Source organism: Leptodactylus fuscus, chromosome 1 (genome assembly GCF_031893055.1).
Source record: "Leptodactylus fuscus isolate aLepFus1 chromosome 1, aLepFus1.hap2, whole genome shotgun sequence".
In the NCBI taxonomy this organism is placed as follows: domain Eukaryota; kingdom Metazoa; phylum Chordata; class Amphibia; order Anura; family Leptodactylidae; genus Leptodactylus; species Leptodactylus fuscus.
This window is the reverse complement of record NC_134265.1, coordinates 97,342,508-97,414,596: the sequence shown is the minus strand read 5'-3', so window position 1 is coordinate 97,414,596 and position 72,089 is coordinate 97,342,508. Positions and strand designations below refer to the sequence as shown.

General features: G+C 42.4%; 1 protein-coding gene across 2 annotated transcripts; it reads left to right on the top strand.

Moving 5' to 3' along the window:
• Positions 1 to 11,872: 11,872 nt before the first annotated feature.
• On the top strand, positions 11,873 to 71,653 carry SCARB1 (scavenger receptor class B member 1). Of its 2 annotated transcripts, XM_075275013.1 has the most exons (13): positions 11,873 to 12,149; positions 41,433 to 41,593; positions 43,785 to 43,926; positions 44,193 to 44,396; positions 44,503 to 44,598; positions 44,921 to 45,036; positions 46,155 to 46,321; positions 50,237 to 50,355; positions 60,558 to 60,631; positions 61,262 to 61,313; positions 61,892 to 62,038; positions 65,170 to 65,292; positions 68,602 to 68,726. In XM_075275013.1, exons 1-12 carry the CDS (start codon positions 12,030 to 12,032, stop codon positions 65,290 to 65,292), a joined length of 1,521 nt encoding a protein of 506 aa, XP_075131114.1. In that variant the 5' UTR covers positions 11,873 to 12,029; the 3' UTR covers positions 68,602 to 68,726. The 2 variants fall into 2 exon arrangements, with proteins under 2 accessions (XP_075131114.1, XP_075131122.1); XM_075275021.1 differs by lacking the exon at positions 65,170 to 65,292 and having other exon boundaries at positions 68,602 to 71,653.
• The last annotated feature ends 436 nt before the right edge of the window (positions 71,654 to 72,089 follow it).

Genomic DNA, 72,089 nt, shown 5'->3' with positions numbered 1-72,089 from the left:
GTCTCAGCCCGTATTACAAAAATGATAAATGTCTCTTACTGTTAATGCAGGAGTAGTAGGTGCTTGTAGTCATCCGGATGCCCAGGACGTCATGTCCGGCACAGCCACAATAGAAGCAGCAAATTGAAGTAGTCTCAGCACGCCGGATGATTCGTTTTTTTAATACATTCCCAAATTTTATTGTGGAGACATGCTCCAAGTTAAAAAAAAAAAAATATATTGTTCTAGGAAAAGCAACAGGTGGATATGTCCTTGTGCAGACGGGACAGAAGGACGAGTAAGCCTACACGTTTCGGGGATATGACCCCTTAGTCATAAGTTATTTGTAGTTATAGTTGCACCCAAAGAGTGGAGCAATGCTGGAGTATGGTACCAGTGCATCAGCATCTTAGAGAAGTTCTCTTAGGTGACACATCGAGAGGTTAATGATACCCACCTCCATATCATAATCCACGACGTCTCCGATAGAGTCTCCCCCAAATACCCCACAGGGTTATCTGTTTGAGGATCCCATCAGGAGCTGGATCAGAGACAATCCCATATATTTCTGAGATGTGGCTGGCTGTGGTACTGTCAGATATACAAAGTTGCTTGGAATTTGTGGGTTTGGGAACTGGAGTGCTCTGGAAGATAGTGTGGACTAGGTGGGTAATCTGGACATAGGAGAACCCGCTGGTAGGTGGGAGATTAAATTTCAACTGGAGATCAGCAAACAAGGGGGAATGTGTTTTATAGTCTATAATATCTGCAAAGTGGAAAAGGTCTGCTCTGAGCCATGGGCCCAAGTCTGCTGCTGTAGGCCCCCATGGAAAGTGTGGGTGAAAGGGGAAGGCTGCCACTGAACATCATGAGGTAGACAAGGGAAAGCTGTCGGCCCAAGTCAAGCGTCTCTTGCCAGCGCCATAGGGCCCACTGGGCTAAAAATATTAATAACCTGTTTTAAGGATAGGTCATTGATATCAGATTAGTGGGGTCCAACATCTAGTACACCCACCCACTGTTCGCTTACACACAGAGAATGGAGCAGGAAGCAGACGGTTCTGTCTGTGTAGTGGTCAGACCAGGTAACTGCAGATCAGATGCCATTTATTTCAGTGGTATCTAAGATGCAGTACTTCAGTGCCACCACCACACAGAAAACATAGCTGTCTGCTTTCTGCTCCATTCTCCATGTACCAGCTGTTGAGAACAGACTCCCACAGATCTGATATTAGTGACCTATTTTTAGGATAAGTCAATATTTTTATCCTGTAAAACCCCTTTAAATTTACATTGTCCAAGTGCTTATTTACAGAACAAAAACATGAAAACCTGTTGTGAGAATAAGAATTTAGTAAAAGCTTCTTTATAAATTATATGGTATAAATATTTCCATGAAAATACAGCTCGTCGTGGAACAGCGCACGCTGTCAGCAGAAAACATGACAGTACAGTACAGAGGCTTTTTACGGTGGGTGAGGAATTCCAAGCAGATGGTGGAGCTGTTTTCATTACAGCCACTATGGGGCGCTGATTAGTGAAACATAATAGTAGTATGTGTGAGAAGCTGTGGTGTGTTAGGAGAGAGCACAGGCTGCTCCTGGGATGCTGCAGCTACTGACTGACTGAGAGAGCACACACAGGCGGCTCCTGACTGAGAGCACACACAGGCTTCCCCTGACTAACTGAGAGCACACACAGGGGCTGCTCCTGACTGACTGAGAGCACACACAGGGGCTGCTCCTGACTGACTGAGAGCACACATAGGCTGCTCCTGACTGACTGAGAGCACACACAGGCTTCCCCTGACTGAGAGCACACACAGGGGCTGCTCCTGACCGACTGAGAGCACACACAGGCTGCTCCTGACTGACTGAGAGCACACACAGGGGCTGCTCCTGACTGACTGAGAGCACACATAGGCTGCTCCTGACTGAGAGCACACACAGGCTTCCCCTGACTAACTGAGAGCACACATAGGCTGCTCCTGACTGACTGAGAGCACACACAGGGGCTGCTCCTGACTGACTGAGAGCACACATAGGCTGCTCCTGACTGAGAGCACACACAGGCTTCCCCTGACTAACTGAGAGCACACACAGGGGCTGCTCCTGACCGACTGAGAGCACACACAGGCTGCTCCTGACTGACTGAGAGCACACACAGGGGCTGCTCCTGAGTGACTGAGAGAGCACACACAGGCTGCCCCTGACTGACTGAGAGCACACACAGAGGCTGCCCCTGACTGACTGAGAGAGCACACACAGAGGCTGCCCCTGACTGACTGAGAGCACACATAGGCTGCTCCTGACTGACTGAGAGCACACACAGAGGCTGCCCCTGACTGACTGAGAGAGCACACACAGGCTGCCCCTGACTGACTGAGAGCACACACAGGGGCTGCTCCTGACTGACTGAGAGAGCACTCACAGGCTGCTCCTGACTGACTGAGAGCACACATAGGCTGCTCCTGTCTGACTGAAAGCACACACACAGGGGCTGCTCCTGACTGACTGAGAGCACACACAGGGGCTGCTCCTGACTGACTGAGAGAGCACACACAGGCTGCCCCTGACTGACTGAGAGCATGTCACGGGGTGACTAATGCTATACAGTCTCAGAACACTTCTCACTGACAAGTGTGTGATGTGATAATAGCAGTGGTAAAAGGAGATGTTTCTGTAATGAAAAATTCTATTGTAGTAATTCTTTTTGACCACAAGATGCCGCTGTGTTAGGTAAAGGAAAAACCAGGAAGTGACGAGTTCAGGAAGTGGACTGCTGTAGTGGGGGAGAAGAAGCTGGCTGTGAGCAGTGAGAGATCTGAGGGACAATCCATTGCCATCCGCTGCCCTGCAACGCTTGTTTCAGGCCAGGGCCAGCTCTGGAGAAGCCCGAACCTGTTGCTGGTTCCCATGTCAGGAGAGTTGGAGACGATTGCTGTGCAGACGCCGCGGAGCGGATGACAAGAAGGACCAGCCCTTGTGACACCGTGTTCCAGTTGCCTGGAGGCAAAGAAATTCCTGTTTCCTTCGGAAAGTCCATCTGACTGTTCGCCCCCTTGCTAACCCGGGTAAGCGGAGCTCCGATTCACCTTTCATAAGGGTGAATAGTGTATACACGCAGTAAATAGTTTTTTTTTTTTGGCGCCAAAAACCTAGCATAGACTGGTTCCGGCCATTTTGCTTTAAAGCGAGTTCTATCCAAACGGAGATACAGCACGTGTTGTCCTGCTATTCAAAAGAGACACTATATCCTGGATTATAGTACCAGAAGTATGTCATAAGAGGAGTTATTTGTTTCACTAAGACTTGTGCAGCTAAGCACCAACTTCTGATAAAACAAAACCGGTTGCTGAAGTCTTCCCTGCAGGGTTGGGGTAGTGTGTCGAAATGTGGATATTGGGGAGTGGGTAAGTTAAATAGTAAACTGTGATATTGTTAACCCCAGTGTGACACCGCAGGTGATCTTCCTCTGCATACTTACATTGTTTTGTTAGCTTGGTATTAATAGGTAAATTGCAGCTGCTATATATATGTAGCCGCTAGTTAAAGGCATAGTTCACTAGTTCTGACATATTAGGTCACGGTGCAGTGTCACTCAGGGGTCTCAGCCCTCGGCTGAGTGTCTTGTAATTATTGATTTCATCAGGCCTGTTAGCCTGGAGTTCACCCCAAAAGGGTATAGAGTAAAATTTATATTTCTTACTTCGTGTCTGGTGTGGTTGTGCCTGTCCGTGGAACCGCTGTATCCTAAAAGTTCCTGCAAGAGCCCCGGTAGCCAGTCGGCTGCCGTGTCTTTCCCTTCCTCCTCCCCCCTTACATGGTACCGATAACTAAAAGGATGTGATGGGTAGTACATGGTTAAGGGCTGTTTTAAAATGTCGGGTATGATTTTACGGGAGTTTTCCTACGATATAATACATCTATAATATTAGGAGAACAACATGTTAAACTCCAATTTTAGCCTCTATAGGTTGGGTTACTAATATAACTTGTTTCATATTATGTTTTTCCTTTTAATCAAAATAGGTAATACCGTAAAGAAATCATTTCATATCTAGTGGTTTCAGAGTAAACTATATACAATTATTTACTGGAAAATGTCTTCTGTGTTGTAGCATGAGTGTACCTTTGACATGCGAAATTCCGCAGCAAACTAAAGGAAGTGATTATAGATAAAAATTGCAGGATTGAGCCTAAGGTGGAGGTTCCGTAAAAGTTCCTGCAAGAGCCCCGGTAGCCAGTCGGCTGCCGTGTCTTTCCCTTCCTCCTCCCCCCTTACATTTTTGGCGTAGTCGGCAGGATACGGTGCCACCATGGACATGGACAACGCATCTGGGGACGCGCCCTTGGTGGACGCGGACCGTGTGCCTAATGGCGGGGTGGCTGTAGGTGCTGTCCTCCCGCCTGTTGCACCTACCCTTGCACCGACAGCCCCAGTCAGGTGTTTACCAGCAGGTGCCATCTTAAACCAACTGACTAAATTTGACGGACATAACATGTTGCTGACCGATTGGACTGAACGACTGAGGAGTGCGATTAAACTGTGTAATCTAGCCCCCGAACTCCAACCGGAGGTAGCGATAAATGCTCTGGAAGGGAATGCCCGACGGACAATCACATTACTGCCAGAGTCCCAGAGGAGTACGGTGACAGACATAGTAAACAGGTTGGAGAAGGTTTACGGGAACCGTGCCCCGTCAGTTGATTTACTTGCCCGGTTTGTTAATCGGAGACAGAGGGAGGGGGAGACCGTCCCTGAGTATGCTAATGAACTACAGGGGTTGTTAGCTGATGTCCGGAGGGCCGAATCCCACGCCCAGCGTGCCCCTGAGGAAGATGACGAGCTGTTGAGGGACTATTTTATTCGGGGATTATGTTTGAGTACGGTGAGGCGGGAACTACAGAACCGCGTGCTGGCGGACAAGACCCTGACCTTTGTCCAGATTCTGGAGGAGACCATCGCCAGGACTCAAATGGAGGAGCCAGAGGTGGGTCAGGTCGCCATGCAGAGAGCTGGAAGGGTGATGACCAATGCTGTAGGGGGTGAGACAGAGGCCCAGATGAGAGAAATGCAGCGTACTATAGATGCGCTAACCCAACAATTGAGCCAGGTGCAGAGTAGGGTACAGACTCCTGCTGCTGGGAACCCGTTACCAACTCCCTCAGACGGGCCCCCATGTCAATGCTCAGCAAGACCCCCCATGTGGCAAACAGAGGAACCACAGGGAAGGCCATCTCCATCACGGCCGTGGTATCGCTCTCCTCCTGACCCCCAACTGCGACAAAGGCCACCACCTCGGGAGTGGGACTATAGCAATGTTCAATGTTGGCAATGTCAAGAGTTCGGGCATATCTCAAGGAACTGCCCAGGACCGAGAAGGGCCAGGCCCAGCAACTCACCGCCGTTAAACGGGAGACCTCCGCGATAAGAGGGCGCACCGCGGGGGTATCAGGGGGCCCAAGTGCTCCAAAAAGCCCACATGATTTGATCGCAAAAAGCCCCGTGCTGGAAGTGAGTTTTGAGGGAAAGAAGGTCCCCTGCCTAGTGGATACGGGTTCTGAAGTGACAACAATGCCCTTAGACTATTTTGAACGGCATCATGGCCACCTTATGCGACCAAACACCGGAATGGTTATCCGACTGAGAGCGGCAGATAATGGAACTATCCCTGTACATGGGGTAGTCTGGATGCGGCTTCGGGCCTGTGGCCAAGAATTAGGAGTCAAGGGAGTTATCCTTGTCAAGTCTACCTACTTGCCGGAGGTCCCGGTGATTCTAGGCATGAATGTGTTGCGAGACCTGAACCACGTGCTTTTCACCAAGAAAGGACCGGAGTACTGGAAGCGGACTACGGCACATAGGCCAACACAGCAAGTTTTCCGGCAAATTGTCCAGACTTGCCGAATCCAGAAGGGACTCCCTGAAAACCACCGGCTGGGGGCGGTGTATACCCCGAATGGTGCGCCCGTAAAAATACCTCCCCGGCAGGAACGGACATTGATGTTGCCTGTGGGGACCAATCTGAATGTGGACGGATTGGATGTCGAGCTGGAACCGGTAGAGCGGTGTGAAGAGATAACTGGTGTGATGTTTGGGCGAGTGGTGGCCACAGTCCGAAACGGGCGAGTGCCGGTGCGGTGCGTGAATCTACAGGATCATGAAGTGACCCTACCAAGGAGAGTCAAGGTCGCCAGAGTCTTCCTACACCAGGGTGAGACAGCCCGGAGAAGACCCTTTACTCTTAGGGAAGAGAGAGGGGACGTTTGGACCTTGGCGGTACAGATGGATCAACCTGAAAAACCCACGCCCGAGTGGAATGGGAGGAAGATCCTGGAAATGATGGGAATAAACCGTCCCTCTTTGAGTCCAGACCAAGTACGGCTAGTGGAAGAGACCCTATGGGAGTTCCAAGCTGCATTTTCTAGGCATGACGAAGACTTTGGCTGTACGTCTGCTATCGAGCACCGAATACCGACCGGGAACACGGCCCCAATCCGTGAAAGGTATCGACAGATCCCACCAAACATGTACCAAGAAGTGAAGGAGATGTTACATCAAATGTTGGATAATGGCGTGGTACAACCAAGTCAGAGTCCGTGGGCTGCCCCGGTGGTGCTGGTCCGAAAAAAAGACGGCACCTTACGCTTCTGTGTCGACTACCGGAAGCTGAACGCAAAGACAGTGAGAGACTCTTATCCCTTGCCGCGGATCGAGGAATCCTTATCCGCATTGGGAAAGGCGAAATACTTCTCATCCCTAGACCTGGCGAGCGGATACTGGCAAGTGCCAATGGCAGCAGAAGACAGACAGAAAACAGCGTTCATCTTGCCGATGGGCTTGTATGAGTTCAGAAGGATGCCCTTTGGATTGTCCAATGCCCCCGGCACGTTCCAAAGACTCATGGAGTATTGTCTTGGTGACCTAAACTTTGAGTCAGTGCTCATCTATCTGGACGATATTGTGGTCTTCGGATCGTCCTTCGAACAACATCTTCAGAGGCTGAGACAAGTCCTGAAGCGCCTGATGGAGCATGGGCTCAAGGTCAAGCCCAAGAAGTGCCAGCTGTTCCAGACACAGATTGAGTACCTGGGGCATATTGTCTCTGCTGAGGGGGTGCAACCGGCAAGCAGCAAGGTGGAAGCGGTACAACGCTGGCCTGTCCCAAGAACCCTCAGGGAACTTCGCGCATTCTTGGGCCTAGCTGGATATTACCGGCGCTTCATAAGAAATTTTTCAAAGAAGGCAGGACCGCTGAACGAATTGCTGAGGGGGACCTCCCGGGGGCCAAAGAACCAGCCCATTCCATGGGGAGAGAAACAACAACAGGCGTTCGAGGAGTTGAAGGAAGCCCTGACGAGTGCACCAATACTCGCCTATGCGCAGTTTGACAAGCCCTTCATGTTATACACAGATGGGAGTCTCCATGGCCTAGGTGCGGTGCTCGCCCAAGAACAAGATGGCCGTGAGAGGGTCATAGCCTATGGAAGCCGGTCCCTGAGGGAGACAGAGAGGAACTTTGACAACTATAGTTCATTCAAGCTGGAACTACTGGCCCTAGTGTGGGCCATGACGGAGAAATTCTCAGAATACTTGACAGGAGCGGAAGTGACTGTTATGACCGACAACAATCCCTTGGCGCACCTAGACAATGCAAAGTTGGGTGCTTTGGAGCAGCGATGGATGGCCAGGTTGTCCAGGTACAAGTACAAGATCAAGTACCGATCCGGTAGAGAAAATGCAAATGCGGATGCCCTGTCTCGAGTGACGCCGGATGACTCCGGACGAGATAAGGATGGAGAGTTGGAAGACTCAGAGGTTCCCCACTTGGGTAGAATACCCTTGTTTGTGATACTGGCACGGACAAGTGGGGTGGTGACAGACCGACCAGTGTTGCTTGGGAAAACCCATGGAGATTGGGTATATGCTCAGAATGATGACGTGACCCTAAGAAAGATCAAGCAGTGGGTGATGGCAAAGGAGTGGCCTACCCCGATGGAGCGCAAACGCTTGCCACCTATGGGGGCAAGAGTAATGCAACAGTGGGATAGACTGAAGTGTGAGAATGGGTTACTGTACCGTAAAGTATATTTAGAGACTGAGTTGGAGGTGAGATGGCAACTAGTAATACCAAGTACCAGTGCCAGGGAAGTTGCCCGTGAGGCTCATGTGAGAGGGGCCCACTTTGGTCCTGATAAAACGTTCAAGTGGCTCCAGCGATTTGTCTATTGTCCTGGTCTTGAGCAGACAGTGCAGGACGTGTGCCAAGCCTGCAGGGCCTGTGAGCTCGCTAAACCCCCAGAACAAAGGGCCCCCACTCAGACGATTAGGACCACTGCGCCGTTGGAGGTGCTGATGATTGATTATGTCCTGATAGGACACTCCAACAGCGGACATCAGTACTGTTTGGTAATGACCGATCACTTTACCAAGTTTGCAGTAGCAGTAGCTACGAAAGATCAGACTGCCGAATCTGCCGCCAGGGCTGTGTGTAAGCACTTCATCCAAGTGTATGGGTGCCCCACTCGTATTCACTCAGATCAGGGGGCATGTTTTCAGGGGCGGCTCATGTCGGAGTTGTATCGGGTGTATGGTATCCACAGATCCCGGACGACTCCTTATCACCCAGAGGGGAATGGGGCCTGTGAGCGATTCAATCGCACCCTCCTTCAGATGTTGCGAACGTTGGAGAAAGATCAAAAAGCTCGGTGGCCAGAGAGCTTAGCTGAGTTGCTCTGGGCCTATAATAATCGGGTCCATAGTACCACCGGCTACACGCCATACCTGATGCTGTTTGGGCATCCCGGACGGGAGATTGAAGAATTGAACTTGACAAATCCTGAGAGGGAGGGCGCTCGCTCGCCCGATGACTGGGTAGAACTACACCGTCGAAAACTGCAGACCATACACCGATTGGTGATTGACAAAACCCGACTGTCCAGTCACCCAGACAAGACCCCGGTTCAACATGAACCCTTCCAACCTGGGGACAGGGTGTTAGTAAGGGCCAAGAGACCCTCGGGAAAGTTGGATGATCGGTGGGAGGCAATGCCATATCGAGTAAAACGAAGGGTCATCCCTGACGGACCAGTGTATGAGATAGAGCCTGAAAGGGGTGAAGGAGTTACCCGGACTCTTCACCGTAATATGCTCAGACCTTGTAATTCAGAGACTCCCACAACGGAGACTGAGGTGCATCGGTTGAATCCGACAGCCCCAACCTTCACACCTGCTGCACAGATTGATCCCGATGAGTGGTGGGATGTACCAGTTCCCATGTCTGAAACGGTTCCAGCCGTGGTGATCTTACCTCCACGGGAGGGGACGACACTAATGGCTGCTCCTGTACAGGAACCTGAGCCGACCTGTGGGAATGAAGTGACTGATGCCCCGACTTTACGCAGAACGCCAAGGTCTAATGCTGGGGTTCCCCCACAGCGATACGCCCAGGATGAGTTTGTCTGGGGAGGTCTGTCGAGGACGCCGACCTCTAGTGGGGTGGTGTGTCACGGGGTGACTAATGCTATACAGTCTCAGAACACTTCTCACTGACAAGTGTGTGATGTGATAATAGCAGTGGTAAAAGGAGATGTTTCTGTAATGAAAAATTCTATTGTAGTAATTCTTTTTGACCACAAGATGCCGCTGTGTTAGGTAAAGGAAAAACCAGGAAGTGACGAGTTCAGGAAGTGGACTGCTGTAGTGGGGGAGAAGAAGCTGGCTGTGAGCAGTGAGAGATCTGAGGGACAATCCATTGCCATCCGCTGCCCTGCAACGCTTGTTTCAGGCCAGGGCCAGCTCTGGAGAAGCCCGAACCTGTTGCTGGTTCCCATGTCAGGAGAGTTGGAGACGATTGCTGTGCAGACGCCGCGGAGCGGATGACAAGAAGGACCAGCCCTTGTGACACCGTGTTCCAGTTGCCTGGAGGCAAAGAAATTCCTGTTTCCTTCGGAAAGTCCATCTGACTGTTCGCCCCCTTGCTAACCCGGGTAAGCGGAGCTCCGATTCACCTTTCATAAGGGTGAATAGTGTATACACGCAGTAAATAGTTTTTTTTTTTTGGCGCCAAAAACCTAGCATAGACTGGTTCCGGCCATTTTGCTTTAAAGCGAGTTCTATCCAAACGGAGATACAGCACGTGTTGTCCTGCTATTCAAAAGAGACACTATATCCTGGATTATAGTACCAGAAGTATGTCATAAGAGGAGTTATTTGTTTCACTAAGACTTGTGCAGCTAAGCACCAACTTCTGATAAAACAAAACCGGTTGCTGAAGTCTTCCCTGCAGGGTTGGGGTAGTGTGTCGAAATGTGGATATTGGGGAGTGGGTAAGTTAAATAGTAAACTGTGATATTGTTAACCCCAGTGTGACACCGCAGGTGATCTTCCTCTGCATACTTACATTGTTTTGTTAGCTTGGTATTAATAGGTAAATTGCAGCTGCTATATATATGTAGCCGCTAGTTAAAGGCATAGTTCACTAGTTCTGACATATTAGGTCACGGTGCAGTGTCACTCAGGGGTCTCAGCCCTCGGCTGAGTGTCTTGTAATTATTGATTTCATCAGGCCTGTTAGCCTGGAGTTCACCCCAAAAGGGTATAGAGTAAAATTTATATTTCTTACTTCGTGTCTGGTGTGGTTGTGCCTGTCCGTGGAACCGCTGTATCCTAAAAGTTCCTGCAAGAGCCCCGGTAGCCAGTCGGCTGCCGTGTCTTTCCCTTCCTCCTCCCCCCTTACATGGTACCGATAACTAAAAGGATGTGATGGGTAGTACATGGTTAAGGGCTGTTTTAAAATGTCGGGTATGATTTTACGGGAGTTTTCCTACGATATAATACATCTATAATATTAGGAGAACAACATGTTAAACTCCAATTTTAGCCTCTATAGGTTGGGTTACTAATATAACTTGTTTCATATTATGTTTTTCCTTTTAATCAAAATAGGTAATACCGTAAAGAAATCATTTCATATCTAGTGGTTTCAGAGTAAACTATATACAATTATTTACTGGAAAATGTCTTCTGTGTTGTAGCATGAGTGTACCTTTGACATGCGAAATTCCGCAGCAAACTAAAGGAAGTGATTATAGATAAAAATTGCAGGATTGAGCCTAAGGTGGAGGTTCCGTAAAAGTTCCTGCAAGAGCCCCGGTAGCCAGTCGGCTGCCGTGTCTTTCCCTTCCTCCTCCCCCCTTACAAGCACACACAGAGGCTGCCCCTGACTGACTGAGAGCACACACAGAGGCTGCCCCTGACTGACTGAGAGCACACACAGAGGCTGCCCCTGACTGACTGAGAGAGCACACACAGAGGCTGCCCCTGACTGACTGAGAGCACACACAGGCTGCCCCTGACTGAGAGCACACATAGAGGCTGCCCCTGACTGACTGAGAGAGCACACACAGAGGCTGCCCCTGACTGACTGAGAGCACACACAGAGGCTGCCCCTGACTGACTGAGAGAGCACACACAGAGGCTGCCCCTGACTGACTGAGAGCACACACAGGCTGCCCCTGACTGAGAGCACACATAGAGGCTGCTCCTGTGTGTACGACGCATTAAAGTACACACTAGACAACTTCTAGCTATACACACAGGTACGCGCAGTCGTGAATATGTTTTATTACTATTGAGGTAAGTTCACGGTAAAGTTATAGTAATGCAAGCTGTGTGACTACTGCCACATCCTCCTGCCCGAGCGTCCACAGCCCGGCTCCCCAGTCAGCTATAGCTCCCAGTCCACACACACATACTATTAGGATACGGCCGTGTGCTCGGGAATCTTCCCATTTTGGCTGGGGGTTTGTTTACCAAGGCCGGGATAAGAGGCTCAGTCCCTCCTCCGGGTGGAGTCCTCCTAACATTATGACAGGCTGGAGAATGGGGTGAGTTTGGGTAAGCTGACACAGGGCGGGCTCTTACCTGCCCCTCGGAATAAAACAGGCTTGAGAGGATGTCTGCCGTGCTGGAGCGGAGCTTACTTGTCAGCTGGACAGCCGGCTCTTCTGCTCCACGTTGTGAAGACACTGCAGCCAGCAGGAGACATGGCTGGTGGTAACACAAAGAAGTCCATCATCTTCGGGGTGATCGGCCTGCTGCTGGCAGCCTTTGGGGCAATTCTGGTATTCTTGGTCCCTGTTATCATGAAGCAACAAGTGGAGAAGGTAAGTGGCCAGTAAGCGGTGGGGTCTGCCGGAGCACATGTATGTACGTAGCTCCATGTACTGTGTGGCGGGGCAGGGAGGCAGCGGGTCACGTGACGCAGTGAGCACGAGTACTGAGACGACCCCGGCATCCTCCATGTAGTCATCAGCTAGTGGCGGGCGACACGTCTCTACCCGGCCATGTACACAGCACAGCTGCGGGGTCACCGGCTCTTATGTGCCACAGCACATACATCTATAAAGCACAACTGAAAAAAAAAACCTTCATTTTTTTTTATTTTAATACAGAAGCAAGGCTGAGAGTAATGAATTGAATGCGAGCAGATAGTATATACTGGCTGTGTAAGGATGTAACCGCAGTGGAATGCTAAACACCCTAATATAATGCATTGAATATAATGCGAGCAAGCAGTATAGACTGACTATGTAGGGATAATTAAAGCAAGGAACATTAAGCAATATACTGTTATAACTATTTAGTGCTGACTTATTCTGGATTGCTATATACTAGTGAGACTGAGGAAGGGATATTGGACATACTTGGATTTTGGTGGCGTCCATGATGTGTCGCTAATATTCATATAAACCAATAAACAGATATTCCTGCGGAGTGGGGGCCCTCCTCTTTGATGGGAGTTTGGTCAGTTCCTATTGTAGCTCTGCCTGGCGCCTGTTGATTCGTCTCTTCTGGGCAACTGTTCCATTAAAATGCCTTAGGATGAATGAGTAAAATGTCGCACGTGTCACAATTCGCAGCCACTTTGTGCTGACACATTTTTCTTCTATTATTTTGAAGCTTCAAAAAGACAAGGAAATCTCCAAGTTATGAGACTTCTTAAAGAATCCCACAGGAGCCTCCTTATGTACAGTATATACTGTATACTCAGCTGGGGGATCGCAGGATTTTCTCTTCTGACTTTGAACCATGTGTACATTACTCAGCACTTGTAATCTGCTAATCCTGTCAGTGTCTGTAAAGGTTTACTCTCTGTATCAGACTCTTATCACTGACTCTTCTGTTCCCATTAATCTCTTCTTGGTTCAGCATCAGATAAATGTCATCAAGACTTTATAATTCCTTACTAATTATTGTGGATCCCCAGACAAAGTCCATCATACCGCTCGGAGATGGGATACGCCACGCCATCTGGAAAAGAAACATTATAAACGTCTGCGGTATCAGTGTAAAGACACGTGAGGTTAATCCAATGATTCCTTAGGGACATATAGATGATTTTATTACATTAATTTGTGGTTTACCTTTCTGTAAGGCTGAAGCCCCACATTTCGAAAACACAGCGTATTACATTACCTGCAAAGTGAATGGGATTCTGGCTAATCCCATCCACACATTGCAGAAAAAAAATCTGCAGTGAAAAAAACAGTTTTCAAAAATGGGGAATTTCTGTTGCATCTTTAATATATTATTAATTCTGTAGGCCTGATCTTTTTGTTCTCTGGGGAAGATGAGCTGCCATCTGTAGTGTATGGCTGGAATTTACCATCATCCCCTGGTAACGACACTTTATTCTGTTCGGCTCAGAGTATATAGGGGAGTCAGAAGGGATAACTGTTAGCTGTACGATCACTATTGAAGGTGTATTGGCATTGAAAAGGGATCCTGTCACTAGATCTAGCCCCACAGACAGGTTAAGGCCAATGAGCCCTGGAGCAATGATGGCCTTGTCATTACTTCACAGATACCGTAAGTGGTAACCTATTTATTGCTCCGTAGATCCTATTTGTATAATCACAAAAAGCAGCATCTCTGCAATGGTGGCAACAACTCATAAAGGGAATATTTTGTTTGATCCACTTAACCTTACCAGAACAGTACTTTCCCCTTGATGCTAAATTTGATGGCAGACTCCCTTAAATTTAAATGGGTTGTCTGATGAAGACCCCCCCCCCCCCTGCCATGTATCCATTTCTAGCATATGAATATCCTGATGGGGTCCCCTGCAGAGGTACGTCTTTTATAAGGCAGAACAGAGATTTTTCTACAAATTATGGCAGACACAAGCCATACATGTATTACAGGACAGCTGCTCCTCCATAGGTCTACCATGTGAAACTACATTTCTCCTTGGGTAGCTGAACTGGGGCAATCACTCTAGTACATGTGTTTTCCACAATAGTAAAAGGGCAGACACCACCTCATTTTGTGGTATGGTATATAATTCAAATCTGCTCCTAGCCCCATCCTCCGCTCACTGCACTGGTTGTGTATAAAAGAGAGAACAACTTTTTAAAGTCTACATGATGACCTTTAAAGCCATAAGCAATATAGCCCCAACAACTTGAGAACTGCAGCCCCATAATCTTTGCCAACCCCTCATATCAGCGGGCACAAATAAACTGTCCATTCCCAGGATCCACCTTAAATAATTTGGAGCCAGATCCTTCTGCCATGCAGCCCCCTCTCTGGAGTGCATTACCTTGATCGATCAGAGAGATCTCATCCTTGAACAACTAGTTATTTTCATAATATTTTTGATGTAGCGTTTGTTTTTCTGAATGGACCCTTAGGGCTTATTTACGTGTCTGCTTTTATCAGTCATTAGATGTCCATGTTAATCACTATTGGTTTTTAATGGGCACATGCAGACTTCCATTCTATTTTCCATGGATGCTCTCTAAAGTCTATGGGCTTGTAAAAAAAAATCACGGACCGCACACTGATGCCAACTATATGCTGTAGTTTTTCATGGACCCAGAAACATAGAAAAGTTCTGGAAATGGAGCAGGGGAGAGCTGATGAAAAAGAGACCTACCACAACCCAAAAAATAGGTAGGATTGTATACAGTCCATGATCAACCTTGACATCACATGTCCACTAAAAGTAGAAATACGAATTAGGCTAAAAGAGTATTTTTCATGTCCTCATGCATATGCGGTTTTATATACCGCTAGAAAGCTGACAGTGCACTGAATTCAGCGCACTGTCGGATATCTGTTATGTGCCCCTGAGCTGGAGATATCTGTGCCTTTAAAGGGGCTCTATCAGCAAAATTATGCTAATAGAGCCCTCCTGAAAAAGGATATTCAGGCACCGTAAGTGTTATATTAAATCCTGGTCCCGTTTTTAAATAAAAGCATTAAAACATATATGCAAAACTTACCGAACGTGCACCATGGGCAGGGATGCACGATGTGATGTCAGCTTCGGGCACGCCTGCCTCTTCTGTCTTCTTGTAGTAACGCCCTCTGGTTCCGTGTCGTCTTCCGACTTCTTCTCTTCAAATTCCCTCCGAAGCGCTACTGCGCAGGCTCACTTGCGAACTGCCATTAAGTTAAATGGCGAGTGAGCCTGCGCAGTAGCGCTTCGGAGGGAAGCGCTACTACGCAGGCACGGGATTTGAAGAGAAGTCGGAAAAAGACACGGAACCAGAGGGCGTTACTACAAGGAGACAGAAGAGGCAGGCGTGCCCGAAGCAAACGTCGCATCGTTTATCCCCGCCCATGGTGCACGTTTGGTAAGTTTTGCATATATGTTTTAATGCTTTTATTTAAAAACTGGACTAGGATTTAATATAACATTTACGGTGCCTGAATAGCCTTTTTAAAGGCTATTCACGCATATGTGGGGCTCTATTAGCATAATTAGCACCAATCTCAGGCCACTGTCAGAAGAGCTTTCCTAACAGTTTAGCTTCATTGCTGGGCTGTGAGGAAGGCCCCTTCCCCCGACAGTACTGTAACATAGCCTTGTACTCTGAGGGGGCATTCCTTACCTCCTAGCGATAACACTGAGCCCTTAGGAGCGCCACCCAGTACAAGTTTATGGACAAGTATGTCAGTGGGGGGCCTTCCTCACAGCCCAGTGATGATGCTAGGCTGTCAGTAGGGAGAGATCGGTGCCAAAATTAACGGGGCACATAACGGGACCTTCAGCACAGCTGACCTTGTGCTGAATTCAGCATACTGTCTGTTTTCGAGCAGTACATAAAACCTCATGCATGAGGACATGAAAGGTCCTCTTTAACTCTAGCAGCAAAACGTATAAGACTATGCCAAATCTGCCGGCGGCAACGCATCATATTTTTATTTTTTTCCCTCACAGTGCTTTTCACAAAGTCTTTCTGCTTCAATTATACCTATAGGATAGACTGCCGTAATTTCTGTATGTATAATTAACATGCTGCGATTTCCAAAACTGCAACTGTTTTGTAAACCGCTGCATGTATTTTCCACACCATGTGTGGCTGGGTTTCACTAGCATCCTATCCACTTTTCAGGGACTGTAAAAGTCACAAGTTTTTCCGCCTTGCCAAATGGCGGTGTTTACTCCATCTGCGGCCCCAGCCTATAGATGGGTTCAGTTCATATTTTTACACCATACAGTGTCTTTAGGTTTGCCTATTCATTTGCTTAGGGGTCAAGTGGAGCATCTCAGTTCAGGTCCCTAGTCTCTGTTTATAGTCTGCCTGTACTCTAGTGAGTCAGCCATCTGTGTAAGAGTAAGTTCACACTGGGTTTTTGGTCCGGAACCTGAAACTGAGGCCGCCTCAGGTTCCGGACCAAAATACGGGTTGATGCGACTGCGAATCTGCCTGAAAGAATGAGCATGTCTCTCGGGAACAAACTGCTCCCGGAGAGAGAGAAGGAAAAACCCCAAAAAACTGACCAGCTCCCATTGATTTCAATGAGCCATCTTTTTGGTCAGGATTTTGAGGCGGATACGGTCTCAGAATCCTGACCAAAAAACCCCTGTGACCTCAGCCTAAATTACATAACTATGATGTGCTGCACTAGTAGTAATCTTGGTCATATGCTTTCTAGTGAATAATCTGATTTTTAATTCAAAGTGAAGGCATGTCAATCTTTTAATGGGGAAAAGAGAGAGAAAGGATGGGGGGGTGGGGGTGGAGAAGTAGCCCACATAGGGCCTTTTACATGGGGCAGTAAGTGCCTGAACAATCAATGGATAATCTAACTGCCTTATGTAAAACTGTGCAGCCGTCCAATGACAAATGATAGCTTGCTCATACTGTATGGTTACATAAAATGACGTGTCCAGGAATCTCATCATGTACATGGCCTGCTTGTCATTTGTAATGAAATCTGTATGAGAATGGAGGAAAAGAAACCTTGGTGTTTATGGAAGAAGTTACCATTTATTGGAAACTGTCTGTGTCAGTAATGGCCCTTTCACATGAAAATGACTGGGCTGAGAAATCTGGGCTGTGTCAGCAGACTCTGAAGTGACACTGGCTCTACTGTCCCATGTACTCAGCATCTTGTGACTGCTACTACGCTAGTCCTTCTACACTATTGGCCAGCAAACATGTGGTGATTTTGCCAGTTAAGTTATTAGTGTAATATGAAGCAATGTGTGAATGGTCATTGTTGGTGAGGTGTTTGGTGGTGGCAGTGCCCGTTCTGCAGATATATAGATTAATGCTATGTAACCAAATGCTATGCATCTAATCATTACTAAGAATGTTAGTCATTCTTCATTATGTCACATCTAAACGTAGTCTCAAAAATGAAATGGATTTTGTTCTTCCCTCACTGTACCACTTATTTAGGACCAAGAGCCCTCTAAAGCTAGGTCTACAGGGTGACTTTGGTTATGACTCCCGTCACACAACCACAAGGCGTGATGTTGATCTGCAGCAAATTCTCCTATGTATGTGAATGGAGTGCCAATGCAACTTCTTGTTGCAAAGAGAACACTACTTCTTTGTGACTTGACATCTGTCTTCATGTGACTCCATTTGCTTGCAATTGTGACGTCACAGGACGATGTGGCAATCTTTAGTTGCATGGGCAAGGTCACCGTGTTTTCAGCTAAAATCAAAACTGGCTTGAAAAGGAGTGAAATATTAAGGTAGCACTGATAGAGATGGGCGAGCCAATTTTTTTCTGAGCTGTGTACAACCTAATTATTTGGTTTTTTAACATAACGAAAAACTGGCAATTTGTGTTGAATAAACTAAAATGACTGCTGTGGCATGAATTGCAGTATACTTTTATACTTTGGGGTCTCTTCAGATGCTTAGTGCGCTCATGACTAAGGCCTGAGCCATTCGAAAATTAAATACATCTTGGAAGGTTCACCCATCTCTGCCAATAATCTTCCTTTATTCTAAAGCCACTCCTAGCTTTCATTAAACCCCCCCCCCCCCCCCCAGCAAAATCTGCCAGAAAAAGCTGCAACATAGGACATTGGCTTTACACAAAGCTCACATTAGCGTTGACTCTCCATTATTCTGGTTTGCCGTTAGACCACTAAAATTTCAGTTACATGTAGAGATCAACAAAATGTAATGGGGTCCGCCAGGTGTCTGTGTTATAACTGAAACCATTGGAGAAAAATGCCATTTGTGCAGGACTCTTGTCCACTGATTTATGGCAGACATGGTAAATGTAATGTAATGCAAATATGAACTGGGCCGTAGTGTGTATTTTTGTGCAGAAAATCCACACAGTGTACATATACTCTGCAAAGGAATGAACAGTAGCTTTTACTTGCAGTTAAATGTTTAACTTTTATGAAAATTGAAAATAAACTATTGTTGTTCAGAAAGTGTTATTAAATGTGAAATAGAAACCATCTGAGAGGGAAACCAAACAAAATAGATCAAGTGCGCTCATTTTCCCAGGGCACTCTGTACTTGTTATAGCCTGTGCAGTGTGTGATGTTGTATTATGAAAATGTGCTTGTGCATCCGATGTCTGTCATATGATAGAGTAATTTATGCAAATTATGCACACCCTTAGCTGATCACCCCATGATGGTGAGATGCAGCGTCACTGGTTTACATAATATAAAAACAGGTTTCCTATGGTGTAATAACTTCCCACCTGGTGATGATACATTACTAAGTCTTGGGAATGTTTCGGGCTTGTACTTTGCTGTGTTAGTTCTACCCTGCAGAGTTATCCTAATCACACAAGTCTGGTAAGGGGAGCCCTCCTGGCATTGTTGTGGGCATGCAGAGCCTGCAGTGCTTAGTAGAGTAGTTTTTAGCATGAAACCTAAGCTATGAATTCAGACATAGTAAAACACCTGCTGGAAGGCCACATCATCAGTGAGATATTTTAGTCATTGGGGTGTGGTGGAGTCTCTGGTGTGAATATAGCTTTAAAGGAGCACAGTGAATATCGGCTGCATTCAATTCAATGCATATAAATAAGGGCTATTTCCCACAAGGTGTTCCTGTCCTATTTTTGTCTGTTTTCATGGATCCCTCCACAAATTTCTCTATACAGGATCAATAAAAAATGGGCTTCCCGCAAAATGTGAAAAATTTTACTTTTTTTTTTTTTTTTTTTTTTTTTTTCATGTTGATTCAGGCTAAGGGAGCCTGCACACAGAGTTTATGCTCGCTCATTCTGAACGTAAAACTTGTTCAGAGTAACGCTAGGTTCACACTAGCGTTTGGGTCTCCAGAGCGGGTCCGGCAGTGAGCGTTTTATGCTCTCCGCCGCAAAACCGTTTTTTAAAACCGGACAGAGTACTGCATGTCCGACTCTGTGTCCAATTTTAAAAAACCGGTTTCACAGCGGAGAGCATAAAACGCTCACTGCCGCTCATGGCCAGACATCTTTCAAACCCATTCAAATGAATGGGTTTGAAAGAGTCCTGCAGGTTTCAGTCTCCTGCCTCTGTTTTGTGCAGGAAACGGAAACCAGCAGAACGGAGAAAGGACGCAGATGTGAACGAGCCCTGAGCGGTGTAAAAAACAGATCCCATTGACTTGAATGGGTGCAGTCATACGCGTGTTCCCCATTGAAATCAATGGGAGGCTTTTTTACCTATTGCTTTCAATGTGATATGCGCGCATCACATTGAAAGCATCACATTGAAAGCAATAGGTAAAAAGCCTCCCATTGATTTCAATGGGGAGCGTGCGTATGCCGTCACCCATTCAAGTCAATGGGATCTGTTTTTTACACTGCTTACTCTGAACGAGTTTTACGTTTAGAATGAGCGAGTGTAAACTCCGTGTGCAGGCTCCCTAAGGTTGCACATAGCAGGCCACAGCAAAAAGTGTTTACTCCACATGGGGCCCCAGCTGCACTGTGTTTTCTACACTGGAATAAACGTGACTTAGGACTGTAGATCTGGAGTCTGATGTCAGCGACTTTTGGGTAGAGTGAGAAAAGTTACCAACTTTGGTCCAAAATGTAATATTTATATATTAATAAGTATTGTTTAATTGGATTTAAGGCATTCAATCACTATATTTATGAATCAGAGGCGCTTTGCTGATCCAGTCTGACCGTGAATGTCAGACATTATAAAAGGAGCTGAAGTTGGGCTGTGTGCAAATTGGGAGTCAGAGTTGGTGTTTGTCCTACCAAATCCACAGACCTGGTGAAAGGACTGTGCAAATGTACCCTTATTGACTTTCAGAAGTTATGTACATCTCGCCAATGATGAGGCTGTAGAAAACGATAACCAAACTGAGAAAAATTACAATCCCTTTGGAAAGGACTAGGGTTAATAATTTGGGCAGTGCTTTCGATCTCTGTTTGATGACAGAAAATGTTCGAACTTGTCCTATCTGTTTCAACTTTGCTAACAGCAAACTTTGCAGAAGTTCTCCTTTTCCGCCATCCTAATATGTGAATCTTGCACATGGAATGTACTTTACACAGCCTTTTCTGGAACTAGAAAGTGCTGTGGAGACTAAGGTCCACAACCTATGGCACAATCCTGTTGACCAGTCTGTGTGCCAAAGTTTAAACATCTGACCTAAACTCTTTTGACCTTGTTTATACAAAGTAGAGCTTCCAGAGGGACGGATGTATGTTTCTAGCCTATTCTTTAGAGCTATATTTGTCTTCAACCTATTCCTTCATTGTGCCCACAAGGCTGAGCAGCTTACACAGCTGAAATAAACAGTTACAGGCTTAGATTGATAGAAAATATAACACACGGGTCAATAAAGTAGAATATTGATGATTCTAACATTCAATTGCGCTCTTAATGCTGCCATACTGTAGTTCGAATGCTAATCTTTTATTTGAAAAAATTGTCCATCCCATTAGTTTGTGGTGAAAGCTAACCCCTTCTACAAACTTAACATTAAGGGTCCATTCACATGGAGGAATGGGTTAAAAAGCCTCCCATTGATTTCAATGTGTTCCATGCAGAAGTCGGAACCCATTGAAGTCAATGGGAGTCTTTTTTTATCAGCGCTGATTCTGCCGTGAGTTATCAGCACCATTTTCCTCTGTGTTAATGACCCCCCTAAGGTCCCAACTCGCAGTCTGTCCTCACTTTTTGTGTACACTTGGTGCAATGCAAATACACAGAAATATTTTACAAACATAATGCACAATAACCACTCAAGCACAAACATGGCATCTTATTCTGTTCTGCAACTTTTCTAATGGAGGGTAGCAGGCAGTGTCTTTTCGTACCTCTTTGCATCGTGCGGCCTGATGCTTTTCAGTCATGCTGGAGCAAGAGAATCTCTGTATAAATGGAGGCTTTCGGCAAGGGCAAAAGTCTCTTGTCCAGAGTCACGTTCTGACTAGAGATGAGCGAGTAGTGAAATATTCGATATTCATTTCGAGTAGAGCCTCAATATTCGACTACTCAATCGAATATCGAATCCCATTATAGTCTATGGGAAAGAAATGCTTGTTTCAGGGGAAACCGTTATTCGACTAAAGGAGTCACCAAGTCCACGAGTAGCAGGAGGAGCGCTGTACAACTAAAGCGCACAGACCCTATAGACTATGGGCAGGTTCATATTAGTGCTTGCCTCCCGTCCGGAAGGAGTCCGCAGGAGGAACCCCCCAAACGGAACTACACAGACCACATAGCATATAATGGGCTCCGTGTGCTTGCCATGCGCTGCCCGCATGAATCATTCATCATAAGCAACCCTCCCTAATTGTAGATGTGATTCTACTGAGGTCTTCATTCTATGACCTCCCTACCCACCACTCTGGACTGTGTGGAGTAAAAGCAGCAGGAGAATCGGGACTGTGGATAGTTGACTGCCATACAGTGTCCAGGGTGGTGACTGTGTGGGGGTAGGGGGAGTTCCTCTTTTATTTTGGGGATTTAAAGCTTGTATCATGGTGTGAGTAGAACCTGAATTGAATTTGATCTGTATGGTGTGTGTGTGTGTGTGTTAGTTATTGTTTATTTCTATAGCACCATTAATTCCATGGTGCTTTACATTTGGGGGTTAAAAAAAAATATATATATATATATATATATATATATATATATATATATATATATATATATATATGTGTGTATTTTATGTAACACTTTCAGTTTTGCACAGATGAGCAGCTGCTAGTAGGAGCCTACAAAATAGTTTCACGCGACAATACGTTAGAAATACTAGATTTTCTTTTAGGTCAGTGAAACCTGCAAGTGATGATACGTGAGGAATGTGATGCTGGAAGCTAAAATTCTCTTGCTGTTTAAGCAGGTACAGAATAGTCAGACTTCACCCCATCCCCCCCCCCCCCCCCTTCCCATACTCTGAACACTTCTGACCGGTACTTCCCTCTGGCATGAGAGCTGCATTTGTAGGATTTAAAACTTCCCATAATTTTGTCTTTTGTTATAGAAGAGAATCAACAATAATATTGTTTGGCATGAAATCTAACTAAGCTCTATTAAAATTGCATTTGACATGGTTTGGAGTAGAGATTCTGCAAGTACTCTCCTCAAGGAACTTCCTGCGTTCCTTCAGCACTCCTGTTCACTTCATTAGGAGTATTAGAAATGGCCAAAGCACAATGCCTCAGTCTTTGGGTTTTGAGTGGTGAAATGCTTTCTGTTCAGGTATTTATCCTGTATCTTATGGATGGCGGCTAAATACTTTTGGTAACATAACCCATTTAAAATTTTTGTTTTTTGGGGTACCATCTGCATTTGCAGAATTGCTAGTTTGGGATTTGGCAGCTGAAAGCTTCATCCTCCATTTGCTAATTTCCACGTTTAAAGAGGACCTTTCATGGGTTTGGGCACAGGCAGTTCTATGTACTGCTGGAAAGCCGACAGTTCGCTGAATTCAGAGCACTGTCGGCTTTCCCGATCTGTGCCCCGGGTAAAGAGCTATCAGTCCCGGTACCATAGCTCTTTACAGTCAGAAGGGCGTTCCTGACAGTCTGTCAAGAACGTCTTTCTCCACAGCAGCGCCTATAGCGCTGTACTGTGTGAGCGGGGAGGAACGCCCTCTCCCCTCCTGATAATCCTCTATGGACGAGCAGAGGGAGGGGGCGTTCCTCCCCGATCACACTGTACAGAGCGATAGGCGCTGCTGTGGAGAAGGCTGTTTCTGACTGTCAGGAATGCCCTTCTGACTAAAGAGCTACGGTACCGGGACCGAAAGCTCTTTCCCCAGAGCACAGATCGGGAAAGCCAATAGTGTGCAGAACTTTCCAGCAGTATATAGAACTGCCTGTGCCCCAGACCATGAAAGGTCCTCTTTAAATGGTTTGTCCAGGACTAGAAAAGCATGGCTGCCCCCCCCCCCCCCAATCCATCCATCCTTAAAAACTACACCTGTCCTTTGGTTATGGCTGGTATTACAGTTTACTGTATCTCTAAGTGAATGACGCTTAACTGCGCTTTTCTCTATGCATTTTTTGCTCTTTTTGGGTAGAAACACGGCGGACCCCTCCCCCCACAGGTTTCTGATGGTAACCACTTTAAGTGGATTAGGCTTCCGTTTGGGGGGAGGGGGGGGAGGGACCCCCTGAACAGAAACCAGAACGCAAAATTGAACCTAGTTCTTGCTTATATAGTGCCATCATATTCTGCAGTGCTTTTAAAGATCATCAGTCACTGTCTCATAGGGCTCACAATCTACAGTGGCAGCCAAAAATCCCTGCACCATTTCACAAAATGTAATGTTTGTAGCTAAAATGATTTCTTTGTCTTTTTCCATTTCTATCCTCTTCTCTCCTGGATGACGAGTATTTGGCAATTTTGTACATGTCACATGACCTTTTTCAGTCGATTTTGTAGTAGGAGGTATACATATCATCTGTAGGGACTCAATATATACGCGTCACATACATTTGACAAAATCCATTGGTGCGTGGTTTTTTTTTTTTTTTTTTGGCCGCCACTGTACATTCCCTATACGTCTTTGTTAGGAAGACTCTGGCTTCCTCCCACACTCCAGTCAACCTGTCAAGGGGTGGGTTTAACAGGATCCATAGCTTCTAGCTCAAATTGGCTTTTGTTGCAGTCAAATATTTTACATTTTCATTCCTCAGTCCACCGCTCCCACTGAGTTAATTTTCTGCGGCCCAGTTTCTATATTTTCATATATGGTGAGAGGATAGGTCATCAGCATCAGTCTGGGTCCATCGCCTGAACTGCTCAGCTGATGTGGCCGCCTGAAGCCATATACCAAGTATATGGGTGGAAGCTGCCCTGGTCCTATTCAAGTAAATTGAAGCGGGGTTGCAGTTCCAGGTACCACCACTAGAGTATGGAGTTCTGTACATTGTAAATAATGGAGTATTTAATGTTTGATCAATCCTGTAATTCGGCTCGCATATTTATTTATTTTTTACTGCTCTGTAAAACCACTCTCTTTAACCACAAAGAAATCAGTTTACCTTTCCTGTGTTAAAAGTAATGGTGTTGCTATTCCATGGGGATCCCTCATCAGTGCTCCATGAACCCCGGAGTTCCTGGGAATCCTGGCAGTCTAATCCAGTGTTTTCCAGTCTAGAAGTATTGTATTGAAGTAAAGGGGGAGATTAAGCCTTAACCAGCTCTACAACACTCCAACAGACTTCAAGTGACAGTTAATGTTTGCCTCTGATGTTTGGGCCATTTTATTCTGGAAGCTTTAAATATTCCGTAAGTAATGCCGCAAACAAAGCAGCTGCTTTGCTAAAACCTATAGTTAGAAATGTAATTACATTTCAGATGTTTCGTTGAGGAAGGGGGGGGGGGTTTCCAGCAGGGTTGGACAGGGGTTGTCTTAACAGGAATTTCCCTCTACAAAACTTCTCAATTTTATTCATTGATTTAATAAAGTATATCTTCTAAATTTTTCATGCTGCCAACAATAGTACAGTGTTGAATCTCAGCTCTGGTCTTTTCCACATGCAGTGCGTACTCCGATACTGGTTAAGGGTTCGACAAATCTCCAATCTGTGTGACAGCTGTACTACTCTCACTATATAATATTTTTTCAAATTCCACCTCCCCCCCCCCCTCCTCAGAATAAATGCATAACCTACACTTGCAGTTGACGGCGTTCTGTTGTCAGAGACAATTATAGTCCGTACGATTAGCGTTACGTTTAACAAAAAAAGATATTATGGAAAGCGGCAGACTGTTGAATAATTGGTATCGTGGTGTGTGTGTTTTTTTTAATAAATTACTGCATATTTCTGTAGCCTTATACAACACTTTGTATTGTGTAACTTTATGAATGAACCTAGCTTACAGGACTAGCAAATCTATTTTACGGTGGGCAGTGCTGTAGGCATGAATGTACATGTATTTATTTTATAACTTTTAGGATTTTTGTCATTGTGAGCTCTACCACGTGTTTAATTCTCTGTAAGGATTTGTACAAAGTTGTGAATGAAGCCTTTTGTTTAAAATGGCTGGTTCCCCCTAGTCTATTCCATGGGTTTTATAACATTAAATAGGCTTGGACTATATATTATAAAATCATAGACTACAGTGTATGTAATGTGCAATATTATGGGAGACTTGTATAAGGGTATTGCTAGGCTAAACATGTGCCCATTTGGCCCCAACCTCTGTGAGTGGTACATATAGATTGGCAGAATACAGCATCTCATTCAGTCTATGCTCCCATATTCTAAACTGTGTGGTTATTTAACAAATTACCAAGTTTATTCTGTATAGAGTAAATTGATGCAAAGCAATCCAATCACAGAGGCAGGCTGAGCCGTGTCTTCTTACTATCACTGCAGGGCCCCATCACAATCAGAGCTAAGAGAGCCCTAGACTAAAGCAAGAGCTAGTCAGTGGTTACTGAGCAGACCTCAAAAATGGTCCAGGGTGAGGAATAGGTAGCTGGCTAATAATCCGTTTTAGGTTGAAACCCTAGAGTATACCACTTGCGTTTTTGGATGCGTTTGGTCCAAATAAATCCACCAGGTGAACTTTGCAAGATAGAGTATTTAGTGGGAGACCCTCACAAGCTTTAAGTTCCACACACCTATTTGGATCCACTGCTCCTGTCCTGTCGCTTCCGCCTCCAGGAGGTCCCATGTGTCACACTGGCGTTGGCAACTTCATAGGCTGAGTTCAGATGGATTATTTTGGATCAGAATTTGATGCAGAGGCCGCCTCAGGTTCCTGCTCCAGCCTGAAGAATGAGCATGTCTATTTGTTCCAGCTCCCGGAAAAAAAAGAACTGACCGACTACCGTTGACTTCAATGGGAGCTGTCTTTTTTTGGTCAGGATTTTGAGGTGGATACGGCCTCAAAATCGTGACCAAAATACCCAGCGTGAACTCCTACCACAAACATGACATCAAGGGAATAGAAGACAAATAAAAGGCATACAAGTCAATTCACTCTGTATGGGTCACACACTTATTTGCCAAACTAGGTAAACAGAACAAAAAAAAAACAAAAAAAAAAAAAACGGGAGGAATACTCAAAATAATTGAGAATAAAAATATATCTTTAATTAGAAAACATTAAAAACCATAATAGGATTGTTACCAACAGACAAAAACAATTGGGTCCAAGGTACCGGGAATATCCAGATGTAGCAATGTAAGTGTTACCACATGTTACATGTAATCACCTGTATAATGAATCCTTACACAGAAACAAAGAAGCTGGAATAATGTACATGCAAAATAAGTAACTGTCAGAGGATAGATTACATGATGTGGATAGATTACATAATTGCAAAATATCGTAACAAAAATGGCCAGGTAAGTGACAAGGTAAGAGGTGCCAATCATATGAAGAAGTACTATAATAACAATGGCCAAATTGGTCGCATCGGGTTCCAGGATATACTTGACCATGGGTATGTGTTTTTCTACCTGCCAGCAGTGACATTGAGATATTTCATCCTATGGATACGAGTCCTTTACTTTCCTTAGGTTTGTAGGTGTTGTCTGTTAATACAAAAAAGCAAAAGAAAGTTATATGACTCACCATACGATACAAGGTGCACGACCTAATTCTTCCGGACTTTCAGAAGAAAAACACTTGCGAAGATGAAGGAGGTAAAGTCCGCAACTCTTGTTCGTAAAAAATATCAACTTTTATTCCATCATTTAAAAGTTTTGACAAAAGATGTCATACAAAAGAAGTGAAAAAAGAAAGAAAAAACGTGAAATAAAACACATCAAGAGATCATATCTCTGGCTTGGCTGACGCGTTTCGAAACCGCAAAGGTTTCTTAATCATAGCCTGGTGTATGCCTTACATGGACTAACACTCACCATTCCCTTATACCACAGGTATCTTTTTTATTGTACTATTTATTTGGCCATTGTTATAGTGCCTGTCTAAATAAAATAGTAAAAAAAGCCCCAATAATGTATTTGTTTTTGGTCATTGTTGTTATAAGTACTTGTTCATATGATTGGCACCTCTTACCTTGTCACTTACCTGGCCATTTTTGTTACGATAGTTTGCAATTATGTAATCTATCCACATCATGTAATCTATCCTCCGATAGTTACTTATTTTGCATGTACATTACTGTTTTCTGTCTGTGTAAGGATTCATTATACAGGTGATTACATGTAACGTGGTAACACTTACATTGCTACGTCTGGATATTCCCGGTACCTTGGACCCAATTGTTTTTGTCTGTTGGTAACAATCCTTCCATTATGGTTTTTAATGTTTTCTAATTAAAGATATATTTTTATTCTCAACTAGAGTATTCCTGTTCTTGTTCTGTTTCCCATGTGAACTCAGCCTGATGATGATCAGTGGTGTGATGTGGGATGCACAGGCCCCGCCTATAGGGCTGAAGGGACCCACACCTGTCAGACCTTTATGGCATATCCTGTGGAGGGAATAAATGTGCATGCTGCAAATGCCCTATACGGTTGTTGGTTTGTGTGTGTGGGTTGTGTGTTTTTTTTTTTTTTTTTTGTTTTTTTTTTAAGCTTTGTCTCATGGGTCTTCAAATGTACCATAGTGTGACTATACAGAATATTGTGCAAAATGACTTGCATTAAGTTTCCACAGCAGCCAAAGTGTGTGAGTAATTTGAGATTGTATTTCTTTCCATTCATAGTAGTAAATGGCACATAACAATCGAAACTATGGCTGCTATTTTTGTCTTACAGTGTAACATAAAATACTGAAGGTATGACAAAAAAAATGATGTCTAAACTAACCCATCAGTGCTATTTCTTCTGAAAAGTAGTCTACCTCCCACACACTTACACAGAGCTCTGGCTATATGAGTCAGAAATATTTTAAGACTCTGACACATTTGTGTCATGAACATGGCATGGCGTAGCCAACTCCTTAGAATTCTATAACTACTGGCTTTACGTTTGAGGTGTTAGTAAAGATGTCTGGAGTGCAGAGCATATTGCTACGCCTGGCTCCAAATTCACTGTAGTTCACAAACCACCTATCTCTAGAATGAAACTAGAGTATTTCCTGTAACATGAAGAAAGTTGTGATCCCCTAATATGCAGTGTAACATACCGTATCTGCTGTGGAAGACTTCGCCAATTTCCAATGTATTGTAGTTTGTTTAGTAGCTGTACCTGTTCCTGGCATAGGCTTCATATGGAGACCACTCCTATCTAGACCAACATTTCTGTGACAAATTATAGTTCAGCTATACATTATGCATACTAGTCATCTCTTTTGCGAAAACCCCTCGAACACTTTTAATCTATATTATATTCCCCCTTCCATCATGTGCATGTAAAAACTTCCTCCTACCTCCTGTGTCATTCACATGGAGTACAAGTTTTTGACATTGGGCCATGATTTATGGAAGATATTCTCAAAAAAAGCTTTTTCATCTTATCTCTGGGGCTTAAATAGAAAGTTTGCGGTTGTAATTGTGACAATGTAGAATTACACAATCTGATTCCTCATCACATGTTTCAGCAGAATAAAAAGGTCAGTTCTTCCATATAAACATACAGTAACTGGTAATTGTTCTTTTTGCTTATCTACAGTCTGTCTTAAAGTTACGGGATTTCTGCTTATGCTCCTGTTTCCAGCTAGTACACGAGTCATTATAAAGACTACATTGTTTTTATCTCTTTAGAGACTGAGTTACTAGATAAAAAAAAAATTGTGAAAATTGTAACATATGGCCAGAATGTGATCTGTCTAGTGATGTAGGCATTACAACCTGCACATGGATATCTGTAGTTCTATAGAGACTAAGGTTAGGCTTAGAACTCATTAGAATTAGAGATGAGCGAACACTAAAATGTTCGAGGTTCGAAATTCGATTCGAACAGCCGCTCACTGTTCGAGTGTTCGAATGGGTTTCGAACCCCATTATAGTCTATGGGGAACATAAACTCGTTAAGGGGGAAACCCAAATTCGTGTCTGGAGGGTCACCAAGTCCACTATGACACCCCAGGAAATGATACCAACACCCTGGAATGACACTGGGACAGCAGGGGAAGCATGTCTGGGGGCATAAAAGTCACTTTATTTCATGGAAATCCCTGTCAGTTTGCGATTTTCGCAAGCTAACTTTTCCCCATAGAAATGCATTGGCCAGTGCTGATTGGCCAGAGTACGGAACTCGACCAATCAGCGCTGGCTCTGCTGGAGGAGGCGGAGTCTAAGATAGCTCCACACCAGTCTCCATTCAGGTCCGACCTTAGACTCCGCCTCCTCCGGCAGAGCCAGCGCTGATTGGCCGAAGGCTGGCCAATGCATTCCTATGCGAATGCAGACTTAGCAGTGCTGAGTCAGTTTTGCTCAACTACACATCTGATGCACACTCGGCACTGCTACATCAGATGTAGCAATCTGATGTAGCAGAGCCGAGGGTGCACTAGAACCCCTGTGCAAACTCAGTTCACGCTAATAGAATGCATTGGCCAGCGCTGATTGGCCAATGCATTCTATTAGCCCGATGAAGTAGAGCTGAATGTGTGTGCTAAGCACACACATTCGGCACTGCTTCATCAAGCCAATACAATGCATTAGCCAGTGCTGATTGGCCAGAGTACGGAATTCGGCCAATCAGCGCTGGCTCTGCTGGAGGAGGCGGAGTCTAAGGTCGGACCTGAATGGAGACTGGTGTGGAGCGATCTTAGACTCCGCCTCCTCCAGCAGAGCCAGCGCTGATTGGCCGAATTCCGTACTCTGGCCAATCAGCACTGGCTAATGCATTGTATTGGCGTGATGAAGCAGTGCTGAATGTGTGTGCTTAGCACACACATTCAGCTCTACTTCATCGGGCTAATAGAATGCATTGGCCAATCAGCGCTGGCCAATGCATTCTATTAGCGTGAACTGAGTTTGCACAGGGGTTCTAGTGCACCCTCGGCTCTGCTACATCAGATTGCTACATCTGATGTAGCAGTGCCGAGTGTGCATCAGATGTGTAGTTGAGCAAAACTGACTCAGCACTGCTAAGTCTCTGCATTCGCATAGGAATGCATTGGCCAGCCTTCGGCCAATCAGCGCTGGCTCTGCCGGAGGAGGCGGAGTCTAAGGTCGGACCTGAATGGAGACTGGTGTGGAGCGATCTTAGACTCCGCCTCCTCCAGCAGAGCCAGCGCTGATTGGTCGAGTTCCGTACTCTGGCCAATCAGCGCTGGCCAATGCATTCTATTAGCCCGATGAAGTAGAGCTGAATGTGTGTGCTTAGCACACACATTCAGCTCTACTTCATCAGGCTAATAGAATACATTGGCCAATCAGCGCTGGCCAATGCATTCTATTAGCTTGATGAAGCAGAGTGTGCACAAGGGTTCAAGCGCACCCTCGGCTCTGATGTAGCAGAGCTGAGGGTGCACAAGGGTTCAAGTGCACCCTCGGCTCTCCTACATCAGAGCCGAGGGTGCGCTTGAACCCTTGTGCAGCCTCGGCTCTGCTACATCAGAGCCGAGGGTGCGCTTGAACCCTTGTGCACACTCTGCTTCATCAAGCTAATAGAATGCATTGGCCAGCACTGATTGGCCAGAGTACGGAATTCGGCCAATCAGCGCTGGCCAATGCATCCCTATGGGAAAAAGTTTATCTCACAAAAATCACAATTACACACCCGATAGAGCCCCAAAAAGTTATTTTTAATAACATTCCCCCCTAAATAAAGGTTATCCCTAGCTATCCCTGCCTGTACAGCTATCCCTGTCTCATAGTCACAAAGTTCACATTCTCATATGACCCGGATTTGAAATCCACTATTCGTCTAAAATGGAGGTCACCTGATTTCGGCAGCCAATGACTTTTTCCAATTTTTTTCAATGCCCCCAGTGTCGTAGTTCCTGTCCCACCTCCCCTGCGCTGTTATTGGTGCAAAAAAGGCACCAGGGAAGGTGGGAGGGGAATCGAATTTTGGCGCACTTTACCACGTGGTGTTCGATTCGAACATGGCGAACACCCTGATATCCGATCGAACATGTGTTCGATAGAACACTGTTCGCTCATCTCTAATTAGAATCGAAGCAATTGTAGTATGATATACAGAATTTGATAACCCTGTAATGTGCGGACCAGTATGACTATCAGTAGCTGCTCACAATTTCCACTAGAGATGGCTTTTATAGATGTTATTTATGGGACACTACAGGAGATTGAAAATCTATCACCCCAAAAGCAAGGACTACAGTTATTGTTAGTGCTTGTGTGCATTATATTCCCATTTAAGGACTTGAAAGAGTCTTATTCTAGTGATTACTAATTTATCCTAATCTGCTAGATTTCCTGAAAATATTTAATCACTTATCTCTGGATTAATCTCACACAGGATGGAAGTCTTTAGGGTTGCATATGAAAAGTAAAAAAAAAAAAACTGTTCTGTGGTATGCTAAGACATCACAAAGTGGAATTATGAAACGCGAAGTAACTTTGTCCTCCTTTTTAGAGGGTAGTGGTTAACACAGACTTAAACATCACATACACTTCAGATAGCTGTCAGCCAAACAAGCTTTTGTTCAGCTGAAATCCCACTACCTCACTTGAACTCTTCCACACATGCATGCTTGAATTTGCTAAGCAATGTATGGGCACTGGCAATGGCTTATCTCTTGGAGTGCAAAGGGGTTGAGCAGTTGAAAATTAAATACCAGATCCTTATCTTCTCCTGACCACTACCATTGGGTGGTTACCTTACACATTGACTGGTTTGGCCACAACATGTCTAATTTTGGTGGTTCAGCCAACCATCTAATGGCCAACTAAAAAACCCATTCCTAGATTGCTTATCAACCGATTCCATGTGTGTTATTTTTTTTTTTTTTTTTTTTTTCCCCTCCAATGCACTAGCTATTGCTATTTAAAGGGAGTCTCTCATTTGTGTCAGTGGTTTTGAGATAAAGACATGCCTGAATAGCCTTTGAAAAAGCTACTCTACTACTACTTTTTTTTTTTTTTTTTTTTTTTTTTTTTTTTTTTTATTCTCCCCGCCGTTCCATTGTAATCCTGGTCAATAACTTTATGTAAATGAGCTCCTGGAGCACCCTGGGTTTCCCCAGGGCTTCCCAGCACCCCCTTGGGTCATACCTCTTATTCCACCCCTCCAGTGCTTGTGCTCAGTCTGCCCTCCTCCTCCCTGCATACTGTGCCGCCCTATTTTCTCCAATCTCGCTAAAACAAAAAAGTAGGTCAGAAAGATTCCCCCCCCCCCAAAAAAAAAAAAAAAAAAAAAAAAACAACAACCCACAAACAAATCATAAATGCAATAAATTTGTCCCCATAACACAGGAGATGCTTTGTTTTTGTTTTTTTTGTTTTTTTTTTCCCCCCTTTAGCTCTGGACCTATAAATGTGTATCATGTATACTTCATTTTTCTCTTTGATTCCACTGGCCTTCAATTCTTGAAACCACAAATTATTGTGTGGACCTGAAAAAAGCACAACAGTTGTAGCCAGTTACGTGGCATTTTGCAAGCAAATGTTACAAATGTAGACTTGTTAGAATTGATGTCACTGCAATCTCCTGAAAATATGCACATATATTTAATATGTATCTCTATCATGATTTATTATTAGGGATTGTTTAACCATTTCCTACTGACTTGATGTTACTGACAATGGAATACTGAAAACTGATCCAAGACTCTCATTGCATGTAGGATGTCTGGATACAGTTCCCAGTACACTGTAGGTTCTACAAATGACTGATTTATACAACGTTATTTAGGCTCTGTGATATCTGAAGGGCAATAGGGATTAAATAAATGCATTATTAATGGTGCAGTTTTTATAAGAGCAATCCATGCCATATATAATATACAGTATAAATGCAAGATGTGGAGCCTTTTACTGGTGGTGGAGGGGTTGGATGACCGGAGTTTCATGGAGTCTTCACAAGCCACCCAAATACTGCCATAATGTGTGTATTAGAAGGAAGCCTGACAGATCTAGTGTGCTCATAATAGCTTTACAAAAGCTTCGTTCCAGGTTTCTGAAATCTGAACTCTTGCCGCCTTATGCGATGGCCATCAAATCTCAAGTCAGTCCATTATCTATATTTTGCAATGTCTTTGGTTTTCAGAAGACGTCTGTTTCATTCAAACTTGCCAGCTATTGGCTGATATAAGCCACTGCCCCCAACAACCCCCTCCCCACCCACCTTATAAAATTAAGTTTTTGGCTGAGGCCACATGTTGTGCAAAGCTGTATTAGAAATAGTTTTATTTTCTGCCTATTAAAATAAGAAAATTAAGCAATTTGTTTTAAGGAGCATTGCTAAGTCTCTGGGAAATCAATGGCAATCAGAAACATAGGACCTATTGACCCCTGGCCATCAAAATATACCCCCTTCCATCCAAAACTAGTAGTCATATATGCAATGTTGAGGAAAGCTTTTTGGCAAGTATATCAAACGTGTCCTGTGTTGCATTTTATGAACTCCTCTCCTGATATAATGGGCACGGGGGCTTGGTCATTGTTCACATGCAGCATAACGTATGTAGCAGATTTTAGTTATGCCTATGATTTTTAATTCTGCCTCTGTATATTTTATATGCTATGTATCAGTCATCAATGGATTAAAAGGAGCATGCCATCAGTAACCAAAGTAATTTTCAAGAACTTAGATTTAGGTCATCATAGACTGTCCCTTTTTAAAGGGGGATACTTGAAAGGGATATGTCCCCTTCACCACATTTCTTCACGTATTAATGGTTCAGATGTCAGTCTTCTATTAACAGCTCACTATTCTGCTGTGCACTTCAATGTCTAGCAGTTGTAAGTTTAGTTACAAGCTATACTGCCGGGCTCCTCCAGCTTTTATCTGTGTTACGTGCAGGGAATGTGCTGTTCATGCTGCATTCATTTCACACGTGTACAACACGCTTTATCTATTATTGGCACATATTCTTTTGCTATATTCCTTGTCCCATTATTCTTGGAGAGTTTTTGCTTTCACTACTTTATGGATTTTTTTTTTTTTCCTACATAATTGTATGATAAGGACCTAAGTGGAAGTCATGGTATTTCACATGCGGTAGTATAATGTGCAGAATTGTGTTTTTGTTTTTTTTTTTTTTTTTTTTTCCTCATGTTCTGTTTACTTCACTCCCTGAAATAAGGAAGTCTTGATGAAGCCAATGAACTATAAAACTGCATGCTAAGATTGTTTTGGATCAAAAAAAAAAAATCAATTTGAGCATAGAGGTTATGATCAGCCAATGTGTGACCAGTCATTTGTCATGCTGGAAAACAGAAGATTCACCATACTTCCTCTTCTACTTTAACTTTGTTTCATAATACCCTGTACACTAAATGTGTCCAGTAGACCCCATCGGTTTCCACCAGGGAGTTTGGACCTCCGAATGGGACACAAAAAACAAAAACAAACAAAAAAAAAAAACGCAGTCTCCCACACTGATCCCACTGCTGGTCTGGATACTGCCATTTTCCAGGGTCTCAAGAGATGCACATACACACTGGGCCACTTATTAAGCCGTTTGTGCTATTTCTGCCCTGCACTTTATTCATAAAGCATTTGCCCCTCACTTCCCTATCCCCCCCCCCCCCCCCCCCCCGCCAAGCATTCAGTGATGTATCTGTGAGAAACCTAATAAAAATTAAAACTCAACCTTGTATATGTCCCGGTGAGGTCTAAAAGAGGATTGTACCCCAAAGGATCGAATCTCAGACCTACAACAGGAAAAACACAGCCAACAGTCTTATATCCTCTACTATACATACCCTACACACTTCCTTAAAAGTGTTTTCCAGGTACAAAATTTTTATTTATTTTTGTATAAAGTTTGTTAGTGCTATTACAGGGTTAATAAGTTCACCCAAATACCTTTTAGCGGTATTTTGAGTGATGTCTGGGTTTCTCTGGGAGCGCCTAGCATGTTTTGCATTTGTTTACTTGGTGTAGCTTCCTGCTGCCTTAGCTGATGCAATGCATTCTTGTAGTTGTAGGCTCTCACACTCCCTCCTCCGGACTAGGCCCATTCACTGGGCCTAGTTCGAAGCGAAGCGCGCTGCTGGATGCCAGTGCAGTGCACCGGCTTTTAGTTGCGGCTACCCGGCTTTTGGATCAGAACCTGAGACTGCCTCCACCTCAGGTTCCGATCCAAAAAACCCCGTATGAACTTACCCTAATGTGTACTAGAACTGAGCAGGCATCTTTTGTACTTGGCCTCAATTTCTTTGTGTCTAACAGGGATGTAGCCATTCCTGAACCTGTTGGAACCCCATTATAAGCAGGCGTACATATATTTTTAATTCCTTGAAAAGTTCAGCATGTGAATAGTATTTTTAATTTTTATTTACGATACTGCTGCTGCTCTTTCAGTGGGATATCCTGCGAGTCTGCAGCAGCTGAACAACTGCAATCTGTACTCGTGAAGCTCTGGTCTCCTGATAGTAATGCAATAACTTCTAATGCCTAAATGTTATACGACTGCCCATGGTCTAATATAAAATCAGCATGAGGTTGGTTTAACCATTGCAAAGCAACTGACACTAATCCAATAGTAACTACAAAACTATATAAGTGTGATTGTCTCAGCTCATAGTATACAGTCATTGTTGTAAAAGGAGCCACATACTTTGGCCTTGGGCTTCAAATATTACATCTGTTATTTGTATGAAGCCATAAATTATAGTTTAATTTGTATGGAGCTCTATTAGTACTGAGGCTTTTTTTTTTTTTTGCCCTTCTGTGTTCGTTGCCACTTAGCCAAGTGATCTATGGAAGAATTTTCTTGCTTGTGTTTGCAGTATCCTCTTTGTCTTTGACCTGACAAATTCAGCAGTTGTCTGTAATATGTTTCAGGGTCTTGTATGCCGCTGTTGGCTGCTGTTCCAACTTCTTGTGCAACCTCTGGCATGTTGAAATTTTAAAAGAAAAGGGTTATTGGTGGGGGTGGTATGTGATTCACTTAGGAGGAAAAAAACCTAACAAACTTTGTTCTGTAAATTTTACCCCTTCCATTCATTTCAAGTACATCGCATATAAATCATGTGGAATTTAAATAATAATAAAATAATAATATAATAAAATAATAATTTAATATAATGGATATCAAGGGTACTTTAGCCACTGAGGTTGTTTTTTTTTTGTTTTTTTTTGTTTTTTTTTTGCCTCTGGCAAGTCTGCTGTGGGATATTGCACTTCAGAGGCCCCACAATGAACCACCATATGTGACCAGAGCCTTTCCCTGCATTCAAGTGACTGAGTTTCACTGTGAAACTGGGTCCATGTGTTGGCCAGATTTACCAGCTTAAACAGTATGCCAGGAGAGGGGCTCCCAGTAATAGTTATATATTCTTATTCTTATGGTAGAGTTGGAAGGGACCTCAAGGGCCATCGGGTCCAACCCCCTGCGAGTGCAGGTTTTCCTAAATCACCCCAGCTATATGTTTATCCAGATTCCGCTTGAAGATTTCCATTGATGGAGCGCCCACCACCTCCCGTGGCAGCCTATTCCACTCTCTCACTACCCTCACTGTCAGAAAGTTTTTCCTAATGTCTAATCTGTATTTCTTTCCCTTTAGTTTCATCCCATTGCTTCTTGTACTTCCTTGTGCTAATGAGAATAGGGGAGATCCCTCTGCACTGTGACTACCTTTCAGATATTTGTAGACTATTAAATCTCCCCTCAGCCTTCTCTTCTGCAAACTAAACAATCCCAGTTCTTTTAGCCGCTCCTCATAGGACATGGTTTGCAGACCTTCCACCATTTTGGTTGCTCTTCTCTGGACTTGCTCCAATATATCGATGTCTTTCTTGAATTGAGGTGCCCAGAACTGTACACAGTATTCCAGGTGTGGTCTGACCAGGGAAGAGTACAGCGGAATAATGACCTCTCTTGACATACTAGGAGTCCCTGGCTCTGTGACATACTGTCCTACACAAACTATAGTGCAGAACAATGTTTCTGGGAGTCCCTCTCCTGGCATACTGTTCAAGCTGGTAAATCTGTCCAACAAATCATGTGAATGTGGGGTTACTGTTAGATTGGATGTTATTGCAGGGCAGCATGAGGAAATCCTGGCCTCTGTGGCTCTCCTGCATCACTTGGTGGTTAGATTTCTATGGGCTAGTATCAGAGCATCTCATTTGTGTTTAGCTAATATTCTTCATATTGAAACTTGTGAATGCAAATAACTTGGGAAGAAGGAAAAAGTGAAAAATCACTTGATTTGAGAGGAACGCTGTACATCAGTATTTTAGAAGACCATGTAATCTGTTTAGCATTCCTCTTGGGAGTTAACGTCTTGTGTTTTGGAGTCCGTGTTGTAGTGTTGCCTACCTAGTTATCACATATGGGTGTGAGTGGAGGGTGGGGCACTGCTAGTGGTGAGATTCTCTTATGATCACTGTGTACTATTGTTACTAAGCCTTGCTTAAACACGACAAAACTTTCTGAATGACATCTTGCCTCTATAATTGGTTCATATGACTATGGCATGACACAGAAACGTAGCTCTGTCCAATAGCCTGTCAAGTACCAAAAGATCAGCCTCTTGTTGGCACAGTACTGCCTTTTATCTGCGACGACATTCTAAATATGGTTCATTGTCAAGATTCTAAGGAACCAGAGGAGAAAGAAATGCTGCTACACCTCTTAAGAATGAATTTTGTCGCTGCTGGCTCTTTCCAGCTTATTAATATAGATCTTCTAGGTTTTCAGGTCTGTGGGTTTTCAAAGAAAGTGGTTAGTTGTATGGTGTGTGCATTTAAAAGAGAGAAAAAAAAATAATTTACTGCATAGTAGTAGATTATGTGATATGTTCTATAGTTTTCAAGACTTCACAGAAGAAACAGGTTTTCATACCTTCCCCCTTTCTCTTCACACTTTTATTTAGCTTTTTTCAAGCTTGTAGACGTCACTGGACATGCCTTAAACTCTCCAGTAGAAATCTGTGGTGTCCCCTCCATTGTCTATGGATTCTCACTTATTTTTATCTAGAGAATGTGGAAAATTAAAAAAAAATCTTTAAAAAAAATTGTGATAAACCACATGATCGAATAGTATCAAAGAATATCTGTTTAATGGCTAGTTCACACGGGGCAAGAGGGGGCAGATTTTGACGCCGGATTCACCTCAAAATCCACCCCCTCACAGTAGAGGTCTATGTAGACCGCTAGCGTTCCCCTTCTTTTTTTTTTTTTTTTTGCGACCTTGCGATAACACCATCCAGACTATGCCCATTCATTTGGGCCTAATCTGTGCGGAAAGCCTCGACGGAATGTGTTCACGCGGAGCCCCGTGTGAACTAGCCCTAATAGGTGTCGAGTACTACTATTCCCTCATACACTCCTGTTACTCACAGGTAGGGAAAATGATATCCAACAGAGCACTCACATTGACTCTCCAATCTCAGATGGTTTAGGATCCCACTCTGAAAACCTGTAATGTGCTTCTTTCAATACAAAAATAGGAATATTTGAGGCTAGTTGTCTGAAATGAGCTTAACTGTATCATCTGTATGAAAATCTAGATTAGAAACGGATTTGCAGGTCTATTGTTAAAAAAAAAACAAACAAACAAAAAAAAACAGGTATTTTAATATCCCTCTGCTCATAAGACCCTCTACTGGGGTACTAATGTGATATATGCTCCATTATAATATGATCTATTCTATATGGTTCACATGTCCACCACCATCAGATTAGTCCCTTTGTCCCCACTTTAACTTTCTCGATGTATTATTGCTTAGAATTTCAGAGGTGAGCTGCAACTGTGTATGTATGTGTGTGTGTGTGTGTATATATATATATATATATATATATATATATATATATATATATATATATATATATATATATATATATATATATATATATATATATATATTCTCATACTATATGGACTTTGTAAGAATTGTTGTGGTGGATCAAACATTTGGTGATACGGAAGGTCTTAAATATGTTTAGTATGAAAATGTGATTTTTAAAAAAGTCATTTCATGGCTAAGCTATCATTTTAAGGATAGACTTGGACCTGTAAGTATCATATGTATAGGGTGTTTTTGCTGTTTCCTGAATCTCTTTATTACAGATCTATACTTTCTCAGTGTTCCTCCTATTGTTATCTTTTAGCTGTTTGTTTTAATACATTAAACAAGTTCAGTATTTTTGCTGAAGTTTAATGTATCAATTTGTGGATGTTCTGTATAGTTCTCGGTTGTAAGTCTCCTATGACCTTGTGGAACAATAGGGCTGTGTGTATGATTCACCTGATTCAGCTTGTTTCTGTGGAAGACAAATCTACATACAAATTTATTGCCACATTATATTTCAGCTGCATCACTAGCCATAGTTTTCCTCTGCAGACTTTCTGCCCCTATTATACCTATACAGAAAAATGACAGTGTTTCTGTAGGTATAAATGACTTGCTTTGATTTTAAAAAATCATGACCATATTTGAAATGGTAGCACTTTTGCTACAGGTGGGTGTGTGTGTGGGTGTGTTTTTTTTTTTTTTTTTTGGTGTGCGAATGGGACAAGGCAGAATCATGTCCCCTTTGCAGGTAATGTAAAATGCTGCATCTTTGCAACGTGGGGCCTGGCCTTGGGAATACCTATTGCAGCTGGTTAGCCACTATATAACCAGCAATGGCTAATCTGCAATGTACTTTTAGCTGTCAGTAGGTTGAACAGCAGATCTCTAAATTTAGTCTCTAGTCAGCATACCTGTAATGAGTCTCTGTATACATACTGTTTTTTTGCCATGTAGCCAAGAACCCCACTTCAGAACCATGCATAATTGTATAGTGAACTACTATGGCTGTGTTTCAGATTGTCCATACTGCTTGTACAGGTGAAGGACAAAAACCTGTATGGTAAGGCATTTAGGTTTTTACCACGCATTGTATGACTCCAATGTGTAAAAACCCAAATGAAGCACTTGTAGGGTGTCGAGAAAGACAGACATATGTACGCCATATGTACAGAAGTCTTCCCATGTTGGAAAGAAAACTAGTATAGGCCTTTGTCTCAATACTGTATTAATCTAGAAGCCTTTGATACTGCATTAAAAGTAGTTTAGTAAAGATGGGACCATATTTCCACAATGACCTGTGAAATCCACGTGGAAAGGGTCTGTGCTGATGTACCCAACTTGGGGTGCTAAGAAAACTTGTTTTATTTCTGTTTTGCCCAGAGACACAAAGATATCTATCTATCTCTAATATATTAAAGGGGTTATCCCATTTAGAATAACATGGCAATTTTTTTTTTTTTTTTTTTTTCACCAAAAAAGACACCACACATCCAGTTTCCATGTGATATTGTAGTTAAGGCCCATTGATTTCAGTGGAGCTGAGCTGTAATGCTGTAGATAGGCTTGCTACTGTTTGTGGAAGAAAGCAGGCATGTTTTTCTATTCCTGCACAACCCCATTTAATAACATAATAAATAACTTCCATGAAGTATTCAGTCATCGGTTAAAAATAGGTTACAAAAACATGATTGCTTTCATACGGGAAAGCTCCACACTCTCCATGGGTTCTCTGCCACTTTTCTATGAATTTGAAAAGAAGTGGATATATATATATATATATATATATATATATATATATATATATATATATATATATATATATATATATACTCAAAAAAGTGGATACATAGTAGGTGTATGAATATATATATATATATATATATATATATATATATATATATATATATATATATATATATATATATATTTATCTATTTTTTTTTTTTTTCTTTGCAGAATGTCCGCATAGATCCCAAAAGTGGCTTTGCCTATGAAATGTGGAGGGATCTGCCAGTGCCCTTCTTCATGTCTATCCATGTGTTTGAAGTGATGAATCCTAAAGAAGTTCTCTCAGGAGAGAAGCCAAGGCTGGAAGAACGTGGGCCTTATGTTTACAGGTACAGAATTGTTCATATAACAAGCACAACACCTGTATTGCTGCTTTTATTCATGACTCCCTCTTATGCTACTATTAGCAGTTACCCACGACTTCATTGGCGGTGGCGCTGAACCACATATATTTCTTGTCCTCCCATGTCTGCCCCCAGTTTCTTGACCCCCCCCCCCCATCTCTGTTCCCAGCTTCATGTCCCCCCTACATCGGCCCCAGTGTAGTTGGACTCACCTTGCCATGCTCCCCCGCCGCTCTCTCCGCTCGTTCGCTGAACATGGGTGTCGGGCGGCTGGCTGCGTGTGGCATATATGAGGCAGAGCGAGGGCCGACATCAGGTTGCTATGACAGCCGGAGCCTCGCGCAGCCTCCCTGGCCTGTCAGGCGTGCGCCTGTATTGCAGGTAGACTTCAATAGAGGCGCCGGTATTATACAGTGCATTGCCGAATACCGGTGCCTGTATTGCAGTCTACCTGCCATACGCAGCCAGCTGGCCGACACCTCTGTGCAGCGAGCGAGCGGAGAGAGTGGCGGGGGAGCATGGCAAGGTGAGTCCAACTACTCTGGGGCCGATGTAGGTGGGGGGGGGGGGACATGAAGCTGGGGAATGTGGTTGATCCCTGCTTCATTCTACCTATAGGAAAAACCACCAACTTTTTCTTGTAGGTATCATTGACATGCTGCAATTTCCAAAACTCGCAGCATTTCTGCTGTGTGTATTTTCTGAAATGTGCTGATGGAATTCTGTGAAATCCCATCCACTTTGCAGTGACTGTAAAATGTTTACGCCACATGGGGCACTCGTCTTAAGCTTTATCTGGCCATCTTTTAAATGAGTGTCAGCCAAATCCACCGGTGTTGGTGGGACTGCTTAACAACTTAATGTGTATGGAGAACTCTAAACTCTACCCTGATAGTAGTTGTTGGGGTAGAGAAGGATTGGGCACCTGGATTTACCCTTTGTTACATAAGCCAACACCAGAGGGGTCTGACACTGGCTTTCTCCCCTCTCCCATTCAGTACACTTACACAGTTGAGCAGTGCATAAGGGGTTATCAGATGAGATAGCTGTCCAGCAAATGATTATCTTGCAAGCACAGTTAGGATTATGCTTTCAGTTAAGTTTAATGGAGCTGAAGATAAGGGCTGTTCAGGGCCACAGTATTCTGAAATGACCTAACACTGGCCATTTCAATTGGTACACATTTGTTATGAAAAGACATGCATATTCTTGCCATGACTTATGGCTGATTTATAGCTCATTCTGTTCTTATGGTGATATGACTATGTACAGCCTGTGTGCTGCCTCTCCGCTTTTCGATTAAAAACATGCTTGTGTATACCACCTTAGCAATTAAACTTAAACTCAAAAGCGGAAAAATTCTGATATTTTAGACCAAATTATCCAGCACAGTCAAACTTTCTTTTTTTTTTTTTTTTTTTTTTTTTTTTATATAAACGTTCCCTGCGGTGGGAGAAAAAAGGAGTGAAAACCTGAAAAAGGGGAGGGAAAAAAAGCTAACAAACAAGATAAACAATATTATCATGACTGACTGTAAGCTGATATTTGTCATTTCAACTGACAAACTTCTAATCTGCATAGCCAGCTCTAATTGTCATTTTGGCATAGGGGTCTTTTTGGTAAAAATGTTACAAAGGGTACAAAATAGAGCTCTTCTGTAAAATGAAGAAAAGGAGGGGGTACATACTGTGGCTAATGCAGTTTAAGGCTAAGGCTCCACACAATGTCCCACAGCAATAAAGCGCTGCAAGAAAAGCCGTGGCGACATCGCATCGTGGTTCTTCCTGCAGCGCTTCAGACAGAAGGTTCATGGAGTCTTCCTGTGCGGACTTTCTGTTACAATTATGCCTATGGGGAAACCGCTGACATTTCCATAAGTATAATTGACGTGCTGCGACTTCCAAAAATGCACCAGTTTTGGAAATCGTGGCATGTCCGCACCACTTTTTTTTTTCTTTTTTTGCCAAGTGGGCATGGGGTTTGCTGAAATCCCATCCACTTTGCCATTACTGTAAAACACTGCGTCCCCCCCCCCCCCCATGGCGTTTCTGCCACGGGCAAATTGTGGCGTTTCCATCCTCTGGGGCCCTGGCCTAAAAGTAACATTCTAGTGTGGTGCTGGAGTGCAGAGGTGTACATTTTTAACTGCCTAAAACCCATATGTCTTCTTTTGCAGAGAGCGGAAGCAGAAAACCAACATAACCTTTCATGAAAATGGAACCGTATCATTTGTGGAATTGAGAACTTTTCAGTTTGATCCTGATAGGTCAACTGGACATGAAGATGATTATTTATTGGTCCCTAATATTCTTGTTATGGTAACGTCTATTTATATACACAGGTGGTAGAGCCTTTGTTTTGTGAACACTATATATAATGTACATTTTAAATATTCCAGTTAAAAATAGAATCCAGATCTAGAAATTCTTTAACTTCCACTCTGACCTGCAGATGAAGCTGTGGGTATTACAAAATACATACTAGTGTCTGACTTTTAATTATCACACTTGACTAGTATGTCAAGTTAGTGCTATCGATTAAACAAAAGTGATATCCTTAACTTTTTTTTTTTTTTTCTCCATAGATTTCTTCACTGATGGCAAAGGATTTATCATTTCCTGTTAAAATCATGCTCAATGCTGCATTTGTTATGTATAAGCAAGAGCCGTTCATGAACCGTACTGTAAAAGAGATATTGTGGGGCTACAATGATCCATTCCTGGATCTAATAAATACATTGCTTCCTGGAATGTTGCCCTTCAAAGGGAAGTTTGGCTTGTTTGCAGATGTAAGCAAAGTTTCTTTTAGAGAAATTAGTTTAAAGCTGCTGTCTGCAAAAACCGTCAATGTGACAAATAACGTGTTTTTTTTTTTTTTTTTTTCTCTCTCGCCAGTTCAATAATTCAAACACTGGTGTTTTTACGGTGAACACCGGGGTAGAAGATATCAGCAAGGTCCAAATGGTAGATACATGGAATGGACTCAAAGAGGTAGTGAAGAAGCAATAGACTGTGTATAATACCTATGTACATACATGACCGATTCCTTTCTCTTCTATATAATAACCTTTTGTCTATATAGCTCCAATATAATCTGCAATGTCTTACAGAGCTTGTCGCTAGTGAGTTGGACATTTTACTTTCCCTACTTATTGAACAAATTATCCTATTTATTTAGTGTTTTTTTTTTTTTTTTTTTTTTGTCTATAACATATATAGCAGAGCCAAGCCGAATATAAATGAATTGAATAAATTGCCAATTTGCATTACCAAATGTTATGCCTATTTTTAAATGTATGTTGTCTGATTCTAGGTTACTTATTGGAATAGTGAGGAAGCCAATATGATCAATGGCACAGCTGGTCAGATGTGGCCCCCTTTCCGGACCCCTTCACAACCTTTAGAATTTTACAGTCCTGATGCATGCAGGTGAGGGAGAGACTGGCTTGGATCTAGTAGGATCTGGTTAGCAAAGCTTTCAATTTATACCAAATAGCGAACAGTCCTGACAATGAGAGCATCTGCCCTTGAAGTTACCAGTGTATCATCTGATGCAGGATATGACCTTTTAAATGGACATTTCAATGTTAACATGAAGGCTGACTTTGTGTGTACGTTCTATATAGCTATATTAAAAGTTATTGAAAGACTTCAGATATGTGGAAACTGTATGATTTCATAGGAAAATTAGTCCATTCTATGACCTTGTAGTTGTAGTAGTCGCATAAATGGATATAATTCCCTGAAGTGACAACTAGACAGAAATATCAGATTTCACAAGTTTCCAAATTAAGAATTTGGTTGTGCCATCTGTAATTTTCACATCTAAAGTCTCTCAATCTTTTGCTGCTCAAAGGGCGGACGGTTTTGTTGCATCAGTCAGTGACTTGCTATGCTCTATTAGATGTGCAATTGTGAGATGACTTAACAGCAGTCGGCTTTTCTTGTTTAAAAAAAAAAAATAATTTTCAGGTTTTGTAATTGTATTGGATGCAGTTTTTAAGCCAAAGTGGATTCAAAATGATGTAAAGGAAAGACTTTTACTACTACTTTTCTGCTGGATTTACTTCTGGCTTGTTAGTGTTGTCTGTGATACTAGCCTTAGGTCCTTAGGGTAAGTTCACACAGAGTTTTTTGGTCAGGATTTTGAGGCCGTATTGAAATCAATGGGAGCCGCTCAGGAGTTTATTCCGGGAGCCGTTTCTTCCAACTCCCGCAAAAAAGAAGCAAGATGCTCATTCTTCAGGCCAAGTCGTCTTGGGGCCTCCGCCTCAGGTTCTGATCCACAAAACCCCATCTGAACTTGCCCTTAGGCAGGGGACACACAGGCAGTAATATCACCAGATTAGACATAATATGACTAACCTGAAAATCCCCATCTATTTCTGCAGTGGTTTTCAGGATGACTTACTGCTGAATTTCCCTGACAGAAATTCAACAATGTGTTTATGGTGTGAGGCCTTCGGCTAAAGTGACTTACTTTTTTTTCCATTGAAAAAAAAAAAAAAAAACATTTCCATACTCCTTACTTATTTTTTAAATTACAGATCTATGAAATTGGTGTTTGAAAAAGAAGAATCATTTCGCGGTATACCGACCTACCGATACACTGCCCCAAACTATCTTTTTGCAAATGGATCAGACTATCCTCCAAATGAGGGATTTTGCCCATGTGTAGCTTCTGGCGTGATGAACGTTAGTTCCTGTCGGTTTAGTACGTATATATAATTTTATTTACTTCTCCTCCACATACCCCACCCCTCCCATCTACTTTGTGGTGTTTCTACTAAATTTATATAATACTAAACCTTAATGTCTGCCTTTTTTCCTACTCCATATGAACAGACTTTAAGGCTAAGTACCCAAGTAGCGGGCCACAGCAGAAAAGAGCTGTAGGAAAAAGTGTGTGTGTGTGTGTGTGTGTGTGTGTGTGTGTGTGTGTGTGTGTGTGTGTGTGTGTGTGTGGCATCGCATTTCATAAAGTCCACAATACAGTTGTGAATGCACCCTTACAATAGGCTCATACAGTGGCATTTTTGCCGTTCAATCTGCCAAAAATTGTTCCATTCGTTTCCATGGCAGGCAGCTATTGGAAAAAGGTCCTGCTCAATCTTTGAAGTAAAGTGTGTGTGTGTGTGTGTGTGTGTGTGTGTGTGTGTGTGTGTTTTTTCTAAATTAAAAAAACTTTTGCTGCCTCCCTTCACAACAGATATTAATAAGACACTCCACTCTAGCTTCAAACTTGCTGTACAGGCATTTATATTGGGCACAAATAGAGGCTATGGACAAATTCTCATCTTGTGTACCATAAAGTACACAGCCACAATGCTGGGGAAGTTTTGGACATGCCAAATGACATTAGTACCCACAGAATGGGAGAGGAGGCTGTTTCTTGCAGGCTAAAGTAATCCCTGAAGTGATGTGCCATTTTATTAGGCCAATATATAGTAGTGTATGATCTTGCTGTAGAAGGTGGACAGACCCTATAGACAAGGGCTTCAAGCTGTAAAAATGAAGCCTTTTTGGCATTTGCTGGGACTGTAAAACACAGCGTATCTTTTGAAGTAGATGAGATTTTATTTAAAGGGAATCTCATGGTAATTAGGGACTCTAAACCACCCACAGGTGGACCAGGGTTTTAGTGTCTTAAATCACCCTGTATTTCCTTTTTTTCACTTTCCTATATAGCTGCCATGCAATATTTAACTCCATAAACCAGTCTGTAACTTTAGCAGTTGCTGTCTATTGATTTACTCTTTTATATGAGCATATTCACATTGTTTAATATGATCAATGGAGGTGGTTAAAAGGGCAATCCTATAATTTTATAGGTGGATGTAAAGCTAACCAGATTATATTAATGTGCAGATTAAGGCTGAGGCCCCACATTGTGGAAACGCAGCTCTTTTTTTTTTTTTTTTTTTTTGCAGATTTTGCTGCGTTTTTTTAAGCCAAAGCCAGGAGTGGATTGAACAAAAGGGAGAAGTATAAGAGCTTCCTTTATATTTCCTATTCCTTTGTAGCCATTCTGCAAAATCTGCAACAAAAAAAAGCTGCATTTCTGCAATGTGGAGCCTCAGCCTAAAAAAACAAACAAACTACGAAAGCTCTTCCTAGGAGGCACTTTCTCAAAAATTCTCCAATCTGACCTATTCTCTAACTAGTAAGGAGGTATGTATCTATTGCATTGAAGCTTCAAGTTCTGGCCCTTTTAAAAAGCCCTACATTTTTTCAGCCACTCCATATACCTTTATAAATGCTGCAGAGTAGGTGGGATGCACTTATTGATTTTTGGATAAGGGCTTGCAGTTGCACCTCAGGTTTTCAGAAGCCAATCCTGTGGCAGCTTATTGCTAGATGAAGTCGTGGTCTCCAAACAACCGTTTCCCCTGTAATAGCTACGGCATGATGTGGTATAAAATGCAGGCCATTACAACTGAAGGTCATCGGTTCTTCCATTAATGAGTATCGATAGAAGGTTGGACTGGATATCTGAGTTATGCAAGACAAAATTGGCTGGTGAAGCGAAATCTCACACGTGTTCCCTATTGTATGATGGACTTGGGTTATGCTTTGTCATCAATTTATTTAATTGTGCATGGAAGGAAAGCTTCTTCTAGTATAAAGTGTACTTGTCATGACTCCTTAAGAGTTACCCTGAGTGCTACTAGAAAATCCACATGGATGGGTGTGTGTTGTTGGGGGGGCCCCCCCTCCCTTATTCGCATCTCGCCATCTTCCCTCCCCTCCAGACTATTTCTGCTCTTTGCAGAAATCCCCCCCAATATATTAGCAATCACAGTGCCTATTGCCAGACATTTCTAAGAACTGTTCTAAAGTGATCAAAGGTCTGTCTGGCACATGTGATTTGCTACTGTCCAGATAAAATTCTGCCAGTCCTGCCTCTCTCCTCTAACGCCCCTTGTGAAGAAAAATAGTTGGTCATTCACGTTTTTCCAAAAGTTAATGTTTACACAGTTTGACAAATAGAGCACACCACCTGCAACACTTCATATGTCACTCCAATGATTCCTATGTCCGACACATCTGTAAATCGAGGTGCGTGTTTGTGTGTATCTAACATTTAATTTAAGATGTCATGACTCGCAAGGGGAAACTTGTTAGGATCACCTGAATCAGTGTTTCACTAGAATCCAGCAGATCAATCCAACCCTGCAGACTCACATCAAATTTCAGAATGAGAATGAACGCACATTGCCATACAATTAGAGAACAGAGAATGGACCTTCGCATGCCAAAGCATTTCTGCCAGGAAGATCATAATATCACCAGTGACATGAAATTTTTGATTTTAAGAGAGAATTTTAAATCAAGGAAACAGATGAATTCATGAATACAAGTGCATGACCCTATTTAACACTCTGGAGAATGGAATGAATTTCTCACATGGGTTCATGTCATGCTATAGAAATCACTGAACCTACGACAGCCATAAAGATAAGAACCTGGGAACTGTGAACTGTTTACATGTATATACTAATAAGCCTCTTATCCTCATCCCACTCCCTCCTGAAATTCTATCCCTGTGTCCTGTTGTACATAAATATGCAGCCTTCAGAAATTGTTCTTAGTTATATCTGAAGAAGAAGCCAAAGAGCTTCGAAACGTTATATTCTGTCATCATTGAGTTAGCCATTAAAAAAAGTTTCATCTACTGAAGACTCAGGTGTTTTTTTTGTTTTTTTTTTGTTTTGTTTTTATTTTATTTTTTTTATATATATCAAATTTACAGTGCAAGGAATGTATTCGTTTAGACTACTTAGACTTTAATCAGTTAGATATTCAGAAAGCTTTTTAAAAACAGTTCTGTAGTACTCAACCTTTTCAGTGTACCAACTCTCTTGGTTATCTAATGCAATGAGAAACTTGATTTATGGTCATGACTCATGTGCATAAACTGGAGATACTCCACATCTACAGATTTATATAACCTGTCCTTTATTCATTGACATCTTTGTTCTTTCTAAGCTGAAAAGTCAAGGCTATCCAGTGACTGCCTCCTTTCCATGACTGCATACAGAGATGGCTGTCGCTCATTTGATATTGATTTAGCTTACTTGTATAACGTCATCATATTCCACAGTGCTTTACAGACCTTTTGAGCCCTATATGGGACAGTGACTGACAATCTACATTCCCTATCAGAATGTCTTTGGTGTGAGGGAGGAAACAAGAGTACCAGGAGGAAACCCACGCAAATACAGAACTGCTTCTGTCTTCTCGGCACAAAGCAGAGACTTCAGTATCCACTGGTTATACTGAACATAAGTGGTGGTGCTTATTTCTGCTGCTGTAAATCCGGAATAGTTTTTGGCTTTAGTCTAGACACTTGTGTGCTGCGAATACACTACACAGGGGACAGAGATGTAGCAGAGTTAACCTGAACTGTTATAATTTGTTAAACTGCTGCAATATGATATCTTATTGCAGAAGACTTCTAAAACCAATAAAATTTTTATCCAGTGACTTCATTAGTTTTAACCAACTGCAGAACTTCAGGATCATTCTGCTGCACCCGTATAGCACTTATCAATTTATCCTCAGATGAACAATGTGAAAGTAGCTATACTTTCTTGAATAACAATGACTTGTCTTCTGTCCTTACCAGATGCTCCTCTCTTCCTGTCATTCCCCCACTTCTACAATGCAGATCCAGGATTTGTGGAAGCTGTGGATGGCTTACATCCTAATGAGAAGCAGCACTCTCTCTTCTTAGACTTGCATCCTGTAAGTATGCCCATCTACAATTTTAATCAGTGACCCTAATATGTTAAAGATGGATCATGCAGTAAACTCCAATCTAAACTTTGCCATAAGCATACAGCTGTGGGAATAGATAAACTTCTGCAGGACACCTCTACCAGCCACCATCTCCAAACCTGCCTAGGGCTAAGTCCCCACGGGCCGTATCCGCAGCACTAAAGCGCTGCAGGAAGAACCGCTGCATGAACGCATTACGGTTCTTTCCGCAGCGCTTTTAAGAGAAAGTTCAGAGTTTTCCTCTTCGGACTTTCTCTTAACATTATATCTACGGGAAATCCGCCGGTGTTTCGGTAGCTATAATTGACATGCTGCGATTTGCAAAGCTGCAACGGCTTTGCAAATCGCAGCGTGTCCGCGCTGCGATATATATATATATATATATATATATATATATATATATATATATATATATATATATATATATATATATATATATATATATATATATATATTTTTTTTTTTCGCAAAGTGGGTATGGGATTTGCATGAATCCCATCCACTTTGCCTACACTGTACAATGCCACGATTTTTCCCACAGCGTCTCCGCTGCGGGCAAATCGCAGCGTTTCCAGTCTGTGGGGCCCCGGCCTTATCCTGCTTTCTTCTCTCAGCTTGTAGAGAAATGAGGGCTCTGCTCAAAAGAGCTTGCAATCAATGGCGAAATGGGGACAACAAATCTGACAACCGCACGGTGACCAATTAAATTGTGACATTTTGGTTACTTTGGATGTAGATATTCTACTAATGTCCTTCATGCTTGATTTCTCTATTGAATAGGCATGTGTGTGCAACATGTTTTAATGCCCCTTTTGACTAGCTATATGTTACCACAGTTGGGTTCCCCGAGGAGAGTGGTTATATACCAGATGGAAGTCATTGATAGAAGTATCTTGAGGGTGAACAGGGGGAATTTGCGGCTGCCTTTGTCCAGAAAGGATTTCATCTGGGGTATAGGACTGTACAGTGTTATTGGGGTGAGATAGTGGATCCTCACATTGTTGGAATGAGGATTAATAAGTTTATTTGTATAGCACCAACATATTTTGCAGCACTTTACAAATCACATGAATATATGAAAATATATATACAGTCCTATGAAAAAGTTTGGGCACCCCTATTAATCTTAATCATTTTTTGTTCTAAATATTTTGGTGTTTGCAACAGCCATTTCAGTTTGATATATCTAATAACTGATGGACACAGTACAATAAACCTCATTTCAATCCTGAAATATTACTAACAGAAAATGCGCAATATGCATTAAACCAAAATTTGACCGGTGCAAAAATATGGGCACCTCAACAGAAAAGTGACATTAATATTTAGTACATCCTCCTTTTGCAAAGATAACAGCCTCTAGTCGCTTCCTGTAGCTTTTAATCAGTTCCTGGATCCTGGATGAAGGTATTTTGGACCATTTCTTTCTACAAAACAATTCAAGTTCAGTTAAGTTTGATGGTCGCCGAACATGGACAGCCCGCTCTCAAATGATCTGAAAACAAAGATTGTTCAACATAGTTGTTCAGGGGAAGGATACAAAACGTTGTCTCAGAGATTTAACCTGTCAGTTTCCACTGTGAGGAACATAGTAAGGAAATGGAAGACCACAGGGACAGTTCTTGTTAAGCCCAGAAGTGGCAGGCCAAGAAAAATATCAGAAAGGCAGAGAAGAAGAATGGTGAGAACAGTCAAGGACAATCCACAGACCACCTCCAAAGAGCTTCAGCATCATCTTGCTGCAGATGGTGTCACTGTGCATCGGTAACAATACAGCGCACTTTGCACAAGCAGAAGCTGTCAGGAAGAGTGATGAGAGAGAAGCCGTTTCTGCACGTACGCCACAAATAGAGTTGCCTGAGGTATGCAAAAGCACATTTGGAGAAGCCAACTTCATTTTGGAAACAAAGATTGAGTTGTTTGGTTATAAAAAAAAAAAAAAAAAAAAAAAAAGGCGTTATGCATGGCGTCCAAAAAGAAACAGCATTCCAAGAAAAACACATGCTACCCACTGTAAAATTTGGTGGAGGTTCCATCATGCTTTGGGGCTGTGTGGCCAATGCCGGCATCGGGAATCTTGTTAAAGTTGAGGGTCGCATGGATTCCACTCAGTATCAGCAGATTCTTGAGAATAATGTTCAAGAATCAGTGATGAAGTTGAAGTTACGCCGGGGATGGATATTTCAGCAAGACAATGATCCAAAACACCGCTCCAAATCCTCAGGCATTCATGCAGAGGAACAATTACAATGTTCTGGAATGGCCATCCCAGTCCCCAGACCTGAATATCATTGAACATCTGTGGGATGATTTGAAGCGGGCTGTCCATGGTCAGCCACCATCAAACTTAACTGAACTTGAATTGTTTGTCCAAAATACCTTTATCCAGGAACTGATTAAAAGCTACAGGAAGCGACTAGAGGCTGTTATCTTTGCAAAAGGAGGATCTACTAAATATTAATGTCACTTTTCTGTTGAGGTGCCCATACTTTTGCACCGGTCAAATTTTGGTTTAATGCATATTGCACATTTTCTGTTAGTACAATAAACCTCATTTCAATCCTGAAATATTACTGTGTCCATCAGTTATTAGATATATCAAACTGAAATGGCTGTTATAAACACCAAAATATTTAGAACTAAAAATGATTAAGATTAATAGGGGTGCCCAAACTTTTTCATAGGACTGTATGTATATATATATATAATATATATAGACTCTTGAATCACTTTTGTATTCTGTAGGCCTTATTAGTGCATTTTCAGATATCTAGCCATCCTGTTATTTAAACATTTAATTTGATGTATTAAGTTACAATTTAACTGGTCACCAGTGCTGTTGTCCATATTTGTGAATGTGGTGGTACATTGTGCAAGGGGTGTTAATACTACCTTGTGGTTTGTGCTGATATGGGGTTAAAATAGGGGTTATACAAAAGGTAAGTATCAGTTTCCACCACTGCCATACCTCGATAAGAAGCCTAGAAGAAATAATTCAATGAACATATTGGCACCTAAGCACCTGTGAACAAATCTCTTAAAATCAATATCTTTTCATCCCAACGGAGCTTGCTCTGAGCAGCCCATGAGATTTAGAAGAACTCTGTGGCAGGGAAATGGTTTGCAATCTCCAGGCACCACATTATTCTACAGTTCTTTCAAGGGTTGGTTATGTTGTACACAATAGAAACATTATATTGTATGCAGTTCGACATTGAGAACTGAAGCCTCTGTTGGCGAAGGGGATTCCTTGGTAGTAAATAGGAGCCATTCAGAACATCTGGAAATGCTCTCTGAGAACGCAGTGGCACAAGCAAAGTTTTCTAGGTGGAGTAAATCTCGTGGGACAACTGAGAGTCTTTCTGTGGCTCAGTAAAAGAAGTGTTTCTTCTATTTCTGAATGGTAAGGCGGGCTGAGGAAAAATGTCGTAGGATGGGTTTGTACAAGGCATTGCTTTACTTGAACGTTGTCTTGGGCTAGAACGAGCCTATGTCCAGCAAAGAATAAAGATTTCATACTTTGCTGAAAGAAGGAACTGATTCCTTTTAAAATGTGACGTGTTTTTTTTTTTTTTTTTTTTTTGTGATGCCTACAGTATTACATACACATTTAAAAGAACACTTTATTTTTAAAGTCAGATCCTCTTGAGTGTTTTGTCATGGTGCAAAAAAAGACCCAAACCTGCCTCCTTGCTACTTTCCTATAAATGGCAAAGTCTGTGTAGACGTTTGCATGTTTTAAGCATCCTCTATTCCATAGTACAAGGATTTCATTATGCTGAAACACGAGAAGTGATTTAGATAAGAAGCTCTTTTAAGTCATAAATTCATTAGGCTTCGCTATCATTTAGTGATAAGTGGCAAACATGGGCCATATGTTTTATGCTAGTCTAGGTCAAATATCACCTTCTGTTTTTATTTGTTCATTTATTTTAGTGCTTTAACTATGGCATTAAACTTTGGTACTGCATGTAATAAATTATAATGCTCCATGCCTCACTCATGTAAGTCCAATTCTGATACGATAAACACGTTGTAATAGAGAAGTGTTGAGCTTGCCTTTTTAAGTAGATTTAAAACCTGACTATAATGTAGTGTGTGTGGTAGTTTTTTTTTTTTTTTTTTTCCTATAATAAAAAAAAAGCAAAAAAAAACCTCATACAACCCAAGTGTTAATACTGGGTATTCAATTTAGACTGTAGAAACAATGCACTATCCTAACATGAGGCTATTGTGCATTGTTTCTACAAACAGGGGCTGCTTGCTTCAACCCTGGATAGAGAACTAGTATTGCAACCTACTGCTTCCTCATCACATTTAATGTAGCTGGAAATGTTTGGAAATATGTATTCAGGACAAGATGCACTGTTACATTAATACGTGCTATTCTGTATGAGCACTAGGTCAGTGGTTCTCAACCTTTCTAATGCCATGACCCTGCAATACAGTTCCTCATGTCGCGGTGACCCCATTCAGTTTGGAACACGCGTCCATAACGGCGTGCGTTCCAGCAGAATAGCGCTGCTGCAGACAGTAGCGCAGCTTCTCAGTGGCTAAAGCCATCAGAAATTATGTATTTTCTGATGGCTTTAGGCATACCTCCCAACTTTTGAAGATTAGAAAGAGGGACAAAATGGGGCCACACGGTGGCTCAGTGGTTAGCACTGCAGCCTTGCAGCAGTCCTGGTGTTCAAATCCCGCCAAGGGCATAAAACTATCTGCAAGGAGTTTGTATGTTCTCCATGTGTTTGCATGGATTTCCATCCCATATTCCAAAAAAGACATACTGATAGGGAAAAATGTACATTGTGAGCTCTATGTGGGGCTCACAATCTACATAAAAAAAAAAAAAAAAAAAAAAAAAAAAGGGACAAAATATGCGGCGTGCGCAGCACGCCATGGCGAATTTAGCTCCACCCACTTTTGTTGACTCTGCCCATTCTAATTCACTTTTCATGTGCTCCCACACTGTATAATCCTCCTAAAGTCACCTGTACATTATGTCCCCCGCCATCTCTCCCCCAGTTTCGTATAACCCCTTCATCTGCCCCCAGTCAGTTTCATGTCCCCCCCCCCCTCCGTCTCTGCCTCCAGTGTCAAGCCATACCCCTCCCCCTTCATCTGCCCACAGTTTCGTGTCCCCCCCCCCCAGCTTCATGTCCCTCCATCTCTGCCCCCAGTGTCATGCCGTCCCCCCCCCCTTCATCTGCCCCTTCATTATGTTCCACCTTAATGTTTAAAAAAACAAAACAAAACTTACACACCTTCCAATGCTCCCCCGCCACCTGCTCAGTCTCACTCATTCATATAGTTGTAGCCACGATGTGACGTCATCACATTGCGGCTACACATACAGAAGCCGCAGCACAGCGTTAAAGCAGGAGCTGGCTGTGTCAGTTCCTGCTTTAAACGCCTGTGTTTTCAACTCCTCGGCGTCCTCCAGGCACCGATCAGTTGAAACCGGGACATACCTCCCATCGACCGGGACGGTTGGGAGGTATGTGGCGACCCATGTGTTTTGGTCGTTCGACCCCTGCCGGGGTCGCGACCCACAGGTTGAGAACCGCTGCTCTAGGTGCTCTAGTCTAATGCTAAATAAGTAAATTTAGTTCATCTGACAGCATGCAACTAAAGTTATCAGAGGACCTTTCACCATTTGGGGCACATGCAGATTTATATACCGCTAGAAAGCCGACAGTGTGCTGAATTCAGTGCACTGTTGGCTTTCCCGATCTGTGCTCCCAGTGAAGAGCTATTGGTGCCGGTACCATAGCTCTTCAGTCAGAAGGGCGTTTCTGACAGACAGTCATGATGCTGAGCAGTGAGGAATGCCCATCCAGTGAGGAGAGGGAGCGGGCGTTCCTCTCTGCTCTCACAGTACAGCACTATAGACACTTCTGTCTACGGTGAAGTGAAGTGAAGTGCTACGGTACCGGCACCGATAGCTCTTCAGCGGGGCACAGAAAGGGAAAGCCGATGGTGCACTGTCGGCTTTCTAGCGGTGTATTAAACCGCATGTGCCCCAAATGGTGAAAGGTCCTCTATAATGTAACAATTTTTGAATACCTGTCACAAACTTGCATAGCCCTATGTAAATGGATGGAATTTGAATAGTATTCTCCAATTTAAGGCAGCAGGTGAAATACAAATCAGTAAAATGTAAGCTGAAGCCCCCTACCAATTTTGATGGGACTGGCCAAACTTCTAATGTGATGTGACCTCAAATGACCAGGAAGAAAGATTGGGGCATATTGGATTTCAACTTGGCTAATCCTACGTTCTCAAAAGAGATACCTGCTGCTAGAGTTTCTCTCTGGTCTTACAGCAGCTTGTTGCTCTGTCCCTACTGAGGACACATACACACTTGGCTGGGCTGAGAGAGCATGTCTATGGTGGAGTTGGAAGTAAATGTTGTTGGCTAAATGAATGTTCAGTTAACATCAAAAGTGTATGACCACCTGAAGTGTAAATGTGCTTAGTGTCTTATGTATTGGTTTTATCTACTAGCACTGCCCTAAAATCATACCAGCGTAATCACACTGGTAAGTGTCTATTGTGAGATTTTCAGGGAGACTAGATCTCGGGATCGCCATCTTTCCTGGTTCACACTAAATTGCACACCAATAATTTTAGCTCAAAATAGGAGTTTTAAACAGTTTCAACGAATTTATTCCACATGTTACACACACAAAGCAAACCATAGACTGCAAGACCTAGCCTTGTCCAGGTGCTAAGCAAACAGAAAATAGTCTCTGAATACTTTAACTGGCTTGAGATAAGCTCAGCTTAGGCCAACACAATCATGAATGAGAACAACATGTTATACTAGTGCACTTGTCCACAACTTCACAAGCGTTTCCTTGAGGAGTTGTGTCCTCTCTCCTTCCCCAGGCTGAGAAAACTGGAGCAATCCACTCCTTTCTTTAGGAGTCCTCTCAGCTGACACCTAATGTTCAATAAGGAGCCCAAACCTTAGATAGACCTAGATAGATCTCGCTTCTTTTTACGGGAGCCAAGCCGGAACAAGCCAGCTCCCAGAAAAAACACCTGAGCGGCTCCCATTGATTTCAGTGGGAGCCATCTTTTTTTGGTCAGGATTTTGAGGCGAATATGGCTTCAAAATCCTGACCAAAAAACCCGGTGTGAACTTACCCTTACTGTCCAGAGGCTGTTGTCTTCGATCTCCCAGCTGCAAGCACCACCCAGCACCCAAATTAACTTTTTTCCCTTTCCCAACATTTGAAGCTAGAAAAGTGCTCCCTGTTAGAGTAAGTAGGCAGCTGAGAGCACTGCACGTGTGTATCAAGTACGCAATATTTTCCTCTTCCAAGCAGGAGCCAGGTTAGAGGGCTATTAACTGTACAGGGGACAAGTGAGGTTTGCAGCTGGGAAGGCAATTGAGCCCCTGGATAGTAAGGCTATGTTCACAAGGAGGGTGTTTGTTTTTTTGTTTTTTTTTTTTTTGAGGCGGAATCCTCCTACAAATTTGTCAGCAAAAATGCTTCCCATTTATTTCAGTGGGAGTCACTCGTCACTTGTAGTTTACCACTAGCGGACACCTATCTTCACACAGAATCCATGGCCCTTCTGCTTAGGCCCATTCATCCGGACCTAATCTGCAGTGCATCGGCTAGCCGTGAAAAAAAAGTGACATGGAGGAAAAGGTTTCCACTGTGTGAACTAACCCTTATAAATGCCCCCATTGCACTTGGACATTATTTGCATTGTGCTTTAACAAAAAAAAAAAAAATACTATTCCACAAAATGAGGCTGCTTTTCTCCTCCTACACTACATAGCACTAGGACTGGTTTAATAACCATTTTGATGCAGTGAAATTGCCTTAAGATTAATTCTCTTTGTACACAAAATTACTTAGAGGACCTTTCATCAGATCGGGCACATGCAGTTTTATATACTGCTGGAAAGCTGACAGTGCGCTGAATTCAGCGCACGATTGGCTGTCTCGATCTGTGCCCCGGGTAAAGCGCGATCGGTACCGTAGCGCTTTACAGTCAAAAGGGCGTTCCAGACACTCTGTCAGGAACGTCCTTCTGCCCAGCAGCGCCTATCGCACTGTACAGTTAATCGGGGAGGAATGATAATACTAGTCCATGGGCGAGCACTGTGAGCAGAGGGAGGGGGCATTCCTCCCGGCTCACACTGTACAGCACTATAGGCGCTGCTGGGCAGAAGGACGTTCCTGACAGAGTGTCAGGAACGCCCTTCTGACTGTAAAGCGCTGCGGTACCGGGACCAATAGCTCTTTACCCGGGGCACAGATCGGGAAAGCCGATAGTGCGCTGAATTCAGCGCACTGTCGGCTTTCCAGCAGTATATAGAACTGCATGTGCCCAAACTGATGAAAGGTCCTCTTTAAGTTTCTGATAGTTTCCGGTAGTTACAAGTCATACATGTGTAGTAATGTTATGAAATATTTTCGTGTGTAGAAATATAGAATTACTCAGCACATATCTGTGCCTGATCTAACAGCTTTTATGAAAGCCCTGTACAGCCTGCAGCTTTATGTGAAGAGGGGCATGAAGTATCACTTTCTTTAAAAATACTTTCCGTTCCAGGTTTATCATATTGTCTGACACTCCCGTAACCATAATAAATATCTCCAGGGTTGTAAATGAAATCTGCTGATTTTAATCAGTCGGCGATATTTTATCTTGTACAAGGTGGTTATTACCCCTATTTACTTGAATTCTTTTAGCTGCCAATCCCTGCTCAGATCAGAGGGATGTTTCCAAAGTATATAACCCACCCATTAGTCCTGGAAAGGTTCAGCATGTTTTATAAAGCGGTTTTATAACCTCTGCGCTCATGATGTAAGGCAAATGGCCTAAATATGCCTCCAAGTGGAAAATTGTAGGTGCTGTCCATCTCGAAGTCTAGTAATGAGCTCTGTAAGCATTGCTTTGGCTCCCTCTGCTGGTACATCCAAAGAGCATAACTAATTGATGCTTCAAGATGCTAAAAACTCATGCTTGTTGACCACAAAATGAATTTTCACTTGCAGATAAAACTTTGCAGGAATGAACGTGGTGTTATAGTTCCCCAAAACAAGTCTGCTTTAGATACTAAAGCATTTGTCAAAAGAAATTTAGTCCCCTATTTGTACCCCTTCTATGGATCTATTCATTTGCTTTTATACAAAAAAAAGTATTCTGCATGTTCTGTATGATTTGGTTCATTCTTATGCTGCTCTCAGGATGTGACTTATGGTTTAAGAGAAATGGAACCATAAAGAAAGTGTGTGTGTGTGTGTGTGTGTGTGTGTGTGTGTGTGTGTTCGTTCTAAGGATTTACTGGTGGTCCATAGCAATGATACTGCACTATAGAGCCATTTTAAAAGATACTCCTTTCTTGGACATGGCATTGGGTCCCACCTCATGCCTCTGTATTATCTGGTAATGTAGGTGCTTATTGGAGGGATGGTTGTACAAGCTATGGAGAAACGGGTGGGACAGTCAGTATATATGCCATAACTGTGTAAATGGGTATACTTCTTTAATTTAATGTGCAGATGCCTGTTTCAGTGCAACATATGACAGCCATAGCTCTGTCTCATGCATTAGCATTGCAGGCCACAGGTTGTGACTCCCTGCAACACTCAGCCATCTCTAGTACATCTATATTTGGGCAATCTGTTCAGCACTCCTGTGGGGAAGAGACTAGGGGAAGTGGCTACAATGTCCACTGTAGTTAAGAAACATTTGACTGTTCCTGTAAACTACATTGGAGATTTATACCACCTCAGTCCCTAGGGGAAGTGGATTATTCTCCTAATAAGTAAAACCCCGCCTATCAGATATGTCATAAGTCTGTGTACCAATGTGAAGTGCAGTAAACTAGACTAAACTGCAAAAGTAAGTGTCACTTGGTGCATGCCCACATGATCGGCGTATTGTGTATTAGTCAATTGACACACATAATAGACCATGACTTGTCACAATAAGGATGTTACTTTGTACAAAGACTAAATCTCATCGGTACTGAAAATTGCTTTCTTTTCCTTTTTTTTTTTTTTTTTTTTTCTATCTACTAGTAATTTGCATAGTTAGACCTCTATAAAACTAGCAGTGTAATTCTGTGGATGAATTTTCAAGCTCTGTTGCCCTAGGCCATACTATTGTGTGCTAATACATTTGTTTGTTATTTACAGCTCACAGGGATCCCCATGAATTGTTCTATCAAGATGCAGCTCAGCTTACTTACAATGGGTGTCTCTGGTATTTCGTAAGTATTCACTGGGAGAGTGTTTGTTATATGATCAGTGTGGTGACTCAGCAGAGTCCATATCCTGCTTGAGTCCTGTAAAGAGTTCCCTCTGGTCACTTATGTAAATGGTTTTTCTCATTACACCTCTATCCCTAGTACAACCTACAGGGGGAAAGGTCTAAGACAACCTTCTATTGGGGTGTGTTCACACAAAGGTGTAGTGGGGCCACTGGGAGCTGCAACATTACCACAAAGAGAAAATCTGACTGCTTACTTCTGTGTGAATATTTTATTTTTAACTGTCCTGTTTTACTCCACCCTTTCATCCCCTTTTTGTGAAGTAATGCTGTAAGGACACACCATGACTGTAAGATCAGACTACAGCAAGTTATGCAGACATGTGTCTCTAGGATTAGACTACAAACTGCAGATATTTTACATAACAAAACCCTATCTGTTGCACTTTCTAGCTACATATAACCTATGTTTCTCCTATAGTTAATACAAGTGACATTAATATATCCCCCCCAACATCTGCAGTCATATATATATATATATATATATATATATATATATATATATATATATATATATATATATATATATAATTAATTAATATAGATATAATTTATAAGTTTTGTTTTGTAGGACAACTGGAAGGATTAAGCCTGTAATTTTGCCGATTCTGTGGTTTGCAGAGGTAGGTTTTGGGTTTTATCCTCATGAAACAATAAATATCTGCTGAATGGGCCTCTTGGTGCTCAGCCTGACAGTTGAAGATTGCCAATATTGGTTTCTCTCCTAGCGCCATATGCAGTTTGCCACCTTCCTTATTTAGCTCAGCATTCCCCAACAAGTGGCATAGACTAATGGAGCTGGACAAGTCATTTGGTGCCAATATAGTAATATGTTCTGGGATGCTTATTTAGGTGTGTGTGTGTAAAAGCTTACAAGTGGAATCTCAGAGCTGCTTGTACTCCACTTGTACACCATATCTATGTTCAGATTATCAGAATGCAGTGAAGGTCTGAGCATAGACTGCAGTTCTGATCTTTCAAGATATATAGCAAAAATTCATGGGCACAGTCCTGAGTGTAGGCTCCGGCACTATGAGGCCCAGCATGTAAGGTGCACAGAATGGCACTTCTGGAACCATCAAAAATGTAATGATTAAGTTAATGACTTGTGGCCATCACAGATTGTGGGGAAGGGAGTCTATATATTTTGGGTCAAATTGATTCTGTTTCAACATTCTATCATTTGCCTTGTTTCCCGCAGAGTGGATATCTTGATGGTCCTGTGTATAATACCTATTATAACACCCTGATTGTGCTCCCTACTGTTCTTGACTACCTTCAATACATCTTAATTGGGCTGGGTCTATGTTTTATACTTGTTGCAGCAGTTCTTCCATTTGTAAACCAGGTAAGAAGCTTCCATTGTATTGTATTCTTAAGGTTGAAGGTCTGTAGTCCTGACTCTTCTTCTTCAGCAGGTAACAGTCTGGTAAATACGAGGTGAAGCTATAGGGCTCACACTGCCCACACTTCTACTGTATATTGTCCTGAAGGCTTTTTCTTTTGGTGTAGTCTGTAGTGCAGACCTAAGCAAGGGTTCTGTGTAATTCTGTATATGGATCGATGACGTCAGAGCGGATAGCAGAAAACTTGTTAGCATTTCTCTGCAATGCTTTATAGAGGATAGGAGTTGGCATTGATGGGTCAACCCAATTAAGATAGAAAGGGGTCCTCAGAAAGTAAAGGTAGAATAAAATTCCAATCCAAGTACCGTATTTTACGGACTATAAGGCGCACTGGACTATAAGCCGCATTGCCCATGAGCGCCTTATAGTCCGTCTCGGTTCATATATAAGGCGCACCGGACTATAAGCCGCAGTCCGGTGCGCATTATATCTTATTGAAAGCGGCGGCAGGCAGACTTTGCCAGCGGCCGCTTAACCCCCCGCGTGCCAGCTGCTTCTATTGGAAGCGCTCGGCAGGCGAGGAGGGGCTCTATCAGCAAAATCATGCTGATAGAGCCCAACCGTAAACGTTAGGTTAAACTACCCCCCCCCCCCCCCCCCCCCGTTTTAAAATAAAAGCCTGAAACAGAGTCAAACTTACCGAGCGGTGTAGGGTGGGCGGGCATTCAGGCCTCCTCTTCCTCCGATGTTCCGTCCTCCTCCGGCGCTCGCAAGCTGATAATGGCCAGGGCACATGCGCAGTAGAAGCATTATGATATTGCCCGCCCGCCCGCCCTGCACCGCTGGGTAAGTTTCACGTTCTGTTTCAGGCCGGCGTGACAGCAGGGCTGCCGGACACTTCCTATTCATTTCTATGGGAGCCGACATGCGAGCGCTCCCCATAGAAATGAATGGACTGCTTTTTTTCCATTCATTTCTATAGGGAGCGCTCGCATGCCGGCTCCCATAGAAATGAATAGGAAGTGTCCGGCAGCCCTGCTGTAACGCCGGCGTGTACGGCTGTGATACACGCCGGCGTTCGGTAGTGTGAATGCACCCTTACGGTGCCTTTTATGTATGTATGGAAGCGGCACGCAGTCTTTGCCGCCGCTTCCATCCATATATAAGCCGCACCGGACTATAAGCCGCACTTACGATTTCTGAGGAAATCGTAGGTTTTTATGTGCGGCTTATAGTCCGGAAAATACGGTAGTCTTGAATTGGTTTGTCACAACTTTCATTTAGTCATATCACTGTCTGTGTTTGTCATTCTTCATCTGCATGTTGTGTTTTGTCACTTTTCTATGAATATATGCATTTATTTAATGTACCTGTAATAGTCTCTGCAGCACTGCATCCTGATATATTTTTCTTTGCCACAATACTAAATGTACTAACTGTTATTATGTTTCTAAATGAATGAACTTAAATTATCCACTTTGGGTTTTTTGTTTGTTTGTTTTTTTGTTTTACAGTTTTTAATTTTATCACTGATCTATATGTTCCTTGTTTAAGGAAAATTATTGCACTTATAAAAAAAATCTTTTTTAATGTACAGTTGGAGGAATTACAATACAATACATTTTTCTGTTCATATTTTCTTAGGCTAGGTTTACATGGTGCTTTCTTATTGAAAAACTGCATGCAGTTTTCAATTCCAGCTATGAGTAGCACAATTCCACTATGCCAACAAACCAGAAGTTTTCTGTTCACTGTGCATTTATACCTATGTGCCAACAGTTATTACCTTAATATAATTAAACACTACGTGCACTCTAAGTGTAACTGAAACTTTTGTTTTTTCTGACCACATCCGTCATTAATACATTTTGTAATTTACTTTATTTACCAGTTTTGGTTCTTTTCTGTGAAATCCTGCACTGCATTTATTCTTTTCCTTGTTTTTGTATTGAGAGCTGAAATCTGTACACTGCTTTCACTACGTGTATGGAGATATGGGCTCTTATATCATGCAGGGAAGCAGAGGCAGAGGGGGATCACTTCAAACAGACCTCAGGCGTTATAAAACATAGCTTTATCTTTGACACCAAAACCACTGTGCTGTCATGACTTCTTCACCTATTTTCAGTCTTTTCCAGAAAATCGTATGGATTGGGAGCAGTTACATATAACTATGCCAATCCCGACTGTTTTCAAGTATATGCAAATCTGTCTCCCAAGATGTAAACAGGGAGACAGTGCCTCTGTTTTGCTGCCCTCTATAGCAAGCACCCTGAACATCATGCCCGACTTCTCAGAAGTCTTCACTGCATAATGCGAGGTTATAACCAAATCAATTTCTCAGCTACGGACGGCACAGTTTCTGTCTGGTTGGACTTCATCTTGGGAGACAGATTTGCATATTCTTCCCATGTTCCCTTGCAGTGGAGCAACTATGGCTGTATAAGTCTCCACACACCTGAGAATGTCTATCCTTAGGGAGAGACCACCTTATCCCCATAATCTGTTTTCAAGTAGTGATACTTCTGGAAATTTTGCAGGTAGAATGATTGAGTTAATCTCCTCTTTTATAACTCCAAAAGCACATTCTATTCTTTATGATGCTGAGACCCCCTTCCCAGTCTCTGCTTCACTGCATTATACACGAATTCTGACACTTAGTGAAAGCAGTATACAGTTTTCAGCTCTCAATACAGAAACGAGGGAAAGTGCAGCATAAGGAGCCAGAATTTGTTAAAGTATATTGTAATATGTATTAATGACACACAGTTGTTTTGAAGGTTTAGATATGGCTTAAGTAAAATAAGCACTGTGTGAATCCAGTCTATAACTAGTGGTGGATATAAGTTAACAATTATATAATTTTTTTTTTTTTTTTTTTTATTTGACCAGACATCCCCTGACTGCCCATTTTTCTTTAAGTTCTACTTAGATTTTTATATTTTCATATCAGCAGGAACTGGATTAATCAATTATATTCTAATCCAACTTTAATTCAAAATGCAGTTTGCCATATTTTTTTATTTAATGGAATTAACGTAATCCAGTTAACCCCTTCTGCAGGAAGTAATTTGGGGGTTTACATGTTATAACTCTTTATTCTATATTACAAACTAGCCTGATTATTTTTTAGGAAAAATTCTGCTTATTTTGGAGTAGTAATAAAAAGTATGATGAAAATTATGATATCACTAAAGCCCAAAAAGAAAAGTTGACTGCTTCTAATGGAACTGTGCTACTGGAAGCCAAATTATAGGTGCGTACAATGTAAAATAAAGTGTATGTGGAGGTCGGGTTTTTTTATTTATTTTTTTCCTTCATTCTATTATCTTTATTACTTGTAATGGGAAAAACAATTGAAACTTTAATGTATTAAACACTAATTTAGACTAGCATACTGCATGCCTCATAACTAGTGAATACTGACACTTTGGGGGGGAAAAACTCTTATCTCCTATAAGTCCTGTACCCACTGTTCAGAGGAATTTTCTAAAGAAATTAACTTGTATAAAATGACTTATGTATTGCTACTGAACCCTAACAATTGGCAGGTTATTTGGGTGCAATGAAGTAAACTTGCTGTAGATATTGAAGCCGATTTAGTGAAGACTGGTGTGTAATATGCAAGTCTTAATTTTTGTTCATTTCAGCTTGGCCGGTTAAGTGGTATGAACCAGTGTGCTCGCCATGGGCTGACTTAGATTTCAGCTGTGAGAGCCCAAATGTTAAATTTCTTTGGTCATAAACCTGCTCATGACCAGCCTACTGTATTTAAAAGTAGGGTGTGTGAATACTGTTGTGCACCAAAAATTGTGATACACAATAAATCGTATAGTTTATTCTAAAAACTGAAGTATAATGTTATATTTCATTGGGTCAAAGAGGACAGGGAGAAGAAACTGCAAAGCTTATTATATAATTAGTTATTCTCCCCCCTAAATAAACACATGGGATCAATCTATAATAATAATTTATATTTTGGGGGAGGGGGGTTAATTTTTGTTTTTTTTGCTTTTACCCTCCTTCCCCAAAAAATGAATGAATTGGTTGTGTCTGACGAGTTATTTAAAATTAAACACACTGAGGGCCTGTTCACACATCAGAAAATGAAGAGGAATTTTAGGGCAAGTTCACACAGGGTTTTTTTGGTCTGGAACATGAGGCAGCCTCCGCCTCAGGTTCTGGACCAAATACAAGTAGCTGAGACTGGATGCCGATGCAGTGCACTGGCATCCAGTCGCGCACTCTGCTCCGGATTAGGCCCAATGATTGGGTCTAGTCTGGAGGAGGGAGTGTCTTCAGGCCGAATCGCGAGGAGGCGACTCGGCCTGAGGAATGAGCACTTTGCTTCCCCCCCCCCCCCCCCCCCCCCCAAGAGCCGGAAGAAACGGCTCCCGGAAAAAAGACTTGAGCGGCTCCCATTGATTTTAATGGGAGACTTCTTTTTGGTCAGGACTAGGGTTGAGCGATCGTGTTCGGAAAAGATCGGATTCCGATCAAGATCGGTGATTTTTTTCCCACAATGCATTGCTTAGCCTTCACACTTAGTATACGATGTATATTCAGTGTGAAGGCTCCACTGCAGTTCCATAGGAATGAATGGAAGGAGCCGACACACAGCCTTAACCCCCTGCGCGCCGGCTGCCTCCATTCATTCGAATGGAAGGCTAAACTAAATCTCTAGCAGCTACTTACTTCTAGAGATGGCTGCTACAGTGCCCTCCTCCTTCTTGCCTCGCTGCCCCGCTTCCCAGGTTAGTGTTTAAAGCGTTAGGTAGGCGGGGCTTGTGGCTTAGAGTGTGGGCAGGTACAGGGCGGGGAGACGTGACTCCTCCCCTCCCAGTACCCGCCCACACTCTCCTAACCCGCCCACACTCTCCTAACCTGGCAGGGAGGGGACAGCGAAGGAAGAAAAGCAGCGTGGAGCAGCAGCGAGGCGAAGAATGAAGGCACGGGGCACAGGACCAGCCATCTCTGGAGGTAAGTGGACACCAGGGGGTAAGAATGATTTTAAAATCCGATCTCCGATTTAAAAAAAAAAAAAAAAAAATCCCATTGACCTGCATTGGGATCGAGATCGGGTTCGAATGAAAAATGATCGGAAATCAGATTTTAAAATCAATCCTGAAAAATCAAGATCGGCTCAACCCTAGTCAGGATTTTGAGGGGGATACGGCCTCAAAATCCTGACCAAAAAACTCAGTCTAAACTTACCCTAAGGGTGCATTCACACGTAGTATACGCTGAGCTGATTCTGAACGTAAAACACGTTCAGAATCAGCGCGTACAAAGCAGATCCCATTCATTTCAATGGGAGCCGCTCATATGCCGGCTCCCATTGAAATTAATGGGATCTGCTTTGTACGCGCTGATTCTGAACGTGTTTTACGTTCAGAATCAGCTCAGCGTATACTTGGTGTGAATGCACCCTATGGCTGTTTTCACTCACAGCTTCTTACTGGTTGATTGTCCTCAGATGACTGGGTCTAAATAAGCAGGACGCTTTTTCATCCTCGCCCCCCCCCCCCCAACTGAATACAATGGGGAGGCAGTTTCAATACAGAATTTGGTCCTGATCTTAAAGAAGAATCTGTCTCTAGATCAGTAGACTCCCTGCTCCCATGATACCTATAGGGAATCCGCCAGGTGCACCGCTTGTTACCATGCAAGTATCTGAGTACAGTGCTGTGCCTGTAACGAGTTGTGCACCGTATCTCATGACTATGGACTGCTATTTATCTAGTGAAATAAGCATCTGAAACTGGACAACCCCTTTAACGTCCTACTGTAAGGGTTGTGCTTCTTCTTGAACAAAAAGCAGAGTAAGAACAAGTCCCTCATGTTGTGCACTTGTAGCGATTTTGAGCCAAAGTCAGTAGAGGATTTAACAGAAGGGAAAATCTACCAGAAACGCTGCATTTCTACAACATGGGGCCTAAATTGTGAAAGTTTCAGTAGATTTTGTGAATCCTGCTTACCCACACAGTGACGGCCTTGTGTGCTTACACATTGACTGGCAGTTCTATGTGTATCAATGTGGGTGAGGTAAGCAGTACTTTCACTGTCTCTCCTACATATCCTGTAAGTGTTTAATTGTTTGGGAATGTTATGTTTGCTTGAAATTAATTATACTAACATTAAAACTACTATCTAATCATTAATTGTATTGTCACAATCATGCATGAGTTCAAAGTCTGTATCACACTTCATAGCTCATAATCATCCTGTTTTCTATTGTTCAAATTACCAAAAACCATGAAAACAATTTAGTTCAATATGTCAGTCTACAGCAAAGCAGAGGTAATACTTCTCTGGATAGATGTATATTACATAGTGTTCTGGGCACCAGATCAATGCCTGACTAAAGTATCTAGTAGCTGTTGCATTCTCAGTGATAAGCCTCACAGTTCTAAAAGTGTGGAAAACCTATCTATATAGATTGTTAGCCAGATTTACTAAAGCATGAATGTTCATCAATTAAAATGTTTCCTTTAAGTGATGCAGTACAGGATTGCGTTTATAGAAAGAATAAGAATATATTAATTTTTTTTAATGTAATTTCTAGAAACCTGAAGACATCTTGCAAGACACAGAGGAAAAAACTGAAGCAGATCAATCTTCTGTTAATACAAAGCTTCTTGAAGATCCAGATTATGATTCACCTCAAACTTGACAAATTGCAATACCCACTCTATTGGAGCCTTTCAAACCTCAGTTTGTGAAGGATAGTTGAATCCCTGTTTGACTTAGTGGGTATCAAATGTTACTTAAGACTGTGGAGAAATACCTAAACAAACTAGGAGGAAATCTTCATCTTCATTGACAATGGCCACTTAATGAGAATGACACTGAATGGTGATGAGGGACGTCCACACATTCCACAGTACAAAACCCCAAAAATGAGGGTATAATCCTTATTACACTGATACTGAGAGTTATTGGCTAAAGAACCAATTTCATCCAGGGTCATGGCATCTGTGGCATTTGCGATGTTAAATAATTTTTTTCCCTTAAAATATAATTGTTCACATAGTGAAGGTATTCATCCAAAGCGCCTGGTATATGGTGTACGCTTTGAGCTCACGTCATGCAGAAAATACAGTTTCAAGCACATTCATTTTCAATTATCTAAATGTATTGCACAACAATCTGTCATTTCTTCTGCTTGTTAAGACGTGGCTCATCCATTTGTGCCATGTGATCTTAGAGTTGCTTATTGTGGTAACATTACTTTTTTATGACTTAAAATATAGCAACAATAATATGCACAGCTAACTAGTGCCAATGTGATAGTGTTAGACTAAAGCTGGACACATCTCTTCAGAGCAATTCCTGTTTTCAGTATTAAGTGAATTTGTTTATTTACTCTTCTACATTATTGGCAAACCTAATTTAAGAACATCTGTCCATATGTAAGCCCTTTATATATGTAGTCACCTTATGGATGCCCAAGTCCCTGCTTAATATCTGAGCTTTGTTTCTCAGTGCTATCCTTTACAAAACCCAAGTTGTCCTGTGTTACTGTAACTTTTCTAAGCACTTATCTCCTTTTGTCAGCAGGATAATCTGCACTTTTCTTAATTTTTTTGTTTTGTTTTGTTTTTGTTATCCGGGTTAAACCTTTGATACAAGTCCAGGAAAATTATTTTAATGAAATCCATCTTTGTGTCACAGCTCTGCTCTACTACTAAAGTTTGCACTGAACCTCTCAAGCAATAATTTATACCACAGACATCTCAGGGTAATGTTTGTCATACTGTAAGGCTGCATTCACAAATCTGCAATAATAAGGAAACCCTGTCGGAAGAAAGAAAATAGAAAGGAAAGGATCTGTTGCTTTTCTGTAAAGTATTCCAGTCTGGGTCTTGGCAGGGAACATGGAATTCTCATACTGACTGGTAATATGGGAGTATGAATGCAACCTAGAGGAAAATTGGACCTGGCAGAACTTGTTGCAGAAATTGAAAATCTATTCCAACCATTTGAATGGAGTATTTGTGGCAAGCATATTGACTTCTACGTGTCCTGTTCACCTGAATGGGACAGCTGCAGACATTTCTGCAACAAAGTCTACTGCACATGAAATCATCCTAACTATAATCTAAATAATTTTTTTTTTTTGTGTACATACTTGTACAAGGGTGACAATTCCATGATATAACATTGTCTTGGGACCAATTTGGGATGTTACTCACTCTTGAGAACTTCACCGACCATATACAGTAGTCTTTTTGGGAGATTTGCAACCTAGGTGTTTTGCGCGGAAAAGTGTTAAAATACACCAAAAGCTAATCCATTAATTTTTTTAATTAAATGGAATCCTGGTGCCTTTTTTATATCTTTGTGAAAAGTAATTTATAAAATAGCTTAAATGTAAATTATATTGATGTAATTCATACATGTGTATATGTGACTGAATATGAAATCTGTTTTATAGTATAAAGCCTATCCATTTTTATGTATGAGATTTAGCTTTGCAAATCACTGGGCTTTCATCACTCACACAAACTGTATCTTCTATTGACTTTTGGCTCTATTGACCTATTAAGAAGACTTGCTGGTTTTAAGAGCAAGATCCCTTTTGAGTATATAAAATAATTTAGAGCATGCAGTTGGGCTAGGGAGGTGCTGTAACAGGGAATTGGATAGCTTTCACAGTAGTTCTGTACCCTATACTCTGTTCTGGCACTGACCTGTAGTCCTCTCTTCATTCAGCAATATTAAAACTGCACACGTTCCCATCTAACCTAATTAACTGTAGATCACTGAGCCAAGTCTGGATTCTAGAAAAATATTGTCTAGTTTAAAAAAAAAAAAAAAACAATGGTTTGAAACGGTAAAGTCTGGTTCACACAGTGCAGATGACTCTAAGTACACCTCAGCTTACCCCAGATTAATGAACAGTTTTCAAAAATGACGCTTCCTAATAAAAAAATAAAATAAAATTTTTTTTTTAAACTTGGAGGACCTTTTGACCACCTACACAAACTCCAGCTCTTTGCACCCTTCAGTAGGTGCTGCTTTACGGATTCTCATGCATATATTACCCCCATCCCATTGTTCCTAATAACGTGTTGCTATCATTTTTGGTGCTCAATATGTGAATTAGACTCTCAACTGTCAAGTGGGTTGTCTCAAGAAGGAGCAGGCATGGGGTTATAATTAAGATCTCTCGGACATTATCCAATTAAAAAAAACCGTCAGTGCCAGAGCTCACAATCACACCCTCTTATCTGGTATGTCCCAGGACCACCCACTTGACATTAGAGCTTCTATCATGGTTCGATGAGGACTTTGTGATTGCAAAAACAAAAATCAACCTGAAGTGGAATCTGTGGAGCTGCGCTCAATATTGGATGCAGAGAACTGGATTTGGTAGTGGTGCGGAGAGGTTCTCTTGCTCTCTGTGAACCTGGCCTAATTCAGAGCATCAGCAACCTACACTTAATCTGTGCCATTTAGTATTTTACCAAGACTTGTTGAAAGCTGCTGATTCTTAACCTGGTTGCTGTTGTAACCTTGTCTCACTGTTTTTTAGGAGGTGCACATGTTTTTCTCACTGCAGTTCTCTAATGTATTTTTCATTTCTATATTTATACCACCATATAAATGGAAGTGAGAATTGGAAGAAAAATTTATAAAGTTATGACTTTGTTACATTGTTGTGTATTTCTTTTCTTGTGTCATTTTTATATTGTTGGGTGAGGGAGTGATGTCTAATTGGGCTACTTGCTGTATTTGAGAAACGAAATTTGGTAAGGTGTGTGTGGTATTTTCTACAGGTGCCCAGTAAATATATAACCCCTTCCTGCTGATGGCATTTTTTTTTTATTTTCGTTTTTCACTCCCCTCTTTCTAAACCCCATAATTTTTTAATTATTTTTTTTCTTCCTCCTCCGCTCCCAGAGCCATATGAGGTCTTAATTAGAGATGAGCGAACAGTGTTCTATCGAACTCATGTTCGATCGGATATTAGGCTGTTCGGCATGTTCGAATCGAATCGAACACCGCGTGGTAAAGTGCGCCATTACTCGATTCCCCTCCCACCTTCCC

Excerpts from the sequence above, each read along its gene's own strand:
- SCARB1 (XM_075275013.1), top strand. The coding sequence starts at position 12,030 with ATGGCTGGTGGTAACACAAAGAAGTCCATCATCTTCGGGGTGATCGGC. Across the intron at positions 44,599-44,920 it reads CATGGAATGGACTCAAAGAG|GTTACTTATTGGAATAGTGA; the intron begins GTAGTGAAGAAG and ends GTCTGATTCTAG. Across the intron at positions 61,314-61,891 it reads CGATTCTGTGGTTTGCAGAG|AGTGGATATCTTGATGGTCC; the intron begins GTAGGTTTTGGG and ends TGTTTCCCGCAG.